This window comes from Populus nigra, chromosome 19, assembly GCF_951802175.1.
Source record: "Populus nigra chromosome 19, ddPopNigr1.1, whole genome shotgun sequence".
NCBI classification, from domain to species: Eukaryota; Viridiplantae; Streptophyta; class Magnoliopsida; order Malpighiales; family Salicaceae; genus Populus; species Populus nigra.
In genome coordinates this window covers 1,578,272-1,650,360 of record NC_084870.1, presented here as the reverse complement: position 1 = coordinate 1,650,360, position 72,089 = coordinate 1,578,272, and the positions used below count along the sequence as shown (strand labels likewise).

Genomic DNA, 72,089 nt, shown 5'->3' with positions numbered 1-72,089 from the left:
TAATTTTTATATTCTACAACACTATTTTGTTGAGAGTATAAGAATATGTAGTTCCATGAATGTTACCGATGGATGGATTAACACTAAGTTTGAACCATTTTATGAAATTCATAGAAATAATTAAAGACATCACCCTTAGATTTTATCGAATATAACCGGAAAAAGAAATATCATAAACTAACAATAATAAAAAATAAATAAAACTAGAGATGGATCCATATATTCGAATGGACTAATGAAAAACTTATTAACGTCTTATTAAAACTAAAAGAATAAGAAAAGCGATGACTATTAGCCAAAACATAAGTGTCACATAAAATAAAAAATACTATAGTTTGAAAATAAACTTAGAAATAAATGTCTCAAATTACCAAAAAATACATCTCCTAAATTACGATGCCATCACAATATCTAATTTTTCAAATGATGACCTGAGTGTATAGTAGAAAAATACCTGCTCGAACAAATATTATTAACATAATATAATTCATAGTTTTGAAATTCGGCCTGACCCGGCAGGTTAACCCGGGACCCGATCAACTCGGGGTTGAAACCAGATCGGGTTGAGAGAAAAACAAGGAAAGGAAAAACCCGATGTGATCCGGCAAGACCGGATCAAAAACTCGGTTTCAGCCCGTTAACTTTTATTTTTTTTACTAAAATGACGTCGTTTTGATTAAAAAAAAAGAATTGACCCGGTCAAAATCCGGAACTCGAGCCTTGGACCGGACCGGGTCTAAAAACTATGATATAATCTACACTCTTAGTAACACACCCAATAATCTTATTACTATTGAGATTATAAAAAGGATAAAAATGCAAATACGTTAATTATAAACAATTTGTTTTCCGGATTATGCAAGACACTAAGAAAATATTACTAGACTAGTCTGGAACTAATAATGTATGTTCTAGTGACAAAGTACAAGTCAAATTAATTGTGCTAGATTTAGTGACTGGTATTGAAACACCATTAGTATTATCAATATGAGAACAATGAGGGAATTAATGATAGTAGTGGGATCATATATCATGTGATATATATATATATATATAGCCATAAATCAATATATAATACAACTATAAATGCAGTGTTGCAGTATGTATTTCTGTGATCTTTATTTATATTTTGCTACCCCTGTTGTTTAAACAATCGAGAGTTTACTATTTATGTTGCGGCCTCTAAGTTGAATTGCAAACTGATGTACACATATGCAATGTTGCAGCTCGTAAAATGATCATTCACTGTATTAAATTTTTGTCGGAGAGTTTTACTGTGTTAGGTAACTGAAATTTTCACATTGTATCTTAGATAAAGCATTCAAATGAGTAACTGGTAAGAAAGAGTTTGCTAATTGGAATGGAATATGAGCAGTTTTACGCATTTTAATGGAAAGAGCAGCTTGACAACAATTCATTTGATTGAAGGTCAGGTCTGCCCAGTGGAGCATATTTGTGTATGCACAGGATTAATTTAAAACTCATCATTCTCATATTGATTATCGGTAATGATAAACTAAATATCCCTTTATAAGATCAAATTCTTTTTTGCTATTTGAATAAGATAAACTAAATATCTTTTAAGTAGTGCTTGATTTGGTTTATTACAAGTCCTTAAAATATCTTCTCAACATATAATAAAATGAATAGTTGATGTATGTGTGTCATTCAATGCTGCTAACTCTGTTTACTATTAGCATGCTATAAATGATATAACAACCATGAGTTCTGGTTATATAAGACCAAATTTCCATGCTCTTCATGGTTATTACCTGGCAAAGATGATTGATAAAGTGAAGATTTGTTTTTAAAGTTATCGAGAAACTTGAAAGAAGACTGGTTGCACATTGATGGCTAATAGATTAACAGATCAAAAAATGAGAGCTTTAATTAATTTATTCAGTATATTGTTCTAAAAGAACTATTTATTTTTAAATAGTAGATGCATCAGAGGCTTTAAAAATTGCTATATTATTGTATAAGTTGTTTAGAGAGGTTATTTTATTTACAAAGCATTTTAGTCCACAAAGATAATTTAAGAGCTATGGTGACATCTAGAGAATGAGTCTCCTCTACTTATGCTAAAGATAGCAAATAAAAAAGGTTTGTTAATAGTATGTTGAACTCTATATTTTGGGAAGAATGTGCATCAATTACACGAATGGTCGAACCATTAGTTTTAGTTCTATGAATTGTTGATAGTGATGATAGACCTGCTATGAGATATTTATAAGAGGTTATCCATTCTGCAAAGAAAGAAATATTGAGGAGATTTCAAAGGAAAATGACTAAGGTGCAACCTTTCCTAGCTAGACATCATTAACAATAGATCAGATGGACAATTGTATATGAAGCTTTTTGCAGCGGGATTTTGGTTGAATTTTTGATTTCAATATATTGTCAATCTAATGGATAGATATATAAACACCATTTCCAGACTTTTAGATGTTGTTGAGATGTATGCAAATGAAAATACAATTATGCTAAGCAAGCTTAAAAGTGAAATGAAATTGTTTAGGAATGCAGGACTTGACCTTGGTAGAGTGTTCGAGAAAATGATCGCAACCTTTTACCTTCAGATATATTATTATTTTCATATTCAAAGTAATTTAAAAATATTATCTTGACATAATCTTACATATTAATTTTGTATATAGATGAATGGTGGGTGCTATATGAAACTTGTGCTCCAAATCTCCAAAAGCTAGCTATATAATTTTAAATCAAACTTGTAGTTCTTCGAAATACAAGAGGAATTTGAGTATTTTTTAGCACATACACTCTAAGAAGAGAAATCGATTGGAGTATCACAGACTTAATGACCTAGTTTATGTATCCTATAATTTGAGATTTTTTAAAAAAAGTATTTTCTTTTCTCTAATTCTTAAAAAGTTATTTATATTATTAAGTAGCAACATTAATACTTATATTTTGTACCTTAACTTTGATTTTGTAGAAATTATTGAAAATGATAGAATTATAATCCAATTAATTTCGAGATACTTTCTGACACTAAAAATTGAGTAATAGAAGATAATCCATCATCTTTAACAACCAAAGAAGTAGAAATCTTTCACCGTGATTTATTAACCATGCTAATTAATAATTAGGGTAGATCACTTCTTTAATTTTTTTTTTAAAAGGAAATATCAACTCAAACATACACTAAATCATTTAGTTTAGTTATGGAATATGATGTGAATGACAATGCGCTCGTTGAAAATTCCAATTTAAAAAACTTAGTATTTTTGTATTTTTGGAAGAATATTAAAATCAGTTTACATATTAATTAATACTAAATCTATTTTTTTAATAATCTTAAAAACAAATCTCTCATATCAGCCAGTATATTAAAAAAATTAATAAAATTTTGAAAATACTCATCTCAAAGTTCGGATCCAAAAAATAAAAAAAAAATGATGCCTTTTTAATTGAACTCTTCGTTACAAAATTTAATAGATGATAACATGAGTTAAAAAGGTAAAGGAGGTGCATGTGTACAAAAAAGAAGAAGTAATATTTAATTAAAAAGGAATGAATTACAATAAATACTCTTTTATTACACCGATAGTTTAACACACCCTCTTTCCAATCTTTTTGTGTTAAATTCAGCAATATTTATGTTAAATTCTTTCACTTGATTATGGTTTTGGCTTGGAAGCTTTAAATGCCAAAATGTATATGAAATGACCTCCAATTTGGACAAATATTGGGATAAACTCTACAAAGGAATGTATTTTTCAAAGAAAGAATTTCGTCTAGCATCGTGTGTTCTTGCACCTTTCATGAACTTGTAATTAAAAAAAGCTGAGCTGTGGGTTTTCTTTATATAAAAACCGTTCATGTGTGCACATAACATTTACACCATTGCATGTCCCCAAACATTATTGCTACCATTATTACTGAACCCCCACCCACTTAATTGTAAACTACAATTATTTTTCTTTGTTAAAACTTTGAAATCCATAATTACTCTAATTTGTTTATCAAATCTTATCTTTCCCCGGCCCATATGCTGGCTTGTGAAGAATGAGCTGGATAGAAAAGAGTTTTTAAGCATGCTAATTAATGATTAGGGTCCTAAAGGTGCCCTATGGGGGATGCCTTTTCTCCTTCTTGAAGTAGAATGTGGTGGAATTGGCGTGCTTTTGTACATGTCTTGCTGGCTTCCTTCACGCAATTCTTCTTCTTCCTTTAATGGCAATCTTCTTGCCATTCCATCTCTAATTTCCTCGTTCTTGGTGCTCAAGTTAAAGTTGGTATCTCCACTGTTCTTTATTCCTACAAGCTGGATTAAATACCAAGTTAACTTTTGTTTAAACCATTATCCAAGCAAAATAACAAGTCCATCAGGAACAGGAAACTTTACAAATTAATCGATCTAGCTAGCTCCGATCAATACCAATTATTTGATCGCAACTTAAATTTTAATGACTGTTTGTTTGCGTAGTGCAACTTGTTCTTTAAAAACATTAAATTAATATTTTTTAGAAGGTTTTTTTTATATAATTTTAATAGTTTGATGTTAAAAATAAAAAATAAATAAATATTTCTAAAAAACACATTGGCTGCTTACCAAACACACTTCTCAAATCTTGGTACAACCACAATGTCACTAATTGAAAACTACAAAGTAAAATTATGTGATAATAATTTGGTGCGCAGAGGGTAGAAATCAAATAAGAGATGCAGCTTTTTGGTATAACAACAAATGTCCTAGTTTTAAATGACAATGTGGGACAGTTTTGAAAGGAAAGGGTCGGTAGAAATCTGATGAGAGAAACGAGAAGAAATTAAGCACTGACCTTACATCCCAAAGAACAGAAACGAAAGGGATCCAGAAGACTTCTCCCACAAATTTCGCATAAATGAGAGACTCCTTTACTAGTGCTACTCTTAGGTTGTGGTCTCTCATTAAGGAAAAGAACTCTAGCACTGTTTATAACGTAAGTTTGAACTCCACTAATGTCCAAAACCTTTTGAATCTCAGCAACCCTAACAACATCATGATACGATGACCTTCTGATCTGTTTTCACATATCCCCACATATATATTTTTCAGAGATGTTGCATTCATGCGATGAGAATGGAAACAATAATGACTCGCCGAAACAGGAAAGATGAATTACTTGAATAACAGGATGATCTTTGTGCTGAGTTGATCGGCAATAGAAGCAAAAGGAATCGGTGTTGCAATCAAGGCAGAACATGTTGCATTCGCTACGTGGGGCTTCTCTATGCCTGGGGCAAATGGTGAAGAATGCAGCCGACAATAATGATTCAAGCCATGGTGGTACCAACATTTCCTGTATTGAAGCATCCGATATATTAAAACCATCAACTGGGTCAACTATTCATGTGCATAAATTAAAATCAAAATAACTCCATTATGGTTACCATTATCAAGAAGGACCAATGTAGCAATGGAGGCACCAAAAGTAAAAAAACGTGTATTCCAGGAAGGGAGAGAGGGTGGTGTGGAGGGTTCAGAGAAAATAAAAGAGATGCTTAAGATATGCCGACAAAACAAAGGAAACGGCAAGAGGACAAGGAATGTATGTAAGAGCATGCTAAAAGACAAGGTTAATGTAACGGTTGAGATCTACGGGGGTAGGTTAAAAGGGTTATCCTATCGTTGGATTAATAAAATCAAGAAATAATAAAAGGAAAGAATATAGGAGAAATTAAAAAAAAAAAAAAAAAGGGGGAGTAATGCTATTTTTTAAGAATGAGTTCTTATAATGATATGGCAGCCAACGTCGATACTCCACGATTTAAAACACAAGTACTTTTTTTTTTTTACAAGCCTCAACCTTATAATTAACCCATCTCAATTATTAATTACACTTTTTGTTTAATTCTATACTACTAAAAAATTAACAAATATAAATAGACACAACGACAAAATATTTTTATTGATAGATTACGGTGAATTTATTTAATTGAATATATCTTTGTCTTGTCATTTTTACAGATAAAATTATCAACAAATTAAAATTTTTCCATTAAATCGATCAGTAAATCCATCTGTAATATTTAATTTATGACCTGACAAGCGACCCTCCTTCCTCTCTCCTCAATTTCTTCTTCTTCCTTTATTTTTTTCTACAACAAACAACACAGCCCTCTAATTTTATCACAAATCAATCTCCCACTACAAATTCAACCACCCCATCACTCAGTTTGTCAGCATTCCTGTTTTGATTCAAATTTTATTGATGATTGTCCACTTCGAGTAAGCAAGACTACCCTTTTTTTTAACTTAATTTTAAAATGTTAATTTTTATTATATATTTTTATAGTATATGTATTTTGTTTTAGTGTTTAATTGTTTTATACCCTTTTTCCCATATAAATTTGTTGTATGAATATATAATTTATATATTTTAGGGTATGTTTAACATTTTATAAAATTTTATTTGTTTGTGTAAATTGATGAAATTTAATTTGAATTTGTGACTTAGGAGTTTTGTGATGAAATAAATAATGGTTTATTTAACGGGTCAATTTTATTATTGAGTTGAGTTTTTTGGTAAATATATAGAAATTTGAATTTATGTAAATAATTGATAATGAATTAGTAGTAATACTAAAATAGTTTGAATAAGTTTGAGTTAAATCAATGTTCTGTTATTTATTTAGTTTACGTAATTAATTAATACATGTTGTCATCAATATTCTAAATAGGTTTGACATAAGTAATTGATAATCGTTCATGGATATATCGAGATTCACTTGAAGGATTGCATAGGATGAATTATTGCAATGAGGTTTAGGGTTTTATTAATTATTCACTATCTAATATGAGAAATATTAGTGGAGGTATTATTAGATATCCATATAATAGGTGTAAAAATAAAATGTTTTTTTGATCCAGATGTTGTAACGATACATCTTCTACAAAAAAAAATTATAGAGAGATACCTATGTTAGTTTGTACACAGATAACCATATGTTCCTCACGAGATCATGATAGAAAGGATGGTTGGGTCAACTTCTAGTTCTAGCAATGTACATGAAGTTGTAGATGACAATAGTAATTCTTATAGGAATATGGTTATGGATGCAATGAGAAAGTATCAAGGTTATATCGGTCAATGTCCAATAGTAGATGAAGAATCTAATACAGACACGACCAAGTTTTTTTTATCTTTTTAAAGACTCTGAAGAATCATTATGGGATGAGTGCACAAATCACAAAAAATTATTGGTCATTGCATAAATGTTCACCATAATGGTTCATAAGGTTGGTTACGACATAATTGTTGAATGAGCAAAAAGCAACCTGAAGAGAATAGGTTAAAAGATAAATTTTATAGTGATAAATCCATGATGAAATTTTATAGGATATCAGAAAATTAATATGTGTCCAAACTTCTATACGTTGTACTACCTTGAAAATTCAAAGTTGACTGAGTGCAGAATATGTTGGCATACTCGTTATAAACTCAAAATTGGCAAGGAAATGATTATTATTGCACATATGAAACTTAGATACTTATCAATGACACATAAATGGCAAAGGCTATTCATGTCACAAAAAGACTGCTAAGAACATGACATAGCATCATTCACCTGATGCGGTGGATGGAGTTATGGTGCATTCTCAGTCCGTGGAAATTGTACGATGGAAATATCTTGATTTAAAGCTCGTATGACATTGTGGTGGTGATTTCTTTTCAAAGTACTTTTCACTTGAAAATACATTGAAATAATATTTTTTTTATTTTTTAAATTTTATTTTTGGCATTAACATATTAAAACGATTTAAGAACACAAAAAAATAATTTGAAACAAAAACAAATGAGTTGTGGGTTTAAATAATAAAATTACTATTTTACCGTTTATTAGAGGTAATTGTGTAATGTCCTCATTTTCCCATGAATACTTTCAAATAATTAATTGTATAGTGCAGGGAATTTTATATATATATATATATATATATATATATATATATATTATCACGAATCTTTCTTGCTTTGCAAGGTTTCATACTTCTACAAAATACAACTTCATTGATTTCCAAGACAGTTCACTATTAGTGGTATCAGTCGATCTGTTTGATCAACCAAATTGGACAGTAGTTAGTTTTACTGTTCAATCTTTCAAGTGGGCGATCGATTCATCCAGTGATCCCAAGTGGCCAATCGATTTACACAAATTAATTTAAAACCTTTTATTTATGTACCAAACTATTTCCCTCATTTCAGGTCACACGATATGATGTTTAACACATGTATCTTAACCTTTCAACACTTGATTCATTTACCTTAGATCTCAACCATTCACAAACAACACTCTCAAATGATATTTTTCCAAACATATAGTTCTACACATACATATAAAGATTTTAAGTTCAGTAATCTTAATGATGTACAATAACACAAGCAAACTTATAATGTTAAAGTATTTAATGAATAACATGTAGCTTACAATCTTAACTTAGAGCAAAATGAATATAAATATGTTTAAGTTAACATTACAATTCTTGAAATATCCTATATAAGACAATTTTAATAAATACAATAACAAAATGGTTTTACTACCAAATATATATCAAAATAAACGTGACTTCATATAAAAGCTAGTCTTCTACTGAGTGTGATGCACATGAAAGTCAATAATATATCAATATAATGTGAGCACATACATCATATATCAATGTTAAAGAAGTCAACTATAACAACCAATTTAACTATTAAATTGTTAAAAACTCCTTACTTGATATCTCTCATTTTCATCTCTCTAGTCTTCGCAACATGAGCCATCTAATCCATACAATAATTCAATATCTAAAACATTATCCATAGTTGTCAACACCCGATAACAAGTTAAAATCATGTTGCTACCAATTTTCTGGTATCATTAACATCTACTTAATGGATGTTAATCAATTTTCAAGCATTGTCAATGCTAGGGTAACCCCCATTAGCATCATTAGCCTCCATAACCCAGAATGGCTAATGCTTTCAATATAAATATAAACAAAATTTTTTGTTGATATGATAATGCTTCACAACCCGGTAAACAAATCCAACCCATTTCAATCTCACGCAATAAAAAATACATTATTCAAATGTCGACGTCAATGAAAACCTATTGAAAACATTAGCTTCCATATCCCAGAATGGTTAATCAAGTTTAGAGATTCTCTATTATTTTCACTTATCATCTATCAATTTCCAGTTCATAGTTTGCATATATAACAAGATTGCATTTACTACAAGTACAACATACGATAATAAATAATTAGGTTTAGGTCACATACTAGTCGAACATAAGGTCTCGCTTCTAGCTCTAGACTAAGGCCTAGGTGTGATCGTATCCCCTATCAGAACATGATAGTTCATCTTAAACATTCAATTCACTCACCTATATTCAATGTTCAGGAACACAATTATGCTTGATTTATATAATAATGGCCTCAAACCAATGCACACCCTAAATCCCTATGTTATCAAACATCTCATACATCTCAATTAAGCATAGTTCCTTCCTCAAACATTTATTCTCCTACCACTACCTAGGCCAAAACTCTCTCTTATAAAAATAATAAAAAAAAGAGTTTCATTCTTCTTTCGTCTACTTTTAAATCATTTTTTAACCTAGTTATTAATTTCATACAATAATATACTTATAAGGTTAAATCATTCTAACATTAATCCCAACCCATAAAACCTTACCCTTCCATAACATGCAAACACTTAACTTTCTTCAATTTGAACGAAAATTGAAATCAATCATAGGAAGGATATTTTAATTCCTTTTTTTACCTTTTTATCAAAAGAGATTAAGAAAGATTAGCTAAAGAAAGCTTATCCCTTCTGTAACAATCTTAATTTCCAGGAAAACACGCAATAGTAATTAATGGAAATTTCAAGGAATGTTTTTACAGGTTTCACCAAAATTTTGGCAGAGACTCCTTTATATCGGAAGGTCTCAAGTTATCAATAAAATTATATTACACTTTTAATTTTATTTCACAACCTGATCCAATAATCTTAGATCTTAACCCAATTCATCATCATCAATATAAGATGTCTTATTCAATATCATACAATTCAAGTTCATAAAATAATAATGCATAATTCAAGTGTTACATAATATCATCATATAAACTATATCTTGCATAATAACATCATATAATGTAAGTCAAATGAAGGATTTAATTTCAACTATAAACATGCATGGTTAAATAGGTACTTAGAATTACAAACATTAGATTGAAGTCATACATTCAAATTTACAAGTTAATATTATATTTTAAGTTTTGGGAGATGAGTCTCTTAATTAAAAAAATAATTATATGGCTAAAAGCAAAAGGTAACTAAACTAAAATTGCTCCTAACATGACCCTGGTAGACTTGAAAATAAAAATTAACATATACATATAATTATAAAAGGTAGTAATAAAAAATAACAACAATATGTAATAATTTCCATGGCATTTCTTTTGTTACATAAAATTAGGCATACCTCTTTTACAACATATATTTTCCATCTATTACCAATATCCATCTAATATCCTACCCATTTGCCGAGAATAATTTCATCTTGAAAATCTCAACACAACTCAATGGTTTCAAATACCATCTCCTTATGAATCTATTTTCATTTGATACCAAGATATTCCTCTCTTGGTATCATTAGTTTATCTCATTCTTTCGAGATAACTAATCAATGCTTTCTCTTCCATTCTCTGAAGGGTAATTGTTGATACCAATAGTACCATTAGTCTTTCAATACCGAGTTAGACTAATCAATTCCATTCAAGTGTTGATATCAATACAAACGATTGATATCATTAACTATTCCTACTCCGGAATAGTTAATCAATTCTTATCCACTCTGGTTTAACATCAAAGTTGTCGATGTCAAAAACCCTTAACATCATTAGCCTCCTTACCCGGAGTAGCTAATCACACCAGAAATGGTTGTCAATACCAATGCGATCTATAGATATATTAATTATTCTCGACCCGAAATAATTAATCAACTTATCTTTTTCCCTTAACTAGGAGTAACCTTGTCGATGTTAGTAATTTGTAATAACATATTAGTCACCTAATTACCTGAGATTGACTAATCAATTTAAGGAATGTCGGCAACAATGGAATCTCATTGATACCATTAGCTATCCAAACTCGGATAGCTATTAATGTCATCTGAAATGTCGGTACCAATGAAACTTCATTAATACCATTAGCTATCCAAATCCAGATAGGTAATTATTGTCATCTCAACCTTCCATTCGTACTAATCCCCTTTCATTTTTTTTCTTATTAACATCATATAAATAGACTACCACATTCAAAGCATTAACATGCCCAGCAATTTAAAATGAAAGAAAATAAAAAGCATAGGTGTTGGGCACCTATCTCCTGTAAAAGCTTGACTAGTAGTCTCCAACTATTGTCTGGGTCCTAGGCTCCCCCTGTATCAACATGTATATCACGTCTTTACTCATTAATGTTTATTCATTCTAAATCAGAAATCAATACAAATTTCTCTTTAATCATCTCATTTAATATTACCTTTTTTTTCTTAAATTTACATCTCACGTTCCCCTTAAATCCTTTTTCCTTAGGTTTTTAAATAAGAATGCAAACCAACATCACAATCGATGTAATTTCTCATTTCGAACATTGTTTTGTATTTCATCCATAACTAACATTATATAGTTCAGTTTAAGGCATGACTTAATCCATCAAAAAGCTAAGAAACAGGGCTATAAGTCCACTGAAGGGAGAAAATCCTAGTTCTGCTCCTAAAGCCCTCAAAACTACCTGTTATCGAGAAGATGGTCAACTGTCCAGTAGGGTCTATCCCAACCCATCTCGGTTATTAGCCCATAGATGGAGTTGTAAAACTCCCAATTAAGCAAGGGAAACTTCCTTGGATAGCTAACATCCAAGGCTATAATTTAAATGCAAAGACCTAGTCTAAATTCCCCTATTTTCATGCTCGAATTCCCTTTGGAAGACCAAGAGACAAAACTGTCCAGTTTCATCAACAATTCCATAGCATTTAAACATTACCAATTTAATTTATCCTCATTCAAAATCAATTCCTTTCCATGTTATATACACTATAATGTTGCCAAAGACACCTTCTTAGAACTAGTTTACCTAATTTATCATCATTTTGTAATTTATCACAATTGTAGATAATTTTTTCAATTTCATTACCTTATCAATCAACACTCTTCTTAACCCTCTCTAACACCGTTATCTGAGATTGGGCTGATGGTTGGACCAATATCCTAGTTTGGAACTGATGTCATGTAAATGGGCGACCAATAAAAGCAGTTATTTTTTTGACAAGATTGGTGTGTTGATAAGTGGGAAATTATAGAAATTGATGATAGATGAATTAAAAGCAAATTGTTAGTGTAATGAAAAATTTATTAGATTATCATAATTAATTTACTTATGTTTATTCAAATTAATATGCAGGTTCATCTCAGCAATGTAACCCTTAATTGATGCATGGTTGTTCTCTCTATATAGTCACTTAAGTTAATAGGAAAATGGAAGAATTTTCTTTTGGGTTGTATTTAATAATACTTCTAATTTGTATGTATAAAAGTTATGTAGTATTATTTTGTTAAAAATTTATGTAGTAAATTGAAATTTAAATTTTGCATTATGTTAATGTCTAAATGCAATTACGATGGTTAATTCATAATTCTTTCTTAATTTAAGGGAAAAAAAACTTCCTGAGATTTTTTCTCATTTTTAACTTGATGATTGTGTGAATTTTACCTTAAAAGTTTGGGGTGTTACATTAACGGTGCAGTAAAGGTAATTATTATCCATAATTACTCTTACATGGCATGTCCACAACTATAATATCCATGAGGCAAGTTCATGTCAACTAAGGTATATAAATATCTCAAGTCAATAGCTAACAACAAATAGGTCATGATACAGTACCACATAACAATCATAACATACACTCTTCATTCCATTTGTTATACATTGTCATAACCCAATTTTGGGTCCACCCTAAAAATATTATCTTCGTCTTAAAAAATCAAAGAAAAATAATCAAAAAATGAAAAACAATAAAAAACTAAAAAGATGAAAATAAAAACATAATAGCAACTTGGTAGGAGTAGGTTAAGAAAGGTTGTAGACACATGGAAGAACTAGACTGGGATTTTAGACAACATGAAAGCCTAATTGTACCTCATTGTATCCAAGATCAAAAGACAATGTAGATTAAAGGTCAAATTAAATTAGTATTGGACAAATTTCAAAACAATTAAGTATGAGGAGTTAATTAGATTTTTATTAGGCCAATATGATTTAATAATGGGCTCAATTAAAGTTCAATTAAGTTTAAGAATTAATTTGGGTCAAATAAAAAGATTTAATTAGGTGCAAGGACTTAATTATACTTTTAATGGGTTAAAACAATTCTATTAGAGATTTAATTGGTGAAAAATTAAGTTTGAAAGCTTAATTTGGGCTTAATTAAGAAGATTGGAATTTTAGAGGACAAGATTTAATAATTTAAGCTCAATTGCGTGAAATTGGAGATAAAATTGCAAGAAAATCAAAGTTTAGGGGTTATTTAAGGGCCAAATTGATGAAATTCAAGACCAAGGGCCTTTTTACTTAAGGTGCACAAATTCCTGGGCTAAATTTGGTTGAAAACATGGGTGAAATTGAAGAAATTAGAAGTTTAAAGGTTAATTGAGGATAAAATTGAAAATATCTAAAACCAATGACCAAGATGAAAAACGCGCTGGAATTAGGAGGCGCTTTTAAAAATTGACATGGGTGAAATTGAATTGATTCCTATTGTAAAAATTCAATTAAGGACATACTTGAATAATTGAAAGTTTGAGGGCTAAAATTAAAAGAGAAAGTTTATAACATAATTTTACCCTAAACACCAAAACAACGTTGTTTCATATTGTTTATTAACGACCAAAATAATGAGACTAGAAGTTAGTGTTAAGGAAAGATAAAATTCAAAATTTATAACAAAGAAATTCATGTATTCTAAGAGAGAAAACCCTAGTAAGATTGGCCACTAAAGGAGTGAAGAGAGAATAGAAATTTATGGATAAACTCTAGTAATTAGTGGCTTTGAACAAGTGTTCTAAGAGAAATATATGGGTTGAAACAAAAATTTACAAATGAGTTTCTAGACATTGTTATACATTGTATTAAAATTTTAAGCCAATCAGACTTTAAAAAGGTCTTGCTATATAGGTTAGTAGATACAATACATATTTTGTTATTTGTGACCTATTGACTTGTGAAATTCTTATTTGAAAATGATTCTTTTCCTAATTGCTATAACTCAAATTTTAACCTGTTTGCTTTTAATTTAATTTTCAAAGAGAATAAAAATTAGATATTAAAATACCAGGGATTGATTTCGGTTAAAAGTGTGATTTGTCAACTTGTAGAAAATCAGGGATTATAGTGTGCTTTTGTCATTTCCCCCCTGATCTTCAGTTTGAAAAGGATCATCAAAATATTTTTAGTTCTTTCAATTTTTAAATTTTAAACAAATTTAAATTTGAAAAAAAAGATAGAGTTTGTATTTGTTTGGGACTTTGAAACTTCTATACAATAAATACAATCGTAAGCCACAAATAACATGAGGGAGCATTGGCCCAAAAAAAAAAAAGCACCTCATACACACTCACACAATACAAAAAAACTAACCCTATTTTTAGTAAATAAGTCGTCAACCACCAGAACTCTCTTCTAGCCTTCACTGTCTCCTCCCTCACAACCCAACCTACCACACCATACAAGGTTAGTCATTACCCCTCACAAGCCCTCTAATCTATTTCCCATAACCAACAAACCCATAAAATCATCTCATTGGTCGTCTTCTTTCCCTCTAGACTGGCCACCTTTCCCTCCAGACTAGCCAACCACCACAGAAACTAGTAGAGAGAGAGACGAAACCAAAAAAATGAACCTGTGAGGAAGAAAATAGAAGCAGATCTGAAAAAATAAAAAATAAAAATAATTGTCTTATGTTTTGATTTCTTTGTTTTGCAGGCAGTAGTAATACTCATCATCGACAGGGAAAGGAAGAGGGGAAAAAATCACTTCAAATCCACCAACTTTCTCAATCGACGACAACATATGAAGCCAAACGCCGACAGTGATGGTGGTGTGTGGAACCCACGCACTGCCATTACTCCCTCATGTTCAATGCATCCCTACATCTTATGACCTTATTTGGATATTGTTTAGAAGGTTCTACAAATTTTGGATGATTTTGTGTGTTTTGATTACATGTAATATGTGTAATTATAAGTGTGTGTAAGTGAATTAGTGAAATATGTGTGTTGCATGATTTTTAATTTTTTGCATTTGTTAAAACAAATAACATAAAAAAGGAAAAAATAAAAATCCCATAAAATTGTTTTTTCTTTATAAATTGCATATGGCCAAGCTAAAAAAAAAACATCACTTTGCATTTAGCATAAAAAATACCATGATTAGCTTAAGGAAAACAAAACAAAGAAATCATTTTGTGTTTTTAGCATTAAAAAAATGTATTGATTTTGCATCCATTTTTTGGGCTTGATAACAAGTTTATCAAGCATGTTAAAAATTTGGCCCAAATATAATGGTCTATTGGGCTTAAATATAAAACACCAAAAACTCATCTTTTTTTTGAAAGGGTCCAAAACCCACTTCTAACATTCTTGCGAGTCAAATGACCATTTTAAAAACTTAATTTAAAAGAGTTCAAGGTAAGTGGATTTATGACGAGTATCAATAATTTTGGTATTTAATGATGTTAGAGTCAGAAATATCAACTTTGATATTTATTAACATCAGAGTCAAAAATATCAACCATCATATTTACTGACGTCCGAGTCAGAAATATTATAGACAAATTACCGTTGGATCAAACTGAATTTTTTTCAAAATATTTTAAAGGCATTATTTCCTATATGGTTAAAAATTTATAGTAATCAGACACCGAAAAGACTTTGCAATAAAGTTCAGAAGCTACTCTGTAGGAATTATATTATTTTCCTAGTTGGTTTAGGATTATTTTTTTCTATTTTATTTAGAAGTTTTTGTTATTTTCCCATTCTTGTTTAGGAATTTTTACATAGTATGTATAGGGTTATTTAACTTGTATTTAATTTTTTTAGACTTATTTTATTCAAAAATAATATTGTTTACGTGTGTTGCTCATACTCTTGGTTCTTCATCAACCTCTTCAAGACTTATCAAAGATTAATTGTCTTTGTAGTGTTTTTCCTTATACTTCTAGTTCTTTATTCGTTATAATCAAAGGGTTAGGGTTTTACATTCAGTAACATTGGTTTCTTGGTTCATGTAATCATTAGGTTAGGTTTTCTATCAATCTAATTTTAGCTTTATTGGGTTATTTTTATTTTATTTAAGAGTTCAAGGGTTATTACCTAATAGGTCCACATCACAACATTAATGTTAATATCAATAAATTGCAACAATAGTAGTAGCAACAACAATAAATAACTTGTGAAAAAAGAACAAAAAGACCAAAAGTTTAAGTTGTGACTTTTTTTATTCTATTTTAACCATCTTTCATACTTAGATCGCCTAGATGTCCCCTGCGACAAGCCCAACTGAGCCCAAGATTAAACCAGCCTTGTCCAAAAAGAAATAGGGAAATGTCAAGCCTGAGGATTCCCCAACCTAACCGGAAGAAGAAAAGGAAGGTTCAAGTTGAACCAAGCTAGAGGCTAGCCCAACCTAATCCAAAAAAAAAGGAAGGTTTGAGCTTAACTGAGCTTAAAGTTGCCCCAACCTAGTATGAAGATGAAGGGGAGAGGTCTAACCTAATTGTGCCCAAGGATTGCCCAACCTAACCCAAAGAAGACAGGAAAAGGTCAAGCCCAATCAGGCTAAAAGCTAATCTAACCTAACTTGAAGAAGAATGGTAAAGTTCAAACTTAAATGAGCTTGAGGCTGACCTAACCTAACCCATTAAGAAAAAAGAAAGAAGGAGATAAGAAAAAAATCCCTAACTAGACCACATAAATGAGGTCCAATCGAGCCCTCTCTTGGCCTTGCCAAGGCCAACACATCAAAACACATAGAGGAGAATAAAGTTGAATCAAGCAAAGAAAAACAAAAGAAATTACACACAGAAACTGAGGAGATAAGAGGGAAAAAATGAAAAGAAATAAAGAAAGAACGAGCTATTAGAATGCCATTATGGTTCCTTTACATACACGCATCACGCCACCAAAAAAATCCCACTAAGATGACTTAAATAACATCAAGGAATATTATTTTTGGATCTTAAAGCATGCTTCACGCATCACCTTAATACAACGGATTCCTCACACAATGGCATATATGTGAAACACGTCAAACACTTTCTTTCCTCATTTTCAATCTAGTCCCTAATTCTCTAATAACTTTTCAATTCAATTTTGAATTTCAACCCAACCAAGCCCAATAAAGGCCTAACCAAAGAGAGAAGAAAGGAATGGGAAAGAAAGAGAGAAAAATGGCCCAACCTTTCTCAAATACAACCCAACCAAACACAACAAGGAAGAGAAAAAAGTATCGGTACGGTCATGTTAATACCGCCCACACCACATACTGGTTTATGTGGCATTCGTTTTATAAATTATCAGTGTGGGCACCCATCTTTCTCGCAATGGCTAGTACAACACCTACCTTGACCAATACGATGTCTATACCAATAGCTCATTGCATAGGTTACCTCCGCAGTAAAGGTAATTGTTACCCATAACTAATCTTACATGGCATGTCTGCAATTCCATTCTCCACGATGTGAATTCATGTCACCTAAAGTGTGTAAGTATCTTGAGTCATTATGTAACAAAATATAGGTTACAATACAGTATTACACACAACAATCACAAGAAACACTCTTTCTTCCCTTTGTTTTAAATCTTTTTCCTACTAACTCAAACATCAAGGTGTCTTTTATCCTAATAAGAGATTTATTTTGAAAGAGTTCATGAATCCCAAGCCTAACCAAGAAACAATTCTTAGCCTAGCGCACCATCTAAGAAAAGATCCAGATCCAGGCCAAGATTATTAAAAAAAATTTACTATCAACGGACCAAATATATATTTCTTACCATAAGAGAATTATTTTATAAGAGTTTATGAATTCCAAGCCTAACCAAGAAAAAATTCTCCAAAGCCCAGCGCGCACCATCAAGGAAAGATCCAAACCCAATTCATGATTTTTTTTTTCCTCGGCTAGAACCAAATATAAAATATCATATCAAAGACATATGAAGTATAGAAGGCACCAATCCAAAGCCCATCCTTTCTTCTGAAAAGTCCCTTTCCGCGCTTCACAGCTAAAAACGACTTCTCCGACACAATCTCTCCACTACATATCATTGATAGGCCATCCTATCTCCTAGAATACGATTTTTCGTGCTATGACTTGTGCTGTATATTTATACATTAGAATCTGTTTTTAATTCAAAACCCACTAGAAATTTTCAGCACCACACACGCAGGCTATCTATTACTTGCAATGTGAAAACAAAATTTCCACAGAACAATATTCGTTTTCATATTGAAGAAGGCAAAGACTTCTACTACATCTTCTTAGTCCACAAAATCCACCTAATAAAGACAAGGTCTCGTTTCTTTTGTTTTTTTGTGACAACAAAAGAATTAGTTTAGACCTGAATCGTTTCTATAGGTATGTTCTGAATCCTAAACAATGGGATGCATGGATATGATGAGGTCTCTAAATTATCAATTCAATTCTATAATATCAGCATAAAATATGTGAAATTCTTATTCCTCCATGACGTATGTTCTAGTGAAAACAGTCAAAATGTTAAACATTTTCAAGTTTTTTATGCTAATATATTCTCAAGCAATGGTAAGTTTTGAAATATTCTATCCCAAGTAATTTTTCGAAAGATCCCTCATAGTTGAAATTATTAAAAAAGTGATTTAATGAATAATTATAAGATAAGCATTAATTATTATTAATCTATACAAAATTATGGTGATTCACACACACACACACACACACACACACACACACACACACACACACACACACATACATATATAAGGGTATCTCCAATGAAAAAGGCAGATGAAGAGCTAAAAATAAAAATAAAAACTAATTTCAGTTTTTTCCCCTTGATTTTGCAGCTCCACAGGAACAGTCAGGCGAATAGCCAAAATGGTTTTTCTGTTAAAGAAAAATCATTTCTATATATCTATTAATAGAGCCAAAAACATTAAAATAAATTATTTAAAAATTTTATATTTCATTTCCACAACTTTTGTCAAAGTTCTTCTCAAAAAATCCAAAAGTATTAATATTAAATATATTAAAGTGCAAATTAGTTGTTAAAATGGTTTTTCTCCATTGAAGTGCACATAAAAAAAAATCATATTTACACTATTTAAAAAGCTATATCAGTAATTTAGCATTTTTAAATGATTTTTGCCATATTGAAGATGCTCTAAGCAAATTATGGAAAGTAACAATAAGTTTAAGCAAGAAAAATGGACAGAGTTTAGTTCTATTTTTGCATGGAAAATTTTGATTATTTTAGAATGAAATCGGTATTTAAAGAATTAGATTCTTTTGACCCCATAAAATCAAATTAGTTCTACGAATGTTAAATATCAGGAGAAAAAAAATACTCTGATTACTCGTAGAAAAGGAAAAAGAAAAAAGAAATGAAACATACCGTGATTTTCTCAAAGAAAACGTAACTTCGCCTGGAGACATTGAGTAATTTGCTGGCATCTGATATTGATATCTAAATTGATTTTTGTTAGCAAAAAATGAAATGGTTTCTGAGCAAGCAAGAGAGAGGTTTTAGATGGTTTGAAAACCCGGTTCATCATGTTAATTTCCGGTTTGACAGCTATGTTTTGGCTACTGTAATGCACACTAGCTACTGTTTTAAGCAACTTGCCTTTAAAGATGAAAAGGAGTCTTTTTCTTGATTCCTCATTTTTTGAACACCCTTTTATTTTGTCTTTAGAAGTTTCTGCTTTTTTGTTATTTCTATTACAGACAACAATTCTTTTGAATCATATTCTTTCCCCTGAATATCTTTATTCTCTTTTACTACATGGTTCTGTTCAGCCTGTGAAGTCGGCATCTACTGGTCTGCTTGGTTTCTGGAAATGGGAAAGCTGAGTTTTTTTCTTCTGTCTGTTGTGTTCTTGGTTTCTTTGCTTAATGGAGAAACAGTCACTGCCGCTTCAAGAAAAAAGGTAGCCACTGGTGCAAGAACCCGTGATGGATCAGAAGAATGGGGATATGTAGAAGTTAGACCAAGTAAGCAAACTGTTTCAGTTTTCATTCTTTATATTTATGTATGTATGCTATTAGTAATTGAAAATGTGCCCATCTTGGTTTGTGTTACACAGGAGCACACATGTTTTGGTGGCTTTATAGGAGTCCTTACAGAGTTGAAGATTCATCCAAACCATGGCCAATCATTCTTTGGTTGCAGGGTGGACCTGTGAGTACCTAATTGCTAATGTTTGGTATCAAAATGCTCCATTAATTAATGTTTCGTTTGACAAAACAGGGAGGATCAGGTGTTGGGATGGGAAATTTTGAAGAAATTGGGCCGCTGGATACCTATCTGAAGCCCCGGAATTCGACATGGTTACAAGTGGCTGATCTGCTCTTTGTGGTAATTCTCATCCACTATCTATATGTATATTTTTTCAGGATTTCTCTCCTATTTGACTTATTCTTTGAGGGGATTGTTCAGGATAATCCAGTTGGCACAGGATACAGTTTTGTGGAAGAGGGTGATGCAGACTTGTTTGTCAAGACTGATGACGAGGCAGCAAGTGATCTAACTACTCTGTTGGAGAAAGTATTCAACAGGAATGAGAGCCTTCAGAAGAGCCCTTTGTATATTGTAGCAGAGTCTTATGGAGGCAAATTTGCTGTCACCCTTGGTTTATCAGCTCTAAAAGCAATTGAAGCAGGAAAACTGAAACTTATACTTGGAGGTAATCATTAATTTCTTGCCAGCCAATCCATCTTCTGTTAAAGAAACACGATCGAAACAAATTTACAAGCTATTTCTGCACACGCAGGAGTAGCGTTGGGTGACACTTGGATCTCACCAGAAGATTTTGTGGCAAGTTAATTAGTCTTGTTCGCGTATTTCATCTCTCCTGTTAATTAGAGAGAAAAGATTATTTTCCCTGCTGCATTTTTGGATTCTGATATTACAAATTTGAAGTTTCCAGCTTTCATGGGGTCCTCTTCTAAAAGATCTGTCGAGGCTCGACAACAACGGACTTCAGAAGGCAAACAGGTCCAAGCTATTGCCGTGTTCTTAATGAAAACAAATTAAATATTGACAAATTGTCTTAGTATTAACATCTTTTATTTTACAATACAGCCTGGCTGAGAAGATTAGGCAGCAAATCCGCGAAGGTCAGTATGCTGACGCAACTAATTCTTGGTCTGAGCTTGAGGGAGTGATTAGTGCTAACAGCAATTCTGTGGTATTCTTTGTTGTTCTCTTAATTTTCATTTCTTTTATGATCAGAATTGAACAAACAATTTGAATTATATATTTTTGTGGCAATATTCTCAGGATTTCTATAATTTTTTATTGGATTCGGGATCGGACCCTTTATCTCTAACTACAGCTGCGGCTGAATTATCGCAAAAAAATGCAATGAAGAGCTACTCGAGATATATCAGCTCTCTGAGGTCAGCACTTCCAGGAGGTGGTGTCGGTGATCTTGATAGCATAATGAATGGGGTCATTAAAACAAAGCTTAAGATAATCCCAGCTAATTTCTCGTATGTTTCCTTCTTGCTCAAGTAATTAATTATCATCTAATTAAGAAGTAATTAATCAACCCATCACTGAACAATCTTTTCGGTGTTTAATTACAGATGGGGAGAGCAGTCTTCTAACGTTTTCAACCAGATGGTAGGCGATTTTATGAGACCGAGAATTAATGAGGTACTGTTGTCCTAATTTTCTTTGTTCAATTACTACGTCGACAAGCTGATTAGATCCCAGAATTTCATGGTTAAGAGTCAAAATAATATCATCAAAGAGTATATCCCCAGCTCATTAAAGAGCTTCTTGATTAGATCCCAGAATTATTATTATTATTATTAAGTTATTTTATTTATTCATCTCCTTGTCTTTTGTAGGTTGATGAGCTCCTAGCTAAGGGAGTGAATGTGACTATATACAATGGGCAGGTATGATTTCTCTCCATGCTAGCTAGCAAGCATGGACCTTGAGGAATGGTTTAGGGTCCCCATGCATGGTCCACCCATGTGCATCATCCATCCCATGTGCATCATCCATATGTCTATAAATCATTAATGTGAATATTAAAATATCTTGTCTATTATTTATTAAGAAGCAAGCTAGATAAAATTATAATTTAATTAGTCCATGTGCTCTTATGATTTACTCCTTGTTTTTTGAAAAGCATAACATGATGTGCTATTAAAATAATCTAAAAAGAATTAAGGGCTTCACTTTGATTAGCAAGTAATTAATTAAGCTAACATGATGATTGTATAGGATAATTTTCTCATCTTTAAAATAATTAATTTATTTCCTTGCTTGTTATATATAGCTTGATCTCATTTGTTCAACCAAGGGAACCGAAGCATGGGTTGAAAAACTCAAGTAAGAGGGTGCCTTATTTTTCTTTTATTATATATATATATATATATATATATATATATATATAAACAAAACAAAAAAGGTTATAATAAAATCATCAGATCAGACTGATAATTATACATTTTTCAGGTGGGAAGGGCTCGATAGTTTTTTGAGCATGAACAGAACTCCTCTTCTTTGCGGTGCAGAGGGACAGCTCACAAAAGGATTTACCAGGTCGTACAAAAACCTGAACTTCTTCTGGATTCTTGGGGCAGGCCACTTTGTAAGTCAAAACTATACCACCCTCCAGTGTTTTAGCCTTATTTATTTTAAGTTATTTTAGAAAAATAATGAATTTTTTATTTCTCATTGAAAAATTAAAATTGGAAGTCATAAGCTCATAGAGTTTTCTCGTAGAGCTTGGTTTCAGCAGTGAATTTAAGTATATTTTAATAAAATAGCTGAGAAAATTAAAACAAGTTGAAGAATAAAAAGGTGTTTTGAAATTGGTGGTAAAATTAATGGATTTAATTTTGTAACCATTACTATAAATTCTATAGTTTTTATTTTAAATATCTCTTTAATAAACAAAGTTGAGAAAAAAAACAATTTCAAGAATCAAATAGATAAATGATTAGGGAAATGTGTCGGTTTTTGGTGTAAGAATAATATTTAGAATTTGATTTGTTAACTGTAAGTCCTTAATTATTTAATTTAAAAAAATTAATACATAAATCTATTGAAAAATAAGAAAAATTATGTGATCATAAATGTGAAATATTGATAATAAGTTAACCTCAAAATTAACATTTTAAGAGATTTTATTTTGTAGAAGGTAAAAATTATAAGAGATAACATAGAAAATTATAAATCTTCATGTACTCATATTTTATTTTCATTAGCAAAAAAATATGTATAGTTAATTTACTATAATTAAGAAAATCTAAAATAACGAAACACTAAATTAGACGCAAATACAAAAAAAAAAAAAAAAAAAAAAAAAAAAACCCAACAACGTGCCAAAAGGTTGAAGGTTAATAATGATGTTTTATTAGCACTACTACTACATGGAAAGCACTGAGAGGCTATTATGCTTTGAAACCTCGGCCACCCCACTTGCTGAAAGTCACGTGTGACTCAATTATCTGTCATTTCACTTTCTTGCACACCACATACTAATTATGGAGTGAGTTAGTGTATCCATTTTGCTTGAAAAGTCATGCTAACCCACCATGGTGGGTGTAGTTGTCCACTGGTTTGAGTTAAAAAAATCTTGTACCCCAGTTTCTATTGATCTAAACTCAAAATCAAGTATAAGCCAAATTTATTTTTGTCTAGTTTTTTATCCAAAAAAAAAAACTCAAATCATTGTTGTTTTTTATTTTGGTTTTCTAAAAAAATAAAAAAACCCTGAAACAATGTGGTTTAAAAAGAAATATAATTTGAGTTGATATATTGACCTGTAACTTAGCCCATAACTTGAGTCCCGGGCTGGGTCAATCTTGGGTTAGGTCTTATAAGTATGATTCTAAGTTTATCTTTTCACATGCATTTAAGGAACTCGGGTTTCAATCTTTTACTTCCAAGACTTCAAGTGATAACTCCGATTAAATTTAATTTATTTCCTTTGCTGAATTACGTGAACGGAAGCAACTGAAATCATTCTAGTAATCTATAATAAATAAAAGTCATGATCTGTAACGATAGTATTTTAGGGAGTGTTTTGGTAAGTTAGCCCATTTTAAAAGAATTAATTTTTAAAATAACACATGAGAAAAAATAATTAGAAATCTAGCACAATTGAGAGAGTCATAGGTGACATTTGCGACACGCGAGTTGCAGATGTCATATGCGACTCCACTATCCATTTGCGACTCATTTTTCGCAGATGGTATATGCGACTCTTTTAACAGATGCATCCAAAAGCAGTTTACTCTACAATCAACTTCCTACAAAAAAACAATAGCAATTTGCAAAATCACAAATAATCAGTTCTTCATCATTAAAACATATTAAATCGCAAATAACAAATGTACACTAACAATTAAGAAAACATAACATTTTATTAAAATTAAACTAGTTATACATTTATCCACAATTATCTTAACATGTAATTATATCTAATAATCTCCTCAACTCATAAAACTCAAGTTTGGGTATGTAATATCCATGTAGGTTTAAGGAGGACCAATATCATCCCACCTCGTGGACAATTCTAGGCATAGTTTTTAAACCCGACTTAGTGGTCAACCCGGTATAATGATCGAGTCACGGGTTAGATGGGTTGACCTGGGTTAACCAAAATAAAAGAAGAATTGGATGATATAGTTTATATGTATGTGTTCCTCCTTTCAATCAAATTAATTTCTATCCTACACTAATACTAAGAGAATGGTGCAGGCAAAGCATTAAATATTACAGCTTGAAAATTTCTCATTCATGATATATACACAGGAAAATCTTCCATGCCATTATGGAAACAACACCCTTTGACTTCATTGCAGACAAAGGTAATTTTGTTTCTAAGTTCGTTGCCATCATGCTCTGTGAATATTTTAAAACCAGAAACGAAAACAGAAAAGACTAGTTTGCCCAAAACTAGGGAGATGCAAATAAAGAACTAATACAGGAATCATGACTTCCTAGATGAAAATACTTAATTAAATAATATGCAAAAATTACCAACCTTGGTAATTTAATAACCAGCATGTTGTTTTACTTAGATGAATCAAGCAATAAAAACAGAAAAGATATATAGTTTACTTGAACGTTTCTGCCAGCAAAAAGAGATTCTCTAAATGTCTAGTTACTGGTTCGCTTAAGCAATCAGTAAAGAACAGGGATTTGAGAGAGAAGAATGGTTTAGAAAAGAAATAACCAACATGGAAGACTCAACCAATAAAAATACAAAATATAAATAGTTTACTAGTAAAAATAGGGTTCTCCGAGTGTCTTGTTACAGGTTAGCTTAAGCAATCAGAAAAAAAAAGAGTTGAGAAAGAAGAATGGTTTAGAAAAGAATGGTAGCACAAAGAGTGTGGAAGAGATTTAATGTTAATAATAGGTTTTGTAGCTGCTTCGTTGGCTTAAGTAGACAGATTAGGTTTTATGTCTTCGACTCTTCAATGAAACGATGATGTTTTATATATATATATATATATATATATATATATATATATATATATATATATATTAAAAAACACATTCGGGTCTCATCTGGGATTACCCGGGTCTTATGGGTCCCGGGTCGACCGGGTTTTTCCGGGCTAAATCCTTGGTTGGTTTTTTCTTAAACCCAGCCCGGTTTCATCCCCAGGTCAATCAGGTCCCATGTCGACCCGTCAGGTCGGGCCGGGTTTTAAAACTATGATCCTAGGATGTTTATGGATGGGTCTGGGATGTTTTTAGACAGGTCAACATCCCTAACACTTCTATAATAAGCAATCTCATCTTCCATTAGTGTTGTTTCAAAACACTTAATCTCTCTAACCTCTTGAAGTCCGCCACAATATAAATTGAGCTTGGTGTTGGCCACAACATGTCACATCTCATCAACACTTTCATGAATAGTTATTGCTGTTTTCCGAGCTTCCCGTACCAAGTAATTGATTTATATACATACATTAAGAACCAATTAGTAGTCATCATCCATAATAAAATTATTCTAGTATTTAATAAATGTAAAATATTATTGCATACTAATCGATTCTGTCTCGGATACCCGAAGGCATAGTATATTGAATTATGTGAATGTCTCGGGAAATGCGACTAGGTTGGTGTAATGAAACGGCGTATAATGGATATATATTATGTCATGTAGGTATCTATGTCAATTGTAAGTTGTTGCTCCTTAAAAACACGATCTCTCATAGCATCCCAAAGATTAAGGTAAGATGCATGAATTACTAATCAATTCCCCTTGTGTTTACCCTGACGACTAACACTGTGCAACTCCTTTCTAGTATCAACATAATCCAGTATATGCTAAGATAGTCTAAATTGTCGTATTACCTGATCTGGACAATGCATCTCAACAATGTCAAAGCAATTTAAAGGGACTTGTACTAACCAAATATCAAATCTCTCACGACATATAGGCAAAGCTTAAAGTATCAAGTTCTTCATATGTGGCATCCATATAACCTATCAAAAGATATAAAATAGTTATCTCAAATAATAAATTGAAACTAGATAATTAACTTTAAAATAGCAAAAAAAAAAATTAATTACATTTGTAATATATACCAGATGTGATTGTTGTGCGTCCAACTTATCCCGATAAAACTCGTGGACATGATTGGGATTTATTGTAAAATATCTAGCCACACACCATTTAACAAAACAACCCACAACGTTAGTATATTTCCTTACATTCAATTTATATAAATAACATGTTGACTATAATCAACTATATTTTATTATTACCTGAAACCAATTGAGAGTGGCCTCTAAGTGATAGTGTCAATCATGTTAATACCCTAGCTCTTTGAACACCCGATATGAATATGCTCTCATGTCTAGAATTATGTTAATGAACATTGAAAATTACAAGTTAGTATTTAAAATTTTATTAATTCTAGTAATCAAATAATTTAAAATACATATACCTGAAGAAATAGAAGACACCAGGCACTTTGTCTTTTTTTTTAGACATGTTTTGCATAGTTGCTAATATAGATATACAAGAATGGCTCCCCCCAACTGTAATTTGAAATGGCACAAAAATCATTAAGAACCATCAGAAAGTACAATGAAACTGCATTTCCAATAGTACTCGTGAAAATAAATCCTCTAAACATGTGTAATATGTATGCCTAAGCATACATAATAAGCTGGTTTGTTGTCACGTGTACTAAGGGGTATTAAAATTAGCACCCAACCATGTCAATCTGATACAGTCGCCCCTATAAGTATTGGCTGGAGGCACTTGTCCTCATAGACAATCACATAACAAATCTATATCAATCAAAACTCTATTGTTGGTCATAGATGTCTTATCTATCAGAAGATCGATCAACTTCGTTACATCCTGGAGTGTTGGTGTCATCTCACCAACACGTAGATGGAAGGTGTGCATCTCGCGCCTTCATCACTCTACTAATGCTGCAATCAATGCATGGTCAAAATTTATGCGACGCAACTAACTGATCTCATAAACACCGACCTCAATAACATATGAATGCATACGTTCATGCAACTCCATCAAGATATGTTGTCTATGTGTCACTGGATCACCGCCTTAAATATCAAACAACTTAGTTAAATCATCAAAATAAATCTTTAGAATATTTATCTGACCTCATTGCTTCATATATCATTGGAACAATGTTGATCTTGCATAAATAATAGCAACCTATCATCAGGACCTTCATCAATAACAAAGGTGGTCCTGCCTGTTGACACTTCTAAAAGAGGTTGAACCTCCTTTAGTCCAAACCATATCTATCTCAAGGTCCTGTATAAAAAAATTGTTAGCATTTGCAATTAAATTAAAGTTGACATAATTTTTTTAAAAAAATACATACATTATCTAGTTTCATAAGTTTTTCTATTATGACCCCTTTGACTGCATATATCATATCTATTCAATGAGTGTCCCTTTCTAACATCCATCTCATTATGTAAACGAGTGGATTTCCTTTGACCCAAGAATAAGTATATGCAAGCTACAATGACATATCATATAAAAGTTAAAAATGTGGACTATTTGCATTTTTATATGACAAGTTGGAATAGAATTCATCTACAAATTATACATAGTTCATATTTCATAGAGCATGGTCGATGATACAATTATCATTTGCCACAAGAATAAGTTGCTTGATTGATGTTAATGTGAGCATGGTCTCACACTTTTCTTATAACACTAGCTATTAGAGGTGTCTCAGATTGAAATATATCACCTTTAAGATAAAAAGAAAAGAGATATCAGGTGTGATCTTGAAGTTGTCGCATCAGTATCTTAGCTAGGACCTTTGAAGACCACAACACATCACGACTCAAAAATTCTTCAATTTTTTCTCTACACTCCACAAAACATTTATTACACCTAAAAAAAAATATTATAGCTGAAACAAGCAAGCCACAAATAGTTTTTAAAACATTATTAAAAACCTCCAACAAGTTTGTGGTCTTGTCAGAACGACGACCACCATAATCATAAAATAATGCTTACTTTTCTTTAGGTTCAGCATCTAGCCATGCTCTAATTGCATCATTTGCCTCTAGTAACTTCTCATATAAAATGTCAAACTCCTGTTTAGAAGGGTGTACACACATCTTATGCAACGTATTTTTCAGGAAAATATTTTTTAACTTTGTGTTGAAATTACTCACAAAGTGTCATGAACAATATCGATGATATTTAATAGGTTTTGAAAAAATATGTTCCATGGAAATCTTTATCGTCATATGTCTATCTGATATAATACATAACCTAGTTTGTCCCTCAATCACATATCGGCAAAGCAAATCCAAAAATCAACTCCAATTATTGTTCGTCTTTTCTTCCATAATAGTAAAACACAACAGATAAACTCTATTTTTCGCATCATAAGCAATTGCAACCAATAATTTAGCTTTGTACTTACCATAAAGGTGAGTGTCGTCAATACTAATTAGAAGATGATAATATTGAAACTCATTAATTCAATCACAAAATGCCCAAAACACTCTTTCAAATGTTTCCTTATTCCCATCAACCATTTTATAATCTCAAGTGACAATTGTTCATGGATTTGAATCTCTGATGGCCAGTAGAGTTCTAGTTAGGTTTTGAAATAACCCTTCGTGTATACTAATTAACCTTTCCAATATTTTTTATTTGGTCGTTCACGCATTCCAATAAAAGACTTTATGCCCCTCTCCACAATATTCTGTATATTATAATGCTCATACTTAACTCTCTTTTCACAATTGTCAACATCACCTCAGCAATTAAATCTGAGTTAACCTGACGATAGCGTTGCAAAATAAAAGGATTTCGACATATGTGTAGCCCTTTCAATTTAGAAATTTCTTGTGAATAAGATCTTTGGTGATACCCTACACGCAAATACCATCTACAAACTAGTTCTTGAACACACTGCAATTGAACATAAGACTTTATTGAAAGATAGACCTTGTACTACAAAGAATTCTTTATATGTTATCATTTAATTTCATTAACACATTCAGACTTGTCTTTGAATCTTTTCCCAACCTCTAATTCATCAACTAATAAGCTTGAATGCCTATGACTATCAGCCCAATCATTACATCTATATCGATGATCCACACTAACAACCTCAAATTCAGGAGCAAGAGGTGTCATGTATTGATTAATAGGCTCAACTACCTCAGCATTCCCATCATCCACATTGACTACAACTCTATCAATGTGACACTTATCTTCGTCATCACTTGGTTCTGATTCTCCATAGCAATATGGAACAAATGTCATACCCAACTGAGGTTTCATATTAACTATTTCCAGTACTAACACTTGTCTATTATCATTACCACCTAACCTAAATGGACCATCTACTCATGATGCCTATGTAGTTTTTTTAGAGTTACTTAGAAATCAAGTCAACTTCATACTATAAGAGTTTTCCCATCTAGGTCTACTATTTAAGTAAAGTTCCAGCATATTAATCCCATTAATCCTAGCAAACCTAAACATTGAATTCACACTCTCATCACTACATATTGGTATACCAATGTAACGAGCTTGACTAACTCTGGTTTGCAACATCCTCTAAGTAATTTCAACTTCTATTTCAAACATAATCTAGCCACATCGATAACATAATATTCTTGATAATTCGTTAAGAGACATGCATGATGTTAAACATAACATAATCCATAATTTAACCTAAATCAATACTAACATTTCAAACAAATAATTTTGTTAATTCACAATCAACAACAATTAATAATTAAACAAAATAACATAATTATATCTAATTAACAACTTCAATTACATCTAATTAATTTAATTCATAATTCAAAACCCTAACATTCAATAAAATTAACATTAATTAAATATAAATTATATCAAGTTAATTGAAAGGAAGTGTTTAATATATCTGTAAGAGTGAAATGTGGGTAGTGAAGATAACCGATGGTGGCTGGTTTGATCAGAAAATCCAATACACGTCACTGGTAGAGAGAGAAAACTTGAATGCCATGAAAATAAGTGTTTTAGAGGGAGAGGAGTATTTAGAGATGCTAGGGGGTGTTTTTAATGCTAGAGAGAGATCTTGGCCGACGATGAAAAGGAAGGAGTTGGGGGGAGAGAGAGAGAAAGAAGATGATAGTTTTTAATTCGATAAAGGTTTTAAATATTATCTGCGAATTGCATGTCATATAGAATCAACGACCCATTTAAGTTCATCTAAGTGTGTTAATTTATTAATTATTTTGTTAAATATGTCTTTTTTTTTTCTATGTTAAAATAAGAAGAAAAAAACTCTTATCCCAGGTATGCATTAATGGTGAAAGTACTAATCATGATGTCAGCAGCATTAGATAGATTGGTGGTACCACTGTGTGCATAAAAAGAAAAGAAAAACAGTACACTGACAAACCTTGAGAGGAATAGTACAGACATAGATAATCTTACTTTATCTTAAAGAGGTGATTCATATTTGATATTTCCAACTCAAACTTCAAAGTGCGCGCATAGTTGTTTTTTTTCATCTTCTTTATAATGGCGGGGCTACAGGTACCAGTAGACCAACCCTGCATTGCATTAAAAATGGTGGGGCAAATCACACAGTCACCAGCAGCAGATGCAGCTGCTTCTGCAAAGAAAGACCAGAAGAGCAAACATGAAATGAGAAAAGTTTGGTGAGAGAGATCGTACACAGTTTGAAGCAACTTCAAGCAAAAACTAATAGATAAAGTGGCTGCTGTTGCAGAGCTTGCTTCGGAGTGCTTCTTTCATGGGAAATAATTTAATTTTCTGGTTTCAATTATTTTTCCACTGTTGTTAATTTTTCAGTTAATTTGAATGTCCATTAGGGGTGTTTAAAAAGAAAGAAAAAACTATTGCTACAAGAAAAAAAAAATTGAAGTGTGGAACTAAATAAAAAATAATTACAAAAAGAGGATTCAGGGCCAAACCGTCCATGTGTTTTTACTCGAGGGACAACAGAAAAATTGAATTTATAAAAAAAGTTATACATTGATCACATTGTCGGTGACATACTACTTGATTTTTAAATATAAAAGGCAGAGTTTTTTTTTAAAAAAAAAAAAAAAAAGAGGAGACCTTATTCTCTTTTTCTATGTTTTCGACGTTATATTTTGATTGAAAATCTTTCTTACTTGGATAGATTGATTTTTATATAAAATTGGAATTGTGTAATATTTTTATTATAAAAAGTAAATAAAAAACTAGTTTAGTCAATTTAAAATAATATGTGGTCAAACATGTGATCGGAGTTAGAATTATGAGACGAGAATAATCTCATAAAAAATAAATTAAAACAAATAAAAAAAATTAATTCTCAATCAATTTAATATAAAAAGATGAAATTGAAAAATAAAATCAATTAAAAAAAATAATTTGAGTCAACTGAGTTAACTTATCAAGCTCGTGATCAGAGTAATGAAATTGAAATAACCTTATAAAAAATATATTGTAAGAAATTATGAAATTCAACCTCCCAATAAACCTAATGATGGAATTGAAATTGAAAAAATAAAAAGGTACAAAAAATAACTTGAGTTAATCTGGGTTAAATTACAAAACTCCTGACCTGATTCATGAGATCAAGGTTGTTAAAATCACGATTTTGACATGGCACGGAAAGTACTAAACAAACTCGGATCGTAAAAACGGATCATAAAATCGTAAAATAGTAAGGAATTTTAAAATACATCAAAAAAAAAATCATGCTTCAAATAAAAATTCAACAATTTAGTCCAATTAAGATCAAATTCAACAAAATTAATTCAGTCTTATAATACTGAAATGACATTCAATTCAATCAAATTCAATAATTTTTAGTCCAATTTTTACCCTATTAATTCAGTCCAATTAATTCAGTCCTATAATACTGAAATGGCATTAAATTCAGTCCAATTCAACATTTTCCAGTCCAATTTTCACCCCATTAATTTAATTCAATTCAGTCCAATTAATTCAGTCCTATAATACTGAAATGACATTCAATTCAGTCCAATTCAACAGTTTTCAGTTCAATTTTCACCCGAGTAATATTTAGTCCAATTCAGTCAAGATATATAGTATATACTGTGGCATTCAATTCAACAATTTTTTCACCCGATCAATTCCATTCAATTCAACATTATACATATACAAATTACAAGACCGGGCAAAATGAATTACAGGGTAACAGACTAACTGATCACCGTACAATTAACATTTAACAGGGAAAAATACAAATCTATTACAGGGGCAAAATCTACTACTACAGTGATGATGATGAAGGCAAAATGAACTTACGGTGTCGATTGTCGCCTACTGTTGTTGAAGATGATGATGATGAGCTAAACGGCTACTGGTGAAGAGGCCTGATGTCGCCTATTGCTGTTGACAATAGGAAAGAAAGGAGATTGTTGCTGGCGTGCCACTGTTAATGAAGATTGCAGAGGAAGCCCAAAGTCGTGAGCTGTTGAGGAGATCGTCGTCGGCTCGTCGCTGTTAAAATCGCGATAAACAGAAAAGGAAGCCGCGACCGTGAGCACTAAGAAAAGAGAAGGAGTGAAGACTGGAGTCACTAGACCATGAGCACTGTCACTGACCACTTTTGTGGAGGATGGAGATCGTTGTCGTCGCTTTTGTAGTTACCGATTAGGGATTTGTTCTGTTGGAAAGAGTATTTTGTGAAGATTGAAGACAGTGAATTGATTCCCTAAAGTGAAGTGAAGTGAAGAGAGTCGCATGAGTCCGTGACTGTGCAAGAAACATCCAATAGGCACCTGACAGCTAGACATGAGGGGGGGATTTTGTTTCAGCACCTCATTTTGGCACAATTGCAAAATCGGTTTTAAAATCGTGATTTTTTGTACGATTTCACCCGATTTTTGTGATTTCACCCGATTTCAACCTGATTTTACCCATTTTTTATTTTTTTAAGCGATTCAACACGTAAAGCATGTCTTGACTCGTAAAATCATACGATTTTACGAGTCAAAACGCGATTTTAACAACCTTGTATGAGACGGTGATAATCTTATATAAAAAAATCAAAATAAATCACAAAGTTTAATTCTCAATCAATTCAATATTGAATGATGAACCTAAAAAAAAAAAAAAAAAAAAAAACTCGAGTTAACTCATCAAATATGTGGTCCAAGTCAAGAGAATGTGATAACCTCATACAAGATAATTGAAAAAAAAATATGAATTGATATTTTAAAAAAGATATTATTATAGTGAATAGTATATTATGAGGAGGGATATAGCTCCTTTGATTTTTTATTAAAATTAAAATTAAAAAAAAATGTTACCCATTGCCTTTTGGCCTTGAATCCTAATTTATACCACAAAGTGAGCTTAATAAACGAAAAGGTGAAACGAGAGGAGAGCAGAATTTCACCACCTTCATGCATGGACTTGTTTTCTTACGTGTGAAATTATGATAATAATAAAAAATACAATAAATGATAACACTTATCCATTGTTATAAGCCAAGGATTGCTGGAATAATTTGATCATTATGTAGAAAGAAGGAAGCAACAACAGAAGGTTTAGGCAATACCAAAAGCAACAGTTATGCACTTGAAGGGGAATCAGTTGATTGTTCGTAGTTAGTTGAGAAACTAGTTGTTAGTTATAGCTAGTTAATCAGCTGTATTGATGTATAAAACAAGCATTGTACAGAAAGCTGGTCATTCAAGAAATAATATAAGAACAATTGCAGAAATTTCATAACTCTCCTCTCTAATTCCCTCTTTCCTCCCTCAAATTTCTTTCTAAACAACTGTTTGTTAAGGCAAGTCCTTAACAATTGGTATTAGAGCAACTTTTCAAGGCCAAACAGAGGTTGTTACTACACAAAACAATTAACAATGGTGGAAAACAAAAGGGAAGGTTTTGAAGAGACTTTACTTGCAAATGGAAGCCATGTTAGCAACCCTCTAATCCTCAAGACCAACCAAGCAAAAGAGGCAATGAGGTTCAAAAGAATCATCTTTGGTGATTCTTTTAAGTCCAGGGTTGTTCTAAAATGATTGAACCTTCCAAAGTTATCCATGATCGCAACTTGATGCATGAGATTTATAAATATGACTTTAGATGTCCCTGCTATTCGGGATTATAATGAAATTTGTTGTGCTTCATGATAAAAATCAAGCTTTCCTCCAAAAACAAGATGCTATTTCAGCTATCAATGCTCTTCAATACTATAAAATTAACGTTTTCTTTTTATACTTTAAAATTGAACACCACCAGAATCCAGAGAAATGGAGCAATCAAACATTGTGGCTGCAAAGTTGACATGCCATTCCTCATGAGTTCTTTCTTCATTTACCTTCTGTTCTACAGTAGAAAACAAAGCAAAGAAAGGGAAGAAAAGACAACTATTGCACAGCATAATAATGCAGCAGTTCCGAGGGCAAAGAATGGGAAGAAAAGATTTGCTTTGCATGACAAAGCAAGGATCCATTTAGAAGAGTGGTCGGATGTAGTTGAAACTAAACTTTACCACTTCCATAATTTTAAAAGTGTTTGATTAATTAACATAGTTTTACAAGATCCATTATTTCAATTATAACGTGATTCAAAATTACATTTGACATTCCCACATAGGGTAAAACCATATATTACACGATATACAACCTAGCATAATCAAGGACATGAGACTCTGCAATATACATTATTCATGTTACCAAAAAGGGAGGAAAAAAAAAAAGTGGAGTGCAAGATTTTATATACCCAAAACCTAGCATGACTGTTCAAAGTCACGCACAGCTCACTCGATTTTCTCTATGACTTCCAACCTGGTTTTCCTCTTCCAACCTTTCATTGTAGCAACGAGGTTGATCAACCCAACAATTTGATTTTTTCTGTATTCCTGAAAAGGAAATGTGCATTTGTGTTATTAATAGACAGATTGAAACAGTAAAAGTATATTGAAAATTATAGAACACTTTCTTAATGCCAGCGCAGAATATTTCTTACCGGGTGAGCTCGAGCCCAGTGTACATACTCAGTTTCTGGAAGATAGTAAGCCTGTATTGGTTGATAGAATGAGAACACCGATTAATAATCTTGATAGTGAATATGTTGCCTAGGCATTTCTAACTGAGAGAGGCATCCAAGAAACGAGGCAAATTGGTCAAACTGCAAGCCTCCAACGTCACTATTAAAACATATCTCCTCCAATATACTTTTTAAGAACTTGTCGGATAGAATATACCAGGTCTTACCTTTATGAAAGTTTCAACCGTTTGTAATTTTGGCTTGACATTTACAGGGACAAAATGTTGTAGGCCATTGATCAATACCTGAAAGGATTTTAGATAGCACATAAATTTATCACTTCTCAGGAGGTGCAAAAAGAAGTAGGGGCAAAAAGGAAACACAGTTTTTTTTTTTTTTTTTGGTAACAGCTATGAGAGAACACCTGAAGATCTAATGACATAAGGGCTCGTCCTTCATTACTACACCTCTTCACCCGTGATAGACCTTCAATGAGGGTTTCAGCGACAATTTCGAGACCATATTCTAAAAGGCGGTCTTGAACCTAGGAAGATAGAATAGTTTAAACTAATTAGTTATTTACATTTTGAAACATTAAAAGAAACATTTATGTTAGTACAAAATTACAACAGAGTCAGTCACAAGAGTGGAAGTTATTAGTTAAATAATTCTTTTTAGATAAAAGAATATGTTATTAGATAATGAGAAGAAAATAATACAAAAGCAAAGGTCGTGAATCATGACAAGATAAAGAAAAGTAAGCAGCAAGAAACAAAACCATGAAAAAAGGCACTGCAGTCCCACTAAATAATTGCTAAAGACACCCCTGTAACTGCCCCTACACTTTGGCTCCATCCAAACAATAAACATAGTACATCCATAAAAGATTAAGGACCTCCCCCTCCCAAAACCCACAAAAACATTTGCAAAAACTCCTCCACTTGCCCACTGCTCACTACAGAAGGCAAAGAATCCATTCCACATATCCCAAGCCACCTAGTGTTACATAAAAAGTTGACATCATGTCTCCCCACTGCTAAGAAACACAGAACTTAACTATTGTATGTGAAGTGCTCATTAAACATCCATGATTTGCAAGTACTTCATGTTAATATTTTTTTTCCTCCTGCTTAGTATCATCACAACAAGTTTAGAGTACAGGGACACAAGAAAATTATGCCAATTATATCAGGAAAGGTCAATGATTAGGAGGATTGTTAACTGAGTTACTACCAGAAAATTAGCCAGCCTAAGAAACCCATTTATTTATCAGTAGATGTGCACAGACACATGCATTCAAAGTGCTCCTGTATCCAGAAAGTAAAACATCATATTCCTTCAGATGTTAATCTACCAAATATTGAGTTAGCAAGAAAAAAAATGATGAATTTCTAGTTGTACATTCTGTATTCAAAAATTTTGAGGATGCTGCTCCTCACGAGACGCAGATCAGCCATTACCTCTTTGTGAATACCACCATGTGCAAGCCTCGTTTTATAGTGCTTAAATTCTCCCAACAGTAAATCAACATACCTGTCAATATACCCAAAAGGAGATTATAAAATGAAAGCAGTATATTCTGTGCTAGATACATAATTATTGTAAAAGTAATCCCTGTACATATTAAATAATTGCAAGGGAAATCATGTCCGCATGTATCAAAAATCAAAAGCTAACATAATCAACATGAAGCCCTAATTCCATTGTTTAACATGGGTCAAGCTCAAGCATGGGGTGTCACAAAGGAAAAAGCAGAAAGGGAGAGGACTAAGGTCATGACCAAAAAAAAGCTCCAAAGCAATGGGTTATCATCAAACAGAAACTCAACCCTAAGTCGACCAGAGTTGGTGAACAGACCAGTGCATCAAAAACTTCGATTGATAGCACAAATTGCACTACAAATACTAGAAGAAACAAAATAAAAATGGTATGGAAGTTATGAGATCATAAACTTGAACAATATTAATGAATTGATTATTAACATAAAACGAAAGAATGAAACAAACCCATTGTGCTCTAGCCCAAGCTCTTTTACTTCCCATTTAGCATTAGCAATCCGATCAACATACCTGTAAAGAGTGTTTGGTGTCAAAGATGGTATTAATGACCCAGACAAATATTGTAACTAAAGAAATATTATATATTCTTCAGCTAATTTTTTTTGGCTAATAGGTAACCAAGGTTCTTGGAATCTAAATTTTAGGTTGTATTTTACATGGGAAACTGATCATCTTCAAAGCCATTTCAGTCACGAATAAGAGCAGATGAGCAGAAGACTCTTGATCACTATTTCAAATATGGGAATAAGGTTAGATGAAGCTGATGTTACTTGTACCCACATGCCTCTTCATAGCAGCCGGCAGCCATACAGAGACTTTTCTCTCTCATTTCGTTGCCCACATTCATGCATACTTTGTTTGATCTGTTGTGGAATCAAACAACCACCTATGCTAACAGTCAATTAGTTGAGTAATTAGGAGGCTAATTGCGCAGAGACTCTTTATAGTTTAGTAGAAAATCTGCCCATGTGATGGAGGTGAAGGGGGAAGCTTTTAATTCTCTTTTAGTTTGAGGTAAACAATCAAGGGTGTCAAGTATCTGCAAGTGGGTGGTGTCATTCAACGACTTGTATAATTGAATGGGAATTTTATTATTTCTGGAAATAATGGGAACACGCGATGCTTCCACTCAGTTTGCTTAGAGATTGCGGCATAGACGTTTGCAAGTTCTCCTCTCTTTTTCTGGGTTGACCCGGGTTAACCCATCTGACCCGTGACCCAATCATTATACCGGGTCGGGTTTAAAAACTATGCTCGACAGGGAGATATAAGGAGGTTTTATGAGATGTTCCTATGAATGTTGCACACCTATTGTTAGGGAGAACTTGATAATTTGATAGGAAAATCAGGCATGGTAGGTTTAAAAATAGATATACAATGAAAAAGGATGGGAAAACATACACACTTACACCATTTTCAATCACCTAGACAAGTGTATGAAGATCAGTTGAAGCTGAAAAAAATAGAAGTCAAGCAGACTGTATTACAAAATAATGATGAGGATGTGAGGCTGAGTGAAATTTAAAGGCTTCGGCCAAAGTATAAAAAAAAATAAAGCGAAGGCCAAGTGTGGAGAGAAAGAAAGGGTGAGAAAAGATGTAGAAAAAATGGGTAAACACCTTAATTTTTATGCAAATCAAAGTGATCTTACACATACTTATTTTTCTCATATGCCTATGATTTTATTCTTGTATAAGAAGGCATACTTTAACACTAACAAACTTTATTCATGTGTTCTTGGTGTTTGTGTTTCTCAGGAATTTGAAGGTGTATTTCCGATAAAATTCCAAGTTGATTGTCACCTATAATAGGAATAGAACATCATATTAATCTAGTACTAGGTTTGGCTATTTCTAATAGTCCAAGCCTATAGAAGTAATCCTAGGAAAACAAAGGAGTTTTAAATGTAAGTGAAAGAGTTAATGTTGAAGGGGTACATTCGACAGAACATGAATCCATATGTTGTTCTTGTACTTTTAGCACTCAAGAAAGATGAAACTTGAAGAATGTGTGTTGATTGTAGAACAATCATTAACATAACAAAAAAAATATAGATATCTTACTCCTAGATTAGATGATATGCTTGATGAATTGCATGAATCTTTTTTGTTTTTCAAAATTGATCTTAAAAGTAGATATCGTCATGTTAAAATGAAAAAATGTGATAAATAAAAAACTATTTTTAAAATTAAATACAATTTGTATGAATTATATACACTTTTACTTGTTCTACGAAACCTTGAGTTGATATTTTCATAGACTTTAATTTGACATTATCTGGGTCAAGGCAAGAAAGACTTCATATTTGTTGTTGTAGATAGATTTTCTAACATGACATATTTCATATTTTGCCATAAAATTGATGATGCAACAAAACGAATATAACGGATTTATTTTTTAGAGAGGTAGTTTGGTTACATGGTGTTCCAAGAAGAATTGTGTTTAAACGAAATGTTAAGTTTTTAAGCTTTTTTTGGAAGGTTTTGTGAGATAACTTAATAACTAAACTTTTATTTTCTACTACTTATCATCTACAAACAGATACTCAAACTAAAGTAGTAAACAAGACTTTAACTTAATTATTAAAAGTTATCATTCAAAAGAATCTTAAAAATTGAAAAGAATGTCATTTATTGAATTTACATATAATCATAGTGTGCATTCTACTACTGATTATTCACTATTTGAGATTTTCTATGGTTTTAATCTTTTAACATCATTAGATTTGATTATTTTACCTATTAATGAAAAGATTAGTCTTAATGGTAATAAAAAAGTTCAGGTGATGAAAGACTTATATGCAAAGATACACGGCAAAAGATAGAGAAGAAAAATAAGTAACATGCAAGGCTAATAGAGGGCACAAATTAGTAAGGTTTCAATCAAGAGATTGGGTTTGGGTGCATATAAAAAACAAAAGTTTCCTGAACAAAGAAGATCAAAATTGATGCCTCGAGAAGATAATCATTTTTAGATCATAGAGAGGATTAATGATAGTGCCTAAGAAATGGATCAACTAGACGAGTATGATGTTAGTGCTACATTCAATGTTTTTTATCTCTTTTTATTTGATATAGGTGATGATTCAAGAACGAATCATTTCGAGAAGGGAGGAAATGATGTGATCCAAGCAACACTAAGAAATCCATTAAAAGTTCAAGTTGGTCTAGTGACAAGACTTAGGACTAAGAGATTCAAAAAAACTTTTTAATGGACTTCTTCAAAACACATGAGCTAAGGTAGACTTCAAGAAAATATTAAATAATGAAGTACAAGCCTTGTTTAAGTTAATTCATGTTCAACAAGGAGCATTACAAAAAGATTGGAATAAGAAGATTCAAGTCTACCAGTTTTAACCTTTCTTTCTTGTTTGGTCATAATTGAAGCTACAAAAGAAATTTTAATGTGATTCTAGTTGCATTGGAAAGTAAACATCTATAGTTTTCTAGTAGTATATGACACACCTTCTAATTCATTAACACAATAGAGAACCATATGTTTGAAATTGAGCTTTGATTCTACCAGTAGATTATGAAAACAATATGTCTTATTTAAATTAGTTGGGTTATTGTTTTATTTGTCTTTTAGTTATTATTAGACATTTTAAAGATATTCGAGTCATTATTTAAATTTTGATTCATTGGATTATTATTATTTATTAAGGATATCCTATTAGACTAAGAATTATTTCTAGTATAAATATTTTTTTTTGACACTTTTTAGAGAAAGACTATTTTTAATAAAAACAAATTAGTATTTTTGCTATCCTTTGTGATTGATTGAATTTCCAAACTCTTTAAAAGATTGATCAACTTCGTTATGATTTTATACTACTCATCGCGTCTTTTTATAGATGTAAGGTGGAAGTGATCATTGCGAATAACTTTAGTTCTTCAAGGTAGGTTCTTATTAAGTGAAGTTGCAAACCATTCAAATCTGATTTTAAGCATCATAAATATCTAGTATATTTTGTAAGCAATTGTGTGACATAGACAAAACAATTAATACCTGCACGTTTTCACAGCTCACCCGTTTGATGCTGCAATTCCTCCTTTATATTAAATTCAGATTTCATTGTCTCGAATTATGTGCATTCCTCACTAAAGCAATTTTAAAGTGCTCCTTATGAGTTTCAAGACTGCTGCTTCCATTGCCAATAACAAACTGATTAATCTAATCACCAAATACATTAAATATGATAATTTAGGTCAATCCGCCCCCTGCTGAAATTTTCATGCCCTGTAAATAGGATTTGCAGATGATCCTGCATCATATTTCCCTTGGCTCCTAATTTTGACTCCATTAACAAGCTGCGATTTTTATTTAATTGGCAGTAGGCCGGTTCCATTTTATGCTATAGGCTGATTTCTTTGACTCAAATCACAACTTCAAGGATTTTTGAGTGCTAATAGGGTTGCCAGTATTATTGTTATGCAAGTTTTATTTGATAGAGGAATTGACTTGCCATTCAAAAGGCTGCTTTGAGGAACCTTTGAGTAGTTTGAAGCACACAAAAGATTAACAGTTCCATCAAATGTAAATGTATCTTAAAACAAGGATAAAAGTCTTAAGTTAGTATCTGTAGTGAGAAATTCCATTGGAGATGGCCATGGGCATCTGATAAGGATTCATGGAAATTATTCAGTTCATTAAAGTAGAAGAGCGTGTGATGGTTAAATAAATCTAAAAGGGCTTGATCAACATTATTCAATTCTGGACTTACCCGTTGATATGAAGAAGTAATCTTGCAGTTGTCCTGTGTATGTGCTCTGTAAGATCTGGTACAGAATCCACCTGATAAAAGATAACTTGTCAACAGTAAAGGAATGAAAACATTTGTATCTAAATTAAGGACCAAAAGCACATATTTCATGTAAAGACAAAAACAAGCTGAGAAGAAAAGATAATCTGTGAAGGTTAGGTAAGGGGATATGATTATGGTCCAAACTTTGTTGTTGGACAACTTTACTCATTAGGGTTAAAAGGAAAGGAAAGGAAAAGAGAGAGAGAGAGAGAGAGAGAGAGAATAAAATGAGTATGCCAGTTCAAGTAATGGGCACGTTGTAAAATAGATGGCATAGGTATGGTAAGAAATGTAGGGTGGAAGCCAATCAAGTCCTCCCTCTCGCTTAACCAACAACAATCTCAAAACTTGGATGTTTCAACTCCACCATTGCTCATTTCCTTTTTGACCTATACAACAACCTAGAAAATGGAACAATCAGAACATGGTGTGCATACATGGATAGGTAAGCAAACTCCCAAGCTCTGGTATTCAATTGGAAAACTAATTTACTTTATGAGATGTCTGATGGTTTTCCTGCTAAATTTGGACATGGAATAATACCTGGACAGGCATATTTCATACTTGCACATTTCTCTCCTAAGGTATCTCATTATGTCAACAGAAGAGATACCAAATATCCAATTTAACAACTTCCCATCAATACAGTGTCAAATTAATTTAGCAAGATTTGAAATCATCATGGCTGATAAGATGCTCCACAATGCAGTAAAACAAGGAAATATACCAGTATGACAAAAAAATCTTCCACTGTAGCTGGATTATTTTGAAGAAGCATTGACTGAAGATGAGTTTTAGATCTGTGTAATATTTGAGCAACAAGAGATATGGCATCAGCAGCAGCACATCTTTCCTGCAATACAATGGTCATATTATTGTAGGCATTCCTGTTACAGAACAGTTCTTTAGTAAATCCAAACAACCAAATTTAGTGGATAGCAATTGAGAGCTCATAGTAATCAAGAAGCCACCGCACATTCGTTATACTGAAACAAACAAATAAAGTGAGAAGAAAATATATAATTGTGTAGCTATATCTGTTTTCATGCATCACATATATCATACCACTTCATCTGAGCAACCCACCCCCGCCCTCTCTCCACACAAGCATAAACCTAATTTTCCAATTCTGGTTAAAGGAGCACACTGACAAAACATTTAACCAAACCATTGTAATGCAAAATCTGCTTTTGACAAGATTTGTTTTACAAGACTGAATTATAATGTGAACAAAAATAATGGCCATGGGACATCCAGGAGACTCAAAACTCCAATACACTTGCCAAACATTTTACAACACTAATTTCCTGATACATATATATATTTTTGTATGTATGTAATTTGTAATACGTATGCTTGACCTTCTCAGCAGGGCCCTATACCTCCAGTGCCAAAGCTAGGACAGAAGGATCAGTTTTCTAAGAGAAAAAATAAATAAAATAAAGGTCCGATGTAAAAGAGGCAGATGATTCTCCCTAAGCACAAGCAGGAAAAACACGAGTGCCAATCTGCTACCTACCATCAAGGGCATATCATGAATACCAAACAAATTATAATCAGCTATTGCATAACCCTGCATTGTTGGGTATCATGACCTGTGATGGTCTTTATGCCTGACTCACACTTCAAAATCAAAACAGTTGCACTGGGGAGAGCAGACTATTGATGTCTATTTTGATGGAGGTTGAGATTGAAGATTGTGGGAGAGAGGAGAGGAAAACAATCGAATAACATGCATTGGGTTGCACAATGATCCATGGGTGCTGTGGTTTACAAATGATGTCCTAACACAGCATATAGCATGGATAGAAGTGAGTTCTTAAGCTTTAAGGATGCAAATCTAAGCTATAGATAAAATTTTCTAGTATTTTATTAAAAATCTAAATAGTTTGAATCTACATGTTCTCAAAACAAACTACACATACCTATTTATATTAGTTAAACCTAAAATCATTATAGAAAAGGATTTTTAATTAAAACTAAACTAACTAATAAAATCCATCTAGCATTAGGATTCTTAACTAGTAAACCCTAATTAAATTGAAAGTCATAATCTAAATAGGAGAAAGAATCCTAATGCAACAAGGCAAATAAAAACAATCCTGCACAGTAACTTCTGAGCCTTATTTGAAGGCATTCCCGATCTCCAATCATCATGAAATTTTAACACAATAGGAAAGAGGGTATTTAGAATCTGTTTTTTTTTAATTTCAGTTCAATCCAACAATCGGATTAAAAGTTATGCTTGACTTACCAAACTGCATCTTAAACTCCTTAAAACCTAAAAATCTTAATCCTTAATGAAATAATACAATAAACATTATTATGCCCCCATGTCAACCCCTGTGTACTTCCAAAAAACTCACCCTTGAGTTATCTATCAAGAATTGAACTCTTCCACTCTAAAGGAACAAATACTTCGAATATGCATTATAGCCAACATATTCACGAAATAATTTAATTTATGATGATTGTATGCTAAAGAAAAATCCATAGTTAATGTTATATTTTTTGTTCCTATGAAGTTCACTTATAGTTCCTTCACACATTCTTTTTTTTTTTTTCAAACTTGACTCCATCATCATCTATGACTTCCAATACTTCAACCTTTGTATATAAAGAAACTTCAAGATAATCTTTCAAAATATCTTTAGGAGAATTGTAAGAAATTATCATGTCCTCCATATTCTTATTTGCAAGATCTTTATGATCACTACAAGATACTAATTTAGAAGTTTTCTAGATTTCTTCTTCAACATTAGTAGATGAAACATTTAACAAGTAGAGTAATATTTGCAATACTATTTTTGTCACTGTTGTGATGTTGAAACTTTTTTTTTCTTTGCTATTCGAGAAGGTTGAACAGAAGACAAATAATAACAATCTATTTGCTTATCTACCCAATATAAAATCTATTCATAATCATCTTATATAAACTCTAAAATTAAAGATTGTCTCAAATCTTACCAAGATGAAATTAAAAACCTACCAATATGAGTTATAAAGTCTAGAAATTCAAACTACTATTCTCTAACACCATAGTAAGAAAGCTTGTGTTTGACAAGTCCTTCTTTTTTATAATAAGGAATCTTGTTGAAAAAAAAGTAAGCTTTCAACTCTATCAACCAGATAATATATTTTTTCTTCAAAAATCTTCCATCATAGAAAGGAATCTCATCAAATTCAATAATAGGTACGAGGTTCAACCTGCCTCGAGGTAAGTCTCCTAGCAAGTTCCTCTCCTCTTTGTGATTCATGTTTGCGTCACCCATTAGCCGAGTTAGATCTGTTATGGTTTGCTCTAAACGATTCATTATTTGCTTGTGAGCTAGTGCAAAATGATCTAGTTTCTACTCTCAAGCTCGCACAGCGCCCTGGAGGGCCTCCACTCTTGTAACGTGGCGTGGCTTGCTACCGTCTCTGTCCATCAAAAAGGTCAACCTGCTCTGATACCAATTAACATGGCATATAGCTTGGACAGAAGCTAGGGTTCTCAAGAACTAAAGTTACAGACCTAAGCTGTAGAGAAATTTAGAGAAAACTCTCTAGTATTTTATTAAAAGTCTAAATAGTCTATATCTGAATGTTCTCAAAATAAACTAGACATTCATATTTATATTAGTTAGACCTAAAATCCTTTTAGGAAAGGATTCTTAATTAAAACTTACCTAACTAATAGAATTCATCTAGAATTAAGATTCATAACTGGTAAAATCCTAATTAAATTGAAAGTCCTAATATAAATAGGAAACAATTGCAAATACAACAAGGTAAATAATAACAATCTCACACAATAACTTATAAGCCTTATTTGAAGATCTTCCCGATCTCCGATCATCATGAAATTTTAACCTAACAGGAAACAAGACCTTCAGAATCTTTTGTCAAAATTTAAGCTCGATCCAACAATCAGATTAACAGTTATACTTGATTTATCAAATTACATCTTGGACTCTTCTTAAACTCCTCAAACCTAAAAATCTTAAACATTAATGAAATAATGCAATAAACATTATTATGCTAAGAATTATGAAGAAATTCCTCCACGTCATGTCCATACCAATATCATAGGCCTTGCTACTGTTAATCTTGATTTATTATTATTATTATTATTATTATTATTATTGCAAAGTGTTTTAAGAATCTCTTTGCTTTCAAGTGTACTAAGCTAAATTGCTAAAATATTGTCATATAAATGAGGTAAGCACAAAAGAATTTTCTTCATGAAATTAAGAAATATAAATTTTAAAGTATTTGTATTTATCATTTCTAGTTAAATTACAATAGTAATACCATTATGAATGCCAAAATGACCCATGGTACCACAAACGCAAACACAACCATAAAACAACTGCATTTGTGATTCTAAACCAAAAAAGGGAGACAAGATAACAAATGGGAGAAACCAGCCAGATAAGTGATACAGGGAAGGAAAACAATATCTCTATCCATTTTTATTGTCAATCCCCAATCATCATACAATGGCTCTCGTGAAACTAAAAACATAGATGCTCTTATATAACACCAACAACCATGATAGAACCCTAGAACAAGTTGCGATAAGAATTCTTAAATAGAAAACCAAAACCCAACACTACTAAATAAGAAACAAAATAAAATCCTAATAAAAAATATTCAACAGAAAATAAACCAAAAGGGTCCAAAAAATAAAATTTTCTAATAATTGTTAAGAGGCTTGAATAATAAACTAAATGATCAACTATGAATCCTAGAAGTCTTTCTTGGTTCTCCATCATCACTGCTTAGAGATACAAAAATTTGCATAATTCAAGTAATCTTGTGTAGGTGGACACAAAGGATTGGAAATATCTCTCTATTCAGAAAAACTTTATTTTTCCATGACAGTTGATGCATAAATACCTTGAGACCAAAGGATGTGGCTAGCAAATGATTTGAAGGACTAGCAGGTGTTACATCTCCATGAATATGTGTGCTCGAAGATGTGGGTGAAGAGGATGAAACAGGGGTCAGCTGGGGTTTTATCCATTGGTCACAATCTTGTGTAATTCTGGATATGGCTGTCTTCAGCCGATCTGCATAACATAGATATGAATTATGAGCACGCATTAGCTCAAAATAGTAGCAGCTATAGTGATTAGGGGTGAATGAATGAATCAGAATTGATCAGCATAGGACAGGATGCAAGATTAAAGGAAAAAAGGAACCCTTACAATTGAGAGAGTCAGATTTTCCACTTGAATTAGAGGTCTGCTGAGCAAATGTTTCAAACACAAAATAGAAGAAAATCTCAAACAACTGGCATATACCCTGCAAAAATATACTGAATCAGGAAAAACAATTTAGAGAAGAAAAAAATGCCATTAGATTTTTAAGTTAAAATAAATAGAGGATAAGGAAACAAGAAATGTAGACGAAATAACATACCTTAAAAACCTCAACATTTACTATTTCTAGTTTCTGCATGAACCTTGCATATTTGTCCATTGACCTAACATCCACAAATAAACACAGTTCAGTAAAGCACAGTTATGCATAGCTGCAGATTATAACATCTACATTCAAATAGCTATCAGTTAACAGAATAAAATGGCATTCCACCTGAGAAGACAAAGAGATGATCCTGTCTGTGCAGATATTTCATCAGTTTTACAATGTGAAGAGTTACTTTTAGGAGCTTTTGGTTTTGAAATTCGACTTGGGAGTTGACTGTCCTCATCGATGAAGTCTGCAAGTAGATCTTCATTTTCATCTTCTGAAACGGGCATTCCATTTTTATGACTTGCACCATTACCTTGGGGAGACACCGTATCATTTGCATGTTCATCATATTCACCGGCGGTTGCCCCATTAAGCAGGGAAGAACTGTGACCTTCTACTGAAGTGGGGATTAATTTTGGCGAAAATGGATTTCCACTTCTAATCCAAGAGGAAAATCCACTTTTCTTGCTATTGGCATCAACAGATTTCACTGATTTGTTAGAATGATGCAATTTTGCATTAGAGGAGTTATCATGAGATGGAACTATCAGGGCTGCCCCATCACCAACAAGCCCAGCAAAACTAATTGCTTGTACAGTATCTGGTGGCAATTTCAGCCAACTTTCCTTTTCCAAAACCATTTTGAGTGCCTGAAAAAAAAAATTCTGAATATTAGAATTCTCATTATGTTTCAAAACGCAGATATTCAAAATTTAGAAAAGAAAAAATTTATTAGAGTCACAAAAAAGTTATGCTATTGTGCCAGGACAATAAATAAGAAGTGAATTTATTGACAGAAAACTTCACGCTGTGAAACATGAAAGTATCACGCAACAAACAGAGCAGGGGTACAAGCAAAGAAAACTAAAATTGCATGACAAACTAACCCTGGCAAACAACTTACATGAATATTTTGCCGATGAAATGCCAGCAAATAATTCTCACATACAGCCTTCAACTTCTGTCTGAACTCAATTGCTTCAACTCCACAGAAGGCTTCCCCAGCCAAGATGAATACATTCAAATCATCATAATTTTTCAAGAATTGGTGCACACTCATAGAGCTAAAAACTGCAGAAGAAAGCAATACTGATACTCTGCTTGTTGTAAGCTGCCAAAGATTCTTTCGTCCTCTCTGAAGAGTTTGTGAAACAAATGTTGTCGCCTCTTTTCGCAGATGATACCAAGGGGATCCACTGCTTGGTGCTTCACCACCATTACTTTTAGTTTCATCTACATCAAAATTGCAATCTTGATACATAAAAGTTGTTGTAGATTCCTCGATAGAAGATGAACCAAGCATTCCATCTACAGATTGAGGAGGAGATCCATTGCTTCCTAAGGAATCTTGCTTCATATCAGATGTTTGACATAACAAATCCTGAAAAACATTGAACAATTTTTTAGGTTAAAAATAGAGAAACAATCACATGAAAATGAAGACATAACTGATGTTAAATAACCAATGTTAGTTATAACAACTACATAAGAGATACAAAAGGATATCTTTTAATTAAAACAGATTAAAAGAGGAGGAAACTTGTCTGCGGTGATCTTGGAAAGCTTTCAAACTCATACTGCTTTTATTATCCCCCACGATTTCAATTGACAGAAGAAATAAAATTTCATGATTTAAGAAGCTATAAGCTGGCATAAAAGATCTACATTTAGATGGTTTAGCTTCATTTCATTTAAGAAATATAGGTTGTCCAAAATGAATGTGCCTCATCAAGATTGGTAATAGTGTTGCCATAAAATGTTTCGTCAAAATGAGAAAACAAAAACAAATTAATTATTAAAAATAACTAAAAAACAAGACTATAGATACAGAAACAACGCCCAAAGCATTAACAGTTCAAGATGATCCATTAAGTTAAATGACGCCCAACAACTGTTTCAATGCCAATTAAGAAACATATTTAAGCAATCGTCCAAAGTTTACAAACAAGAAAATGGCTAAAGCATAAATAGGAAAAGAGAGTTTAAAGGTACAAAATTTAACCATCAAAGTTTGCAATCGCTGACCTTGTTGTGGAGAGAACTGAAAACATCCCAGAAAAAGTAGGGAAAATAAAAACAGAAACAGGGAATAGATAGAACTTAAGTCTTACCTTACTCTCCAGTTGGAAGCTCATTATTTCATGATAGGAACACATCAACCTGAATAAGATAGCTAATGTTCTCAATAAACACGTCCTGAACTTAGATTCAGGTATCTGATGGCATAGATCACTGTAGGTAAGTCTGGATGAAATGAAAAAAATGTTATGTAAATTATAAAAATAATTGAGGGTTATGATGAATTCAATACCAGCACAATTAAAGTGAAAAGAAAGTACCTATTGTTCTGCATCTGTATTTCCAGGTCCTGCATAAGTTAATCAGTGATCTGAGTAAAGATGTAAAGGAAGGAGAATTTTAAGGGGAAAACCCTGAAGAAAAGTTGAAAATTTAAAAACCTCAAAGCATGCATTATTAAATGCACACAAGTGTGCGTGTGAGAGAGAGGATTTTAGACTTGAAACTCGTAACTGAGCTATGTATATCTTGTCCACTACTTCCAATTCTCAGAAGCTATTGTCAAGCATAAAATCTTAATTATGAGCGTACCTCATGTACAATAATCTTCAACACAGAGTGGGATTCCGATAAAACCTCCTGCATGAAGAAGCTCTGCAACTTTTCAGCAAGACCAGAGATATCTCCAATTAAAGCATATGCATCAACTACCTGTTCAAATTGTAACAATCAATCATTTGAATCTACAAATTTTTCACACAAAACTCCAAGTAGTTATATTGATTCTTTGAGTGCAATTTGCCAAGGTAACATACTGTGACTACTCATGTTTACTATAGACAAATAATGAGGATTGTGAGTGAATGTAAAACAACAAGAACCTAATATGCAAGTCGGGGAGGAAACAAAAGTTTTTTGTAATACTACCAATCCATAAGTTGTTGAAAAGAATTTCTTGTTCAGGTGCAGAAGAGCTGGTTCAAAACTCAAATACCTAATGTCTGGTAGAAATAGAATCAAATGTTAACCCGAAAAAAAAGGACAGGGGAGTGGTTAGATAAGAACTAGAGTAAGCTATCATAGAGTAAGCTATCATTTTTTTCTTACTCAATGGTCTAATGGTTATGCAAGTGGAGTTGACCCCTTTAGAGAAATCCCCAGCTGGACAGGAGTAGTGAAATCCATTCCTCAGTCTCAGATACAATTCCCCAGAAACTTTAACAGCTAAACCATCAGTTTCCAGTTGACAGAGGAAACGATGTCCCAAATCCAGAATGATAGTTACATTAATCATACACGTGATATTATATAAAACTCATCTTATGAAAAAATATGCTACAATGAGAAAGATAAAAACAACATTAAGCATTGAATAACAAAAACCAACTTATACAATATAATTACATGAAACAATTCAAGAAAACAGAAATTTTAACAATCATATGCATGTGGAAATTGGAGTAAGAAAAATATCCTTTTCACAACAAAAGATCAATATACTGACTGTTATGTAACTCTCCTCCTTGAACTCCTCGCACACTCCCAGCAAAAGTGCATCCAGCTTTTGAAGGGTTCTCCCCAACCAAACCTGTATGAAAATCAAAACAGTTACAAGAATAGGGAAAAGCTACTCAAGTAGAATTGTTTTTCACCAATGTGAGCTTCTACTAACAATAAACGTGCAAGACAAACAATAAAATGGTGAAACAATGAAGCATGATAAAGAAAATAGGGAAATATCAACAGTGAACTTGGATTTCTTGATAAATGCATTATTTAAGACAAAACAGAGACTAATTCGGTTTGGATAGTAGATGTATTTTTTTTCAGACTAACATAAAAAAATGTACTACCAAAGCTTGATGGAGAATAATAGATGTATGTTTAACTCATATTTATATTCACCTCAACCCCACGGCTCATCTCCTGTATTGCTGAAAGCCCTGAGAAACTGTCTAATAGCTGCAAATACTCAGATAGGACTTGGAACGCCTGGGAAAATAAACAGAATTTAGTATGATTCTCTTTGACACAATAAACAAGAAAATAGACCACATTTTGTTAGAAAAGAAGGAAGTTGAAGAGCTAAAGGCCTTAATACCATAAGACATCACTAGCCAAAGATACAGTGACCAACCTTGCAGTAATTTCCTTCTTCAACCAGGGATTCAAGTGCTATTTGCATGTCTAATGCACGACGAAGCTCAGTTAATACTGGAAGCATGTCCTGAAATAGGAAAGGACAACTTATATCTACCAAATGGAGCTCAAAGCAACAACTTCTTCGGATTGAAAAAATAAATATGAAAAATGAAATGTTCAAATGTTATTCCTAGGGTCTCCAGGAAGATGAACATACCAGGAGAGCTTGTTTCTTTTTGGAATTAGAATTCACTACAAGATCCCTTGAAACCTCATTCATTGATGAAGTCAGGTGCCTTCTACCATTCTGCAAAACAAAATAAAGGAAATCCTGATCCAGAAAGAGAAGCAATGCTGACAGTGAGGAGACGTCGATGACAATAGCATCCTCAAAACTACAAATTACATGCCCACGGGCATGCACATCATGAATTAAAAAAAATATATATGCATTTCTTACGAGTATCATTCTTGACTAAGGCTCGTTAACCACGTAAGGAAAACAAATGCTTACCATGCAGATGACATTTGCAACCTTTAAATCTTTCTCTACTTCCCTCACCAAATTCATCCCCTTCACTGGCCAAAAGCAATTATAAATGTCTCATTCAAAAGCAGGTCTTTCTCTATTTGTTCAATATAAATGCATGGACAAGGGAAATTACTATAAAAACAAACCTACCTATCAGAAATAAATTAATGACAAGGGAAATTATTACTTGTTCATATCAACACTGAAAACGTTTAATACAAAAGTGGGAAAGGAATTTAACAAGGATGAAGAATGCAAACCTTGTCAAGACAACTCTGAGTTAGATATGTTACAATTAATAAATGTACATGCAAGAACATTAGTTGATCAAAAGAAATATCAGCAAAATGTTCTCTTCTAAATGAAATCTAATAAGACCTCACCCATTACTTCATGATGCTCCATAACATGATGGGATAAACGTTCTGCTACTCTATCTAGTTGAGCTATTCTAAGAGTGGCCTACAAAAAGAAGAATCCATGTCAATTTGCAGTCAATTAATTGGAGAAAAATATTTGAGAAAAAAATGTTGTGTGATGATGAAGTGCATCAGCATATTTTATGCAGTAGTTTAGACCGGTAATGAGCTTTAAACATGAACAGGCAGCTATGGTGTGTACAAGAGTATGGAATTCTGTGAATCTGTAAGGGAAAAGAAAAAAATCAAAGCCATAAAACTGATGAATAAAAGCATAAACTCCATCATCAAACTCTCAACAATATTATACTTGTCCTTGAGTTGTATAAACTTTATGTACTTTGCCCAAAAGCAAAGAAAGAATGGTCATAGTAACTTCCTATCAGGAGAACTAGTTCACTGAATGGAATCAGACTAATTCTGTACTTGTGCACACACTTTCAATCACATTCTTTTAGGTAAATATCTAAGAGTTGGAAATCACAATTTATTATTATCCCCTAAAGGATTTGAATGAGTGTTCTATAACTTTAGAGTATTTGCAGTAGTTTAATTGAACTGAACTGGAGGTAATTATTAGTTCAGTTCAATTTCAGTAGTTTATGGGATGTGGAATAAGCATCAACAGTGAAGGTAATTATGGCAGAAGCAACTTAAGGCAATGACAGTGGTGGCAAATGGCAGTGGGTGGCAGCAGTGTTGGTAGCAATCTTAAGAACAAGAGAGCTAGCATTAGCTGATGTTAGTCATCTCCATTTTAGTTATTATCTCTGTTATCACCATTTTGTCACCACTTACCTCTCCTAGTACCACCACATTGCATCCACTGTCATTGCTGACACCACCATAATCATGATGTCTTTCTGCCACCACCATCACAGCCATTATAGCTGTGGTGGTAGCAGTACCGATGGCAATAATGGTGGCAGTGAGAGGCACAGAAACAAATGTGGTGAAGTGGCAAGGGCCAACTGTGGCGGGAATGGTGATAATGGAAGTGGCAATAGTGGAGAATAGGACTCAAACATATATACACCTCTCAATTTTTAGCAGGGATTCATTTTTTTTTCTTTTAATTAAGGATTTTGAATTCCATGAAAGTGAAAGTCAAAAATATTTAGATGAGAATTGATGAATTCCCAGAAATTCAAAATTTGTGGCTGCAGGTTCCCCTTTACTTATCCCACTTTAGGTTCCATGCACCAGAAATCAAACTAATGTAAACTCAATTAGTGCATTTGACTAGGGATTGGTTATCATGCATATGAAGCATCCAAAAAGCATAAATAACATGGCAAGGCATGCCCCTGGTCTCATCCATTAAATGAAACGCTCCCCTTTGGGTACCTGAATACCAGAAATAAACCTCATGAAAAACTGGGCAATGTATTAGACATTATAGTTCACTATGAAATCATCATCACATTATTGATGGGTTCACAATAAAGCAACAAGCATAGGGAAACTCGTTGAAGATCAGCAAAGAACACTTAAAATTTTAGGCTTGTCTACAAAGTAGGTTGCTTATAATGCATGTGTGTTAGAAGATCAATAAGCATGATGAACATAAGAAAATCCAACCACATATTATCTGCCCAAAAAATATTGACAAATCATCAAAATTCAGGTACTTTGGGCCAAACTGAACACCAAAGTTAACAAATCATATTTTACACGTATGGTCTCAAATATTTCCTCTTTTAGACAAGGAAAAGTAGATAATAGTTACAAATGAATGTGGGAGCTGGGAGAATATAAAATCCTCCAAACTAGCAAGAAGATCAAGAACAAAACTCACAATGTAGAGTCCTTATGTCATTCTAGAGTGCCCAAATCCTCAGAGAATATCATCAGTAAAAAGTACCAAACACAATGTGTATACTTCAACATTATAAGCCTCCCTTTTGCATATAGGTCCAGGGATATAATCAAAGAGTACTGGATATTTCTCTTCCAATTATGTACAAGTGATGAATACAACACGATAAACACAATTGCATGGTGCAATTTACATGCAACTTTTGGACCATCTTATTTTGGTGAATATTCATATTTTCATGATTCATTAAATCCATCAGTTTTCTCATGTAGAACATATAATAATGGCATTATAATCATACATACCATGAGATACTACAAAAGACCATCTAATTATGGTGCAACATTCAGTACACACATCATGGCAATACATGCAAACAGAGTAAAATATCAATTCTATTTTTCTAGAAAGAAGTACCTGTTCCTCAAAATACATTAATTCGTTTTCTTCAGATGGAACATGCTCTAGAATATGCCTAACTGGATCAAAATCCTGCACATGATGATACCCAGCAGCCTTTTAGTAAATCAGCTCAAACTTTAGCTCGATGCATAAGCAACTACTCATATTCTAAGAAGCAGAAATAAAATCAGAAAGTTTCACAATAGTGTAAAGGGTACATTTTCATATGTTTGCCACACAACTCACAGCAAAAGATATTATTTTTTATAAACGAAGATTATATTGACTGGCTGAAAAGAACTACAAAATCATGTTGGATGGTGACTCATTTTCCAAATCATGAAAACAAAAAAAATTAAAAAAATAATATATATATATATATATATATATATATATCATAAAAGAGTAGCCCAATCCCATTATCAGCCAAGGAAATTCACCCAGATATAACAAAGCATGAAATGAAGAGTAGAGAGAAAAGCTACCCATCCCACAACAATTCTCCCTGTGAACTGATTCCTAGAAGTTCTAACATTTCTCTCCAACCACAAACGCCATAAGACTGCATAAATGGCACATTCCCACAAGCTCTTAAAATTTTACCTTCCCACGAAACCCAAAAAAGTGATAAACATAGAAATTTTAACCATAGCATTCTCATAGTTTGAGACAAATGGTGGTTTCATTCTTAAGAACTCCATGCTTAGAGTTACATGTAATCCCTCTTAAGTTGCAGCATTGACACCTACAAAACAACTTGCCAAGAAAATTATGGAAACATCTTTCGCTCATTAATGTGAGCACGTGCAACTTGATCATTATGTAAAAATTACACAAAAGAATATGGCATTGCCTCATCAAATGGTTGCCAGTCAAATAAAGAGCTACCATAATGGCCATGCTATTCTCAACATGAGCAGTCATTAACAAGATAATTTTATGGTGATACAAGTTCGGATAAACACACCCCTGCTGGCACCTTCTTTAGTTTGGTCTTTCTTCCTTGCTAATAGAAAAGAAACTTGATGGAACTGGTCTATAAAGAGCATCACTTCTAGCTCTTCAAAGAACCCCTGCCCCTGGATTTTATGGCATCTGAACCACTGCAACTAGCAAAACCTGAGGCACACATCTCTCTTGTGGCCAGACAGTGAGTGATTCATAGAGACTCCACTATATTTACACATACAATGCTACCTTCCACAAGACTTATATGAGGCCAAAAACCCATACATTTGCTTGTATCTAGTTCAATTAGTCAATAATGCACCTCTTTTATTTTTTGGTTCACCTACAATTTGACAAATAAGAGCCAGCATCAAAGGCTAATCAATCAGTTAAGAGGGTGCATATTGTGCCAGCATGTCAATGTTTGATCTTTGTCATCTAACAGGTTTTTCTCTCAGTGTTTCCAAATATTGAAAATCAAAAATTGGCATTCTCTCTTAAATTTATGAAACAAAAAGTTAATTGATCCTCTCCCTTAAAAGTCCCAAAAAACATACAAAAAATTTCTCACAAACAAATTCCATCTTGAATCACCACTGCTTCATTAGTCTTTGTCAATACGCCAATTTCACCATCAACCACTCATGTCTACTGATCTCAAATCCAACCAACATCAAAAAACATAGCAAGATCCAAACACCTAACCAATAACCAATTGATTCGGGAGCAAAATGACCAGCAAATTACCATGGAATTTGAAGACCAAATGTGAACTTTTTTAATCACAAGAAGAGCTATCCAATCTCACCATCCTTAAAATAAACCTCACCATTCAATTTGACAAATTGATTAACTCTACAAAATCCACTAGTGTGTGTGTGTGTGTGTGTGTGTAGAGAGAGAGAGAGAGTTGGCCTCTAAAAGCTCTAAGTTTGAAGTGGTATTTTTTTATCAGGCAGTTATTGCAGTCTATGATGTGCTTAAAAAGTTCCGCAAGTTTGCTATAAAAAGTGATACACAAGGAAAGAGAAGGTTCCTTTAGCTTGTTTATAACCAAACAATAAATGTAATTCCAGTGGTTGGAAAAATGAGAAGTTTTGAAGCTTCAGGGTTCAAAGTCTTACAAGTGATGAATTATTGTGTGACAATTTTTTTTTTCAACATTTCAATAGTGTCTCGATGCAGCAAGAAATTCAATTGTTTTCCTTCCAATTGTGCTCTTCTCAATCGTAAGTCCTGCAATTGTTTACTTGACAATTATCTTCTGACATTAGATTAAAAGAGAAGGGAGAAATAAAATGAGCCAGGTTATGTGGTCCTAACAGAAATTCTAACAGCACTTATGGACAATGAATTGATGACTTGTTTGACCAGCATTTACAAATTGCCGTTAAATTTTCCTAAGTAATAAAAGTGATTTGATCAGCATTTACCAAATTGCTGTTAAATTTTCCCAAGTAATAAAGTGATTTTTTCAAAAGATTAAACTAGACATAATTGTGTTTTGCTTTTGAACCAAGGGAATATTACAAAGACCTCCTGGTTTTAGGAAATTACTAGACTAGCCAATAGTTTGAGCATTTAATACCATGATTGATTACACTCTATCACAAATACAAAAAAAAAATGAAAGCACATCATGAAAATGCGAAGTAAAATAACTTGTGATGTTCTACCAATAAGTCTTTTGCTAAGAATAAACTATAGAAAGCATTCTCAAACAGATAAACCATTTTCAAGAAAACATTATTGACATACCACATAAAAACAGGATAAAATTAAAAGCAAGTAGAAACCTCTTCATAGAAGTCTTCCTCCAGCTCCTCCACCATGTGACCTTGTATTCTGCTTCCGTATATTGATCGTAGTTCTTCAGAACTTGAAGGAAGATTAAACCGCTGATGAGGAGGCATTCCTGCAAGCACACGAGCAACAGCAGCAGCTGCTGCAGCTCGGGCTGGAACCTGAAAGGGAAATGAGAATCAAAATCTGCCTAAGTAATCTCCACAACTGTGCATGAGAGTCACACCAGCTAAGAGTTAAGCCATGCGTAAGTATGAATTTGCACAACTTTAGCAATCTGAATGAAAGAACTCCAGATTAACAGTGAGGATAAGTAAATGACAGAGACTGTAACTATATATGTTCCAAAAAAATAATAGTCTATGTGAGCAGTTCGAGAGATGGAAAGCCAATCTCTCGCTGGAGTAAAATTTAACGACCAGCTCAAGATTGAACCAAAGAAGCCTCTTACTGGTGATGTGGCACTAAATCTCAGAAACTAAAGATTCATGTTATAAACAATTGTATATCTTTGAATGAAAGAGGGAATTTTCAATGGTATAGCTCATAATCGTAATTGGGGCTACTGGATGGGTGTTTACAATACATGTTGAATAACCATTGATGCAGAAAATTCAGAGTTTTACCAATTTGCCACCAGACTTCCACAGGAGAGTTGGTTAAGGAGAAGTTGAAAGACAGAGAGAGCTAGAGAGAAATAGACCTTTAACACTAGCATTCAACCAGGTCCCTATTACTTTCATTTTTCTTTCTCTACTATTTTTTTTCAATATGAAAACTATTAGATAGAACCCATAAACTCCTGTTCCAAAGATCTGAAGACTTTCTATCAGGCTCCTCACACAATAGTCAGAAAATAACTAGAGGAATCAGATCAAAACTACGCTGTAATCAGTACAGAAGTGGATACATCTCCATTTCCATACTTTGACTAACCTTATAAGCATCCAAAGAACCCATGTCCTTCAAAACATGCTCCCACAGCATTAAAGTAAAAATGGTAAAGATCCATTCAGCTACACTTTTATAAAAGAAAATTCTACTGATCAAGATTTCATCCCTTTTTCCAAGATTGTCAGTGGTCAACATACTCCGACACACCAGTTCCTAAAAAGAACAAAAAAGAAGAGAAGGGGAAAAAACAAGCTTGGAAGGAGCAACTGCCTTCCAATTTCCAAATAGCTTCCATCAAAAGGCAGTGCTGTCAACCCCCAGCACCCCCCCACCGCCCCTCCAATGAACACCATCTTTTTCATGAATCTCCAATGCATCAAAAGCATGTCAAGAGAAGTAGCATGAATTCCAAAATCCCAATCTTGGCATTTTGAATAGAAAGTACTCCCATGAACAGCACTAGCTACTTTTAGAATTAACTATAAAAACATTAATATCATTAACTAACAAGTAGACCCAAAAATAACTCAGATCCCTAACAAACAAGAAGACTGGAGAATCAGTCCTCTGCTAGTGACATGCCACACCAAGAATCAACCTAAAAGAGCAAAATTTCCACTGCTCACATCAAGCCTCAGAGGCAGCATAAAGTCTTTCAACCATTTCTGATAAATCTCCATTACTCACATCAGGCTCCACCCAAAATTTGGCAACAATGACCTTCCACGTCTAACAATATCTCTCTCCACCATGGATCCAGTAAATACCAGTCAAAAGGATGAGACATTTGCCTGCCAACCCCAATTTACTAAAAGGAAGTTTAGCAATGCCCCATTCAATTCCACTAAGAGGAACTGGACACACGTGTCAGGTTAACAAGCTTTCTTCCTATAAAAAAATTACTACTTTTTTTTTATTCTTTTACAAAGTTCAAGATTGCATTTGCTAGGGTTCACAAATTGCTATTAAATCAAAAACATTGAACTTAGAATTAGTATTAATTAATCAAATTAGCAAATGCAAACAGCATTAATTTAAAAAATAATAATAATAATAATAACACTACATATATACATACCTCCGGGCGATCAACGGTGGGAGGCAAAAGACCAAGAGATCTAGCAGAGCGAACAGAGCTCAAAATCTTCTCACCAACTTTTGATAAATCCATTCCGCCGCCGTCTCCTCCTCCGCCTCCGCCTTGCAACAACAAAAAGGGGACCAAAAAGAACAATCTAGAACTCTCAAATCCAAAACGAACACTGTCTTCTCCTAAATCAGCATTTAACAAAAACGGGTTCCCGAATACGCTACCGAATGGGAACAGATTCGGCTGCATTTTAACTCCAAACTCTGAGATCTACCCTTACTACTACGACAACAATAACAGTACCCATTTAAATTAAACACTCTATTTATTTATTTATTTCTTCTCTTTCGATTCCATTTTCTTTTTTTGGATTTGAGACTGAATTCGGATTCGATGCTTTCCACTTTCTTACCATGTAGTATAAACTCCGTTATAGTTATTTATTATATTATATGCTACCGAGTAGTAATTTTTCCTTTGTAGACTTCTTTTTGTAGGTGTGACTGACTTTGAAAAATGTTATTTCTCACGCACAGGGCGGGGTGCTTTCTATAGTTTTTTGAAGTAATTATAAATTATAGTATCATCGGGTTAGGATGCACAATGCCTGCCCAGGTTAGGTTTTTTTAAATTTAGCTCCTTTGTTTGATAGAAAATTCTAAATTGTCATATATTTGTTTATTATTATAAAACTTAATTAATAAAAAATATTTTTTAGTCAAAAAATTAATTTTGTTTTTTAAAAAGTGTTTTTTTATTTTATCAAAAAATATTTTTAAAAAATTATAAAAAATTTAAAAATATTTTGTTATTTGTTGATTATATCAAATTTAGTTCTTAATTTTTTATTGTTATATATTTTGTTTCAATTTTTTTCTCTAAGAATTTAATTTTTATATCAATTTTGGTTTGTATTTTTTTTATTATTTTTTTTCTTTTATTTTTTTAAATAAATATTTTTATCTATAACATTTAATTTTTATTTTTTTATTGCAACTTATTTTATTTGAAGTAACTTTTGAAATTAAATTTGTTTTTCAATTTCATCCTCTTTTAATTTTTTTATTTGTCAGATTTTGTATTTGTTCTTTTAATTGTTTTTAGTCTTATTTAAAATAATTTATAAAATTAATTTTTTTAATTGTATCATTCTTCAATTTTTTGCCTATCAAGTTTGATTTTTATTCTTTTAATAATTTTAAAAAATTAAAAATTTATTTTTAACCTTATTTTCCATGACATAATCAAACATTGAAAATTATTTTTCAATTTATTTTCCATGACATTATCAAACATAAAAAAATTACTTTCTATGAAAACCACTTTTTAAAAAACAAATATTTTTCGACAATCAAATGGAGCGTATACTTTATTTATTATTGTTTTATTATTATTTAATATTTAAAAAAATTGAATTTTATATATATATATATATATATAGCTAGGTAACCAGTATGGTGCAACCCATAGTCAATTATGTACCTTAAATATTTGAGTACCCTTTGGATTACTTTATAATGATCTATAGTTGGATTACTTAAAAATTTACTTAATTTGCTAACTAAATAAGCAATATGAAATCTTGTTCAATGTATACATACATTGAGTTCTTAATTATCCGAGAATATTCTAATTGTTCTATTTTTTCACCTTAATATTTTAACAGATAGACACTTATGTCCATTGATATTCTCATAATGTTGTTGTTGCCTTTAAAAAATTTGTCAAGAACATTTTTAACATTATAAGATTAGAACAATATTAATCAATCAGACATTTAAGAAATATTATTCATAGTATGACATCTACAATACCCAAGTTTTTTATGTTAAACTTGTTTAGTTGATATTTTCTTATTAGACTTAATCATGTGATCATTACTGTCTAAAATAAGCATATTATCTACATAGAGATATACAATGACATAACATTTATCTGTGTTTTTCACATAAACACATTTACCAACTTTGTTGATTTTCAATTTATATGACAATATAACCTTGATAATTTTTTTCATATTATTGTTTAGGTGCTTGTTTTAAATCATATAATGATTTGACTAGTTTACAAACTTTCTTTTCTTATTAATTGACAATAAACCTTTCAGGTTGTTCCATGTAAACCTCCTCATAAAAGTCATTATTTTAAGATAGTTTTTTTCATCTATTTGATGTATTTCAAGCCTATTAATAGCTACAATGATTATTAATGTTTGTATAGAAGTTATTATTGACACAAGTTAATATATATCAAAATCGTTAAAACTTTATTGTTGTTCAAACTCCTAACAATAAATGCAACTTTATATCTATTAATAGTGTCATCAACTTTCATATTTCTTTTAAATATCCACTTATAGCCTAATAGTTTACTTTCGGGAGGAAGATCCACTAGTTCTTGTTATAAACCAATTTTGACCCATTGGCTTTTAATTTAATTTTACATGGATTAAATTTTAAAATTAAAGACCGGGAATTTATTTTGATGAAAAGTATGATTTGTCAACTTGTGGAAAAACTAGGGACTATAACGTGTTTTGTTATATTTCTCCTTATCATCAAGATAATGATAATTATCCCTTTTTTTAATTTAATTTTTAATCAAATTCAAATTTCAAAAAATATATATTTATAATTTTATTTTCCATACATAATGAAAATCATGCACTATAAATATAAATCCTACTGAATGTGCACGAATGGGACACCTTTACAAGAAACCCTAGGGGGAGACATTACATAAAAATATTGGAGAATGCTAAATAAAAAAAAAACAAAAACCTAAATACATGCTAATGATGTTTTTTTATTTTTTAAAAATTATTTTTAACATCAGCACATCAAAACGATCCAAAACATACAAATCATATTAAATTTTAAGGAAAAAAAAGGGTCGCCCCCCTGATCTTCACTATGTTTTCCTGGTTTAGCGTCAACAACTCTATCTTCCCCTGACTAAGAACTTTAATTCCTCCCTGTTACCTCACATCTGCCTATTTTCAAAAGATCATCTTTCATCTCCCTCATCTCACAGACCCAGCAGAAGAGAACTCCCATAGCCTCAATCTCAACCCGCCTCTCTCTCAGCCCCGCCTGAGAACATTCAGAAAGTCAAAGCCCCATCCTCTCCTTCCCTCTTTAGGCTTATCCCCATCACCACTAGATTCTCCCCCACAGTCCAGCAACTTCTCTTAAGACCAGTCAAACCGTGAGCCACAGCAACGTCAGGAGCTTTGCTTCACATTCCAAATAGTCAGCTCTTCTCTATGTCCTGCATTAGCACGCAGCCATCACCAACAGTCATAGTTCCTCTATGCATCATGAGCATGCACCAGCCATAGCTACAACAACTTTCTCTTCTTAGTAAAAACAGGGGATGCGATGGAGAACAGGTAAAAAAACCAAAGGAAGGGGAAGAGTACGAACAGAGGAGAAGGAACCATAAGACAAACAAATGGGACGATCACAAACATAAACGCAAAGGAGAGCATGGAGTAGCATAAGACGAGAAGAAGCAGAAGAAAGAGTTTCTTTTCAGCCAGCAACCTCACGCTTTGATCGCAATCGTCCTCGGCTTGCAGCAACCAGGAAAGTTCCTCTTCTTTCCCTGTTTTGCTAAATTAATTAACTTTGTTACTGTTGCATGCATGTGTGAATTACTCACGCATGCATGCAACATTGGTTTTTTTTTCTCTTTTTTTTCTTCTAAAAAATTTTAAGATCGGACTACATGAATAACAAAAAAGCATAAAAAAATAAAAATAAAAAATGTTTTTCTTTTCTTTTAATACAAAATTTACGAATTTATTCATTGACACTAAAGTTAAAAATATTATACCTTTTGGGTTACACAACATTTACCAATGCCAGAGTTAAAAATATTCATGGGAAAATATTCACTGACGCTAAAGTTAGGAATATTATAGGAAGATCATAAGAACAGAATAAAAACAAACTCTTAGCAATTTTAAGACAAAATCAGCAATGCTGCCTGTCTCAGGTTCCTCGCTTAAGGGGTGATAATATCTTCCATTTCACGTATCCAGTCTCGTACCATAGAATCTTTGTTGATTAGTTAAGGTTTCTTTTAATACAAAATTTACAGATTTATTCATTGACACTAAAGTTAAAAATATTATACCTTTTGGGTTACACAATATTTACCAACGTCAGAGTTAAAATTATTCATGGGAAAATATTCACTGATGCTAAAGTTAGGAAGATCATAAGAACAGAACAAAAACAAACTCTTAGCAATTTTAAGACAAAATCAGCAATGCTGCCTGCCTCAGGTTCCTCACTTAAGGGGTGATAATATCTTCCATTTCATGTATCCAGTCCCATACCATAGAATCTTTGTTGATTAGTTAAGGTTCCTAGTAACCATAATACTAGGTGACGACTCCTTAAACTAGACCGTTTCCCCTTAAAAACAAGATGCCAGATATCTATTTTTTTTCCATGAAAATTTTTTAAGCGGTCATTGCGATGTCTGGGTGTGACAAGATGGTGACTCTACTGGGGATTTTTAAGACTTAGCTTTGCCTTTTGTCTGTCAATTGCTACAATATTTGTTGTGTTGTGTTTATATTGTTATCACTTTTTACCGCTTTAGCACACATCTTTATTATCATGTATCACTTCAAGAGCACACATGCTGAAATTTATGATAGGTGGGGGAGTAACGATATCCCAATAACTTCAGTTTGAGTAAAACCCGTGAAACCATCCAACTCTCGATTGATTATTTACTCGATAGTGGTTGATACGCCAATTTGATGTTACTCAAGACCTCTATATTCACACTACTTGTAAGCCTTATATTAACCTTTTGAGGACGATCACTGAGCATGTGAGATACCTTTTGATTTTTGAATATTTTGTCCCTATTATTTTAGGATTTTACATTTCAGTCCCTGAAAGTTGAGATAATAGAGAGAAAGTTGACATAAAAGGGAGAAGAGAGAAAGAGTTTGGTCGCCCATGATTGATCTTTGTGTCAAGAGGTTCATTTTAAAGAAGAAAGTTTAATGGAGATGGTTTTTCCCTTAAAACATACCAGAAAAAGTAGACTAGAGCTTATGATGTTTTCTTGATTCACTTTGATCTTTAGTGTTTTGATGTAATTAGATGATGTTTTAAGCTTAAAAATGAGGTTATGGAAGATTCTAGAGGTGTTCTTGTAGTATTTGTTTTTAGTTGAAATTTAGATTTTTGAAATAGAAAAACTTGTACCTTGATTTTCTAGTAATTAGAAAACGAACTAATGATTGACATGCTGTCTTCAAAGACAAACAACATGTCATTTGTTGTATTAAAAAAAAAAGATAAGCAAGCACCTTCGTCTGCTTAGCGGCACTTGATATTTGTGTTTAATAAGTATTTTGGCCTATCACCTTCTAGTTTTTTCTTTTAAATAATTAATATTTTTCTTTGAAAATTTGTTCAAATAAAATTATTAAAATAATATTTTCAAAATATTTCAGTGATTCCATCACTTTTAAATAAGATTATAGTTTTTTATAGAAATATTAACAATTATTTTAGGGATAATTATTTATGAATCTAATACGTATTTTAAAAAAACTTTTGATAAGGGGTATTGAATGAAAATAAAATATCAATTTTCTTATATTTTTATTATAATTATTTATATAACTTTCTCAAATAAATTATTTTTTTGCTTTTTTATACAATTTCATGAAAAATATCAATGCATGATTTTTTTTATTGAAACTATAATAAGTTTTTATTTAAAAGCTTTTTTTATGTTAAAAAAAGTTTTTATTTGAAAGAATTATATGAATAAAAAAATGAAATTTGGGTTGAAAAATACAAAGAATAAATCATTGAAATTGTTAAAAATATTTATTTTAATTAGTATAAATTGTATAAAATAGGTTTTTAACATGGCTTCGCAGCATCACATTTTTTTTTAAAAAAAACACTAGTCTACAGCTAAAAACCTGAAAATGTTCTCTTTGCTTTTTTTCTTTTCTTTTCACCTTTCTTAATATATGTGGTCATTAAAATAAAAGGCCATCTTTGTGAGGTTGTGGTATCTGGTTTGTTTGTTTTTTTTGTGTCTGGCCATTTCCCTCTCTGCTAAAGGATCCATTTTTCTTTTTTTTAATATTTTTTATTTAGAAAAGTATTAAAATAATATTTTTTTTATTTTAAAAAATTTATTTTTAATATCATCACAATAAAATAATTTAAAAATACCAAAAAATATTAAAAACAAAAATTTAAATATTTTTTAAAAATACTTTCAAAACATAAAAACAACCATGTCTTTGATTTCAGTGCTTCAAAAATGTTATTTATAAGGATTAAAGGTCCGGTACACCTGTTATTTTACGTTGTCATTAAAAACAGCAGCCTCATTATTCTCTGTGACTGTTTTTCTTAGAGACATCTTTCTTTTTCGATTTTCTTTTCTTCTTCTCTTGTGGCTTAAACTCTAATATAATGTTTTAACCATCTAATTCTTTATTATAATTAAATTAAATTATTTTTTTAATTTAAATTCAATTTATAACTAAGTTCAATTCATGTATTTAAAATATATAAAATTCAATTCATTTTGATCCTATATTACTCTTATCATTATCATCTTTTTTCTTTATAGGTCTCTACAAAAAATAAGTACAAAGTATTGTAGAGAAGTTAGTTTTAACATTAATTTCTTATCTTTAGTATATTAAATTAAAATTTCAGTCTAATTTACTTTTGTATAAGATTGAATTTCGTTTATAATTAAATTTTTTATACTCAAAATAGTTTTAAATATAAAATTTAATTAACATCTTGAATTTAATTTAAAAAGTTCTGAACATATTACATGAGATTGATTTAGCAATAAAAAAAAAGGTATATTTCCTTATTTGTTTTTAGTTTAAACTTTGTGAATATATTACAGTAGTGTTTATAATTATAGTAGCAGTTATTTTTTAAAATATTTTTTGTTTAGAAATGTATTAAAATAATATATTTTTTTAATTTTTTTTATAATCATACATGAAAAAAATCCAAAATCATAAAAAAAATTAATTTGAAACAAAAAAAATTTTAAAAACGCTTTTTGAACAAAAAAACAAACACTCTCTAAAAACATGTTTGGCATTGCGATAACGGTTGTTTTTTAAAATGTTTTTTATTTTAAAATAATATTTTTTTATTTTTTAAAATTTTTGTTTAATATTAACATATTGATTTAAAAAAATTAATTTTAAATAAAAAAAATTAAATTTTTAAAAACAACATTTCTAAAAGAAAAAAAAACCAAACAAGGTATAAATCAACGTGGAGGGTGCGGTAGGCCTTAAAGATAATTTGAGGAGATACTTTGTATTAATTAATACACTAACCAATACAAATTCTTCAACGCATATGATGACAGTGGAGAGAGCACACAGCTGGTATTGAAAAACTAATTAACTATAACGGGATTAATGTTTTCCTGTATACCGGGTTACTATGGATTGTATTATTTAGTCCTTAGCATGAATTACCATTGATTATTCGTTGGAGATCGCACTGTTTAAGTTTGATCTTTACTAAAAGTATTATGAATTAAAACAGTATAATAATCACTTTAAGTTCGGGTAGAGCTACAGACACCTAGCGCACTGGGCTACCAAGCCCTGGGCGCTAGGGCCAGACCTGCATGCCTAGCTGCAGACCCAAGCAAGCAGGTCTAAAAACTCGTCAACTGGGGTGTGCAGGCCTTAGTGCCTAGGGTTTGCAGAATCACGCATTGAGTCATGCGTCAAGATTCAATTCTCTTATGTTCGGTGTCAGGACCCAAGTTTCTTGGGTCTTAAGTTTCAAAATATAATTATTTATATTTTAAATATAATTATTTATATTATAATTAAAAGTATTGATATAAAAAATATTATTATTTGTCTTATAAATATTATTATTTTCGTTATAATTAATGTTATTAATATTAAAAATACTATCATTTGTATTATAAATATTATTATTTTTATTATAGTTAAAATCATTAATATAATACTTATTAAATTTGAAAAAAAAATTATTAATATTGAAAAACAAAAATAGATTTCATTAGGGTAAAAATAAAAATTATTATCATTATCATCATCATCATCATTAATAAATTTGAAAAAATATTATTGTTATTAAAGAAAAACCATAAATTTGATTTGAATGGATTAAAAACTATAAGAACTTGGGTCAAACGAATTTAATATTATTATAAATATTATTAAATTCATTAATATTATTAAATTTAAAATAAATATTATTACTATCGAAAAAAACATAAAATTGATTTAAAGGGCAAAATAAATTATCATCATCATCATCATCATCATTATTAACTTGGGTCAGGGATCTCCTTCTAGACTCAAGAAATTTAGGGTTGGAAATGAGCATCTCACCCAAGTTGATTGGGTGTGACATGAGCGTATACCCAAATTTCTCATGGGTCCTGCGTTAGGATCCAAATCTCTTGGGTCCGTTGTCAGGACCTAAATGCCTTGAATCTTGCAGCCCTGTGTGACCCGCTCGCCTGGGTCTGCATAACCTCGTGTCTGGGGTGTGCAGAACCGCACGTTGCAAACTTGCCCGCGTGGGTCTTTTCTGATCTGCGCCTAAGGTCTGCAGACCCCGCATAGAAGAATGAGAAATTAAAAAAAAATGAAAAAAAATATAATAACTAGTAACAATTATTATTATTATCATTAATAAATTTTATAAAAAAATATTACCATGAAAACTTGGACTAGACAAGTTTATTATTACTATGCTAAATATTATTATTTATTGTTATTGTTAGTAAATTGAAACAAAATTATTATTACAATCGAAAAAAAACCATACATCTTTTTAAAAAAGATTAAAAAATATAAGAACTTGGGCAGATAAGTTAAATATTATTATTAAATTCATTAATATTATTAAATTCACAATAAATATTATTACTATTGAAAAAAATATAAATTTTAATTTTAAGGGTAAAATCAATTATTATTATTATTATAATATCAATTATTATTATTATTAACTTGGGTTTGATATTCCCTTCTAGACCCAAGATACATGGGTCAGGCGTCTGAATCCAAGGCAAATGAGTCCGACGTTTCAACCATACTTAGGACTTTTGGGCCTGGCATCTAAGATGGGTCCAATGCTCCTTGGTCTATTGTTGCAGTCAAACCCACTTAAATATTGGTAAGTTTATTATTATTATTATTATTATTATTATAAATATTATTATTATTATTATAAATATTATTATTATTATTATAAATATTATTTTTTTAATTATAATTAATGTTATTGATATTAAAAATACTATTATTTGTATTATAAATATTATTATTTTTTATAATTAAAAGTATTAATAATTAATAAATTTGAAAAAAGCTATTATTAATATTGAAAAACAATAATAGATTTGATTTGAAGGGTTTAAGAATTATTATTATTATTTATAGTTATCATAAGTAAATTGAAAAAAAAATTATTACTATCAAAGAAAAATCATATATTATAAAAAAAGATTAAAAAATATTAGAATTTGGACAAACAAGTTAAATATTATTATTAATATTATTGAATTTACAATAAGTATTATTACTATAAAAAAAACATAGATTTGATTTTAAGGGTAAAATCAATTGTTGTTGTTGTTGTTAACTTGGGTCTGACATCCCTTTACAGACCTAAGAAACATGGGGAGGGAAAGGTGCACCTCATCTAAGTTGCCTGGGAATGACAGGAGCACGGACCCAAGTCTCATGGTTCTTGGAGTACCGCCTAGCTCAAGACACTTGGGCCAAATGTCCAGATCCAAGGCAAATGGGTCTGGTGTCCTGACTCAAGTCTAATGCGTTCGGTGTTGTAGCCACATCCCAGGTTTTTGGGTCTGACATTTAAGACGGGCTCAAAGCTTTTGGGTCAGGTGTTGTAATCAGACCCACTTAAACATGAGTACATTTAATATTATTATTAATATTAAAAATATTTTTATTTGTATTATAAATATTGTAGCATTCAGGGGGTGTTGTCTTTGCTGTTTGTTAATAAAAATTACGGTTGGGTCGTTGGGTCCTGTTGCTATCAGGACCCAATGGCGTTGGGTCTTGTGGTCCGTGGGACCCATCAAACAACGTTGGGTCCTGCCCTCAGCAGGACTCAATACTATAATTTTTTTTTTCTCGTATTTATTTTTTTCACACGGTAAAGAGGAAATATTATTATTATTATCATAGTTTTTAAACCCAATCTGGCGGTCGACTCGGTACAATGATCGGGTCACGAGTCAGATGGGTTGACCCAGGTCAACCAAAAAAAATTGTTGTTTATGGGTATAGTTTAATTTTCTCTTAATTTGTTGTTAACATAAACAAAAACAGGGCAAGAAACAGAGTCTAGATTTAAGCAAAACGCTGGCAAGAAATAGAAAAGGATTGACTTAGAAACAGGGCAAGCAACATGCAAAGGATTGACAATTTGATATATGAAAACAAGTAGTTAAACAACTTATCTCACATCCATGAAGAGAAACGAAACCAGTGAATACAAAAAGGAAAACTTATTCTAAACAGGTATGGATCAACATCCAACAGTATGGTGGATCATCTTCTTAATTTTCAAATATAAAAAGGAAAACATGAATTACCCATGTAATTATATACAACGAATTAATAACCAGAAAACCCAGAAACCAGAAAAGCCAAAGAGCCACAATGGAGAAAAAAATGGTAAAAAAGAAAAGGATCTATAATTTACCTGTAAAACGCGATTCTCCAAGTGTATAATTACTGGTTTGCTTCATCAATCAGTAAAGAACAAAAATTTAAGAGAGAAGAAAACTAGAGAGAAACAAGAAAAGGATTTAGAGTTTGTTGAGGGCCTCTTCTTGTTATTATAACCAAAAGAGAGACGGGAACTTACCAGTTATGGTTTGCCTTGAAGTTTTTTGTGGGTGGCTTAGATAGTTAGATTCCTCTCCAACTGATATGGCTTGAATTTTGAAGATTGAAGAGATTAGGTTTATGTGAATTGTGAATTTGTGATTCTGTCTTCACATTGTAATGCAAATGGTTTGATAATTTGGCAGTCAAAAGATAAAACGGTGACGTTTATAAACAGTTGGGTCTCATCCGAGTTTACCCGGGTCAATCAGATTTTACCGGGCTAAATCCCTGGACAGTTTTTTCATCAACCTGGCCTGGTTCCATCCCCGAGTTAGCCGGGTCCCGGGTCGACCTACCTGGCCGGGCCGGGTTTTAAAACACTGATTATTATTATTAACTTGGGTTTAACATCCCCTTCTAGACCCAAGACACACGGGATAGGCATCCGGACCCAAGCTTGTGTTTGGTTGCAACGCTAGATCTAAGAGCGTTGGGTCTAGCTGCAACTCTGTGCCCAACAACCTTGGGTCTCCCTTTGTAGATAAATCCAATGCTCTTAGGTTTTAGATTTTTTTGATATTTTTTTATGAAAAAATGTTGGCTTGCGGCATAGCGGGGGGCACCTAACTAGTAAACATATATTAAACGAGCAATGAAAAATGATATGATTTAGGTTTTTTTAAAAAAAAAATTATAATTCAATGTTGGTTTTAATGGGTATTGAAATTTATAAGTTGTTTGATTTACCTCATATAGAGTTATTTCAGTCTTATGTATTAGCTTTGTTAAGTTAACCGAGATTGACTTGGGTCATTTTTTTTTGTTCCTTTATAATTGATTTTTTTTCTCAATTTCATCTTTTGATATTGGGCTAATTAAGAATTTGACTTCATATTGGTCTATTTACTTTTTATGGGTTATCACAGTCTCATGACTCGAGTCATAAGTTTTGCTAGTTAACCATGTTAGCTCGGGTTTTTCCAATCCTTTTTGATTAATTTTTTTTAATTTCATCCTTCAACATTGAGTTGATTGGAAACTTGACTTCATATTTTTTTTTCTTTTTATGGAGGTATCCTAATTTCATGATTCAGATTTAACAAGTCAACCCAGGTTGACTCAGGATTTTTTTTTGCCTTTTTAATTGATTATTTTTCAATTTAATCTTTCAATATTTTTTGATTGAAAATTGTGATTCATATTTTTTTTATTTGCTTTCTATTAGGTTGTTACGGTCTCATGATCCGACTCACAGGGTAGCTCGATTGCCTAAGGTTTTTTTGTTCTTTTTTTTAATTTAATTTTTTTTCAATTTCATCCTTCAATATTGTGTTTATTAAGAATTATGATTAATAATTTATTTCAATTTACTTTCTATTAAGTTATCATAACCTCATGACTCGAGTCACAAGTTTGGTCGGTTAACTCAGGTTGATGATTTTTTGTGTCTTTTTTTGATTGAATTTTTTTTATTAATTTCATTCTTCAATATTGAGTTGATTGAGAATTGAACTTTATAAT

General features: G+C 31.9%; 3 protein-coding genes and 1 long non-coding RNA gene across 25 annotated transcripts; 1 reads left to right on the top strand and 3 right to left on the bottom strand.

Annotated features, from left to right (window-relative positions):
• Nucleotides 1-3,922: 3,922 nt before the first annotated feature.
• Nucleotides 3,923-5,581, bottom strand: LOC133679122 (protein RGF1 INDUCIBLE TRANSCRIPTION FACTOR 1-like). The gene is made up of 4 exons (XM_062101632.1): nt 5,398-5,581; nt 5,130-5,306; nt 4,806-5,027; nt 3,923-4,288 (listed from the first exon to the last, which is right to left on the bottom strand). Exons 1-4 carry the CDS (start codon nt 5,398-5,400, stop codon nt 4,073-4,075), a joined length of 618 nt encoding a protein of 205 aa, XP_061957616.1. The 5' UTR covers nt 5,401-5,581; the 3' UTR covers nt 3,923-4,072.
• A 14,249-nt stretch (nt 5,582-19,830) lies between these two features.
• LOC133680476 (serine carboxypeptidase-like 51) lies at nt 19,831-43,899 on the top strand. 10 transcript variants are annotated; one of them, XM_062103448.1, is made up of 13 exons: nt 19,831-20,295; nt 20,388-20,482; nt 20,552-20,659; nt 20,741-20,987; nt 21,075-21,118; nt 21,231-21,298; nt 21,386-21,491; nt 21,584-21,795; nt 21,892-21,961; nt 22,159-22,209; nt 22,596-22,648; nt 22,775-22,910; nt 33,011-33,710. In XM_062103448.1, exons 1-13 carry the CDS (start codon nt 20,142-20,144, stop codon nt 33,143-33,145), a joined length of 1,479 nt encoding a protein of 492 aa, XP_061959432.1. In that variant the 5' UTR covers nt 19,831-20,141; the 3' UTR covers nt 33,146-33,710. The 10 variants fall into 10 exon arrangements, with proteins under 10 accessions (XP_061959432.1, XP_061959435.1, XP_061959437.1 ...); XM_062103451.1 differs by lacking the exon at nt 33,011-33,710 and adding an exon at nt 43,516-43,899 and having other exon boundaries at nt 19,834-20,295; XM_062103453.1 differs by lacking the exon at nt 33,011-33,710 and adding an exon at nt 39,100-39,349 and having other exon boundaries at nt 19,835-20,295.
• Nucleotides 26,699-30,610, bottom strand: LOC133680477 (uncharacterized). The gene is made up of 4 exons (XR_009836331.1): nt 27,235-30,610; nt 27,053-27,144; nt 26,873-26,945; nt 26,699-26,770 (listed from the first exon to the last, which is right to left on the bottom strand). It is a non-coding gene; the product is annotated as an uncharacterized LOC133680477 (long non-coding RNA).
• On the bottom strand, nt 35,295-60,210 carry LOC133680474 (uncharacterized). Of its 13 annotated transcripts, none has more exons than XM_062103442.1 (25): nt 59,663-60,207; nt 57,684-57,851; nt 54,955-55,029; nt 52,683-52,761; nt 52,282-52,346; nt 51,985-52,074; nt 51,763-51,852; nt 51,531-51,617; nt 51,130-51,213; nt 50,217-50,336; nt 49,946-49,974; nt 49,718-49,850; nt 48,511-48,987; nt 47,727-48,256; nt 47,553-47,616; nt 47,339-47,435; nt 47,028-47,200; nt 42,874-42,999; nt 42,066-42,136; nt 37,790-37,852; nt 37,244-37,316; nt 36,208-36,327; nt 36,011-36,088; nt 35,763-35,813; nt 35,295-35,655 (listed from the first exon to the last, which is right to left on the bottom strand). In XM_062103442.1, exons 1-25 carry the CDS (start codon nt 59,921-59,923, stop codon nt 35,554-35,556), a joined length of 3,306 nt encoding a protein of 1,101 aa, XP_061959426.1. In that variant the 5' UTR covers nt 59,924-60,207; the 3' UTR covers nt 35,295-35,553. The 13 variants fall into 13 exon arrangements, 6 of the variants coding, with proteins under 6 accessions (XP_061959426.1, XP_061959429.1, XP_061959430.1 ...); XM_062103445.1 differs by lacking the exon at nt 59,663-60,207 and adding an exon at nt 57,012-57,123 and having other exon boundaries at nt 57,684-57,819; XM_062103446.1 differs by lacking the exons at nt 57,684-57,851; nt 59,663-60,207 and adding an exon at nt 55,907-56,586.
• Between the last annotated feature and the right edge of the window lie 11,879 nt (nt 60,211-72,089).

What these genes read in the sequence shown, in the direction of transcription:
- LOC133679122 (XM_062101632.1), bottom strand. An exon ending in AAGATCATCCTGTTATTCAA is followed by an intron (nt 5,028 to 5,129) that starts GTAATTCATCTT and finishes ATGTGAAAACAG; the next exon opens with ATCAGAAGGTCATCGTATCA. An exon ending in TCTGTTCTTTGGGATGTAAG is followed by an intron (nt 4,289 to 4,805) that starts GTCAGTGCTTAA and finishes TATTTAATCCAG; the next exon opens with CTTGTAGGAATAAAGAACAG.
- LOC133680476 (XM_062103448.1), top strand. Translation starts at nt 20,142, where the DNA reads ATGGGAAAGCTGAGTTTTTTTCTTCTGTCTGTTGTGTTCTTGGTTTCT. An exon ending in TTTGGTTGCAGGGTGGACCT is followed by an intron (nt 20,483 to 20,551) that starts GTGAGTACCTAA and finishes TTGACAAAACAG; the next exon opens with GGAGGATCAGGTGTTGGGAT. An exon ending in GCATGGGTTGAAAAACTCAA is followed by an intron (nt 22,649 to 22,774) that starts GTAAGAGGGTGC and finishes TACATTTTTCAG; the next exon opens with GTGGGAAGGGCTCGATAGTT.
- LOC133680474 (XM_062103442.1), bottom strand. Translation starts at nt 59,923, where the DNA reads ATGCAGCCGAATCTGTTCCCATTCGGTAGCGTATTCGGGAACCCGTTT. An exon ending in TCATCTCTTTGTCTTCTCAG is followed by an intron (nt 47,617 to 47,726) that starts GTGGAATGCCAT and finishes TGTGGATGTTAG; the next exon opens with GTCAATGGACAAATATGCAA. An exon ending in CTTGGGCTAGAGCACAATGG is followed by an intron (nt 37,317 to 37,789) that starts GTTTGTTTCATT and finishes GTATATTGACAG; the next exon opens with GTATGTTGATTTACTGTTGG.